Below are 66,072 nucleotides of genomic sequence, written 5' to 3' on the forward strand. Positions count from 1 at the left end.
ACTTTATCGCTGCTTACGCGTGTACGAAGCCACTGCTTTACACAATTGCGGTTAATAATGGACAATAATGCGGCACAATTTATCTTCCGAAAAAAAAAATGGCCTTTAAAAAGCGCCTTTTCCAAATTGAAAAGCATTGCTGCACTTCCGCTGGGCAAACTGCCATCTCGTAGCGCTCAGACGAATCAGGGGACTCCATCTGAGACCGGCACGGGCCGCTGTCTCGCAGCGTGCCCAGAAATGAGAAACGCGTTAGTAAAAATATGCACATGATTTCGTATCAAAAATGATGCACTGATGCTACCGTCCGTTGTGCAGCGTTCAGGATGGTTTCTAACCATTTCGCTTCAGATTTAGCATCCATTTGCTAGCCAAATTGGTGGCTAGTTTGCAGGCAGGAATTTGAGCAGACAACTTCTGTACCTCCGTCTGTATGCCATTCTTCTTTTCCCCTTAACCTAAACCAACCAAATGAGATTTAAAGCTCTGTGGTGAGTGTCAATGTAAACGTGCGGAATGAAAAAGCGAGTCGCTATCACGTCTACTCTTACGGTAAAGCTTGTGCTCGTAATTTTGACTGCGATAACTGTCAAGCAGATGTTCCCCAGTTCTGTAGTATTGGCGCAACATCGTGACGTGCCGAATGGTAAGCACGCATTATGCATGACTCACCATAAGGGGTCCGAGTACATTTGCTTTATATCTAACCATGTTGCATAATTTAGAAAAGACCACAGGCACTAATTATTACGATTTGTTCGTTGAACACTATTACACAAGACGAAAAGAGAGGTAAAACATGTCTGTCATCATCATCATCAGCCTGATTATACCCACTGCAGGGCGAAGGCCTCTCCCATATTTCTCCACTTAACCCGGTTCTGTGCTAGCTGCATCCACTTGACCCCTGCGAACTTCTTAATCTCATCCGCCCACCTAACTTTCTGCCGCCCCCTGCTACGCTTTCCTTTCCTTGGAATCCAGTTTGTTACCCTCAGAGACCATCGGTTATCCTCTCTTCGCACTACATGTCCTGCCCATGTCCATTTCTTCTTCTTAATTTCCACTAGAATGTCGGTAACTTGAGTTATTTCTCTGACCCAATCTGCACGCTTCCTATCTCTTAATGTTACCCCTACCATTTTTCGTTCCATAGCCCTCTGGGTTGTCCTCAACTTAAGTAGAACTCTCTTGGTTAGCCTCCACGTTTCAGCCCCATAGGTGAGTACATGTCTGTAGCGGTATACAAAATGGCGAACCCTTAAACGCTGTAGTATATGCAAAAAAAAAATGGTTCGGCTTGGTTTTGGGGTTTAACGTCCCGAAGCGACTAATGCTACGAGATACACCGTAGTGGAGGACTTCGGAAATTTCGACCACCTGGGGTTCTTTAATGTGCGCCGACATCGCACAGCACACGGGCGCCTAGCTTTACGCCTCCATCAAAAAGCGGCTGCCGAGGCAGGGATTCGATCCCGCGTCCTTGGGCACGGTAGTCAAGCGCCCTAACCACTGCGAATGCATGCGTTGGCTTTCTCGGCTCTAAAATTCCATACTTTAACGTCATGCACAACCTATCGGAGAAGACAAATGATGAATATATTCACCAAGGCAGACAGCTGTGATTAAATTGTCTGCAACTGCACTGCTCATGAAAGAATCAACAGTAAAACATCAGTGTACTATTTTAGAGATTTGTGTGCTCCGATGTGAAGAGGTTGATGCAAGGGCAGCTGATGCATGTGCCAAGGCTGTATGGCAATGAGAAAGGCTTCAAGGATATATCCGACATGCGGCTGCTTGTGGCAGAACACCACCTCAGCATTTTCTAACAGAGTAACTGTGTACTATGAACACTGTTCTGAGAGCATGGCAGTTTAATTCATTTGCACTGAAAACTGTGAAACTGCACTGCCTGCTGTTAGAAACTTATCGGGTCTTGTTCAGACTCAAGCAGCACAGTATCAGGTCAATGAATGTGGCCATTCTCATTTAATCATTACTGATAATCTTAGCATGAATCGGTTCCCCTTGCATCAGTATGGTAGATTTATGGCTTATAGGGTTTAAGCCAAAGCGACTCAGGCTACGAGGACGCCGTAGTGAAGAGCGCTGGAAATTTTGACCACTTGCATTTTTGAACGTGCACAGACATTGCACAATGCATGGGGCCTTGCTTTTTGCACATTAAAAAGAAGCCTCTTCGAAGTGCAAATGGCCTACATTATGGCATATCAACAAATAAGCACGACGATTGACATGTGGAAAGTACATTGACACACGTAACCACTCTTTTGGCTCCTTGTTGCAATTACAGACCTTCAGGTGACCGTCTGTTCCTGTGCTTTGTCCTCTTTGCTACATCCCGTTGTTTTGCATGGCATTCGACTATGCATTTTTCCAGACTATCCCGAGCTTTCCAGTAAAGTGGTAAAGTGCAACAAAAAATGTAAGCGATACGTGCTGGCACTCCACTTGAGCAACTTAGTTCCACCTTTCTGGCACTCTAAGCAAATTTTTGCCACTCTCTGATAAAGTTTTCAAAGTGTTTTCATAACTTGAAAACGCCATCCATCCAGACTGCCAGCCGTGGATGAGGATCCCCTCGTACAAAAAAGGATGCCACACAGACACTGCCTTAATATGCAAGTCCTTTTTTTCAAGAGGAAAAAAAAAAAAATCCTGCCAGACTATAGTGCCTACCAACCACACTTGACCCATACCAGAATAAACTAAAAAATGCAAAAGCAGTACCAGTGTTGCTGAAACAGTAGTACAGCTGCCGTCTTTGCTTTCGCTTGACTTTCATATGGCCACAACAGTGCATGCCCGGCCAAATCACAGAATGCTTTAGCAAGCAGAGGCCAGGGGCCACATGATTGCAGATCTTGGCATAGAGTCCAACTAAAAACCCACCAGAGTTTGGCAATTCTCCTTCGTTCAGTCCTAGTTAACACATCTGTTCTCCCACTGGTCCTGCTGAGAAAAAGGTATGAACTGCCACATTACATTGTGTCAACATGGCTGTGGCTTACAGCTATGTTCGAGCCCACATAGCTGACTTTCCAGATACTCAAAACGCACGCTCAGAGGAGGGCTGCACTAACGATAAGCATCATCCACTGGCGACATACCATGACTCAATGTATTCAACTCGAATATTCCTGTATCTTGTTTTTTTTCAATTCATACCTTGATGACCACAACCCAAAACACATACTGCAGCAGCCACTAAAGTAAGAAAATAGTTTCGAATGGTGTTCTTTATTTGGACATAAATTCAACACAGATGACCACTAAAGTAAGAAAATAGTTTCGAATGGTGTTCTTTATTTGGACATAAATTCAACACAGATGAGAGGGAGCGTGAGATCCTTCGTCCAGTGTCGGTGCCCTAAGCAGACGTGGCACGCTACGTCTAGCCATGTACTACGAGAATCGAGCGCATACTTATATAACTCATAATATTGGCCGTCTAGGCAGATGGGGGCACCCACCAAGGGGTGCCATAAAGACCCGGTGCCTTGCTACACTGTACTGTATCCTCGAACAGTGCAGGTCATGAAGGTGTGCTTTAAATTATAAACAAACAGTGAGCAATACCCACTGTCAAGCTCCACTGCGACAACATAAGCTATATAATACAGCAATATACATAACCAACGAGATTGAGAAGCAGCAAACAGCTAGACAACAGCCTACCAGAAGATATAACGTGAGTGCATCCGTGAACACCAAACAATGTGCGTTCCTAGCATACAACATTCAGGGATGAAAAACAAGTACCCAAAAAATTATACGAGTGCCCCATGTTTCGCCTATGCAGCTCGCATGTACATCCTCATTGTCTTCTCTCTCTCCAGCTCTTGCGATATGGCAGACAATGATTGTGAGTGAGAAAAAAATACAATAATAATGCAACAAAAAAATCAGTACACCTAGGCACAATCTTTCAGACAAAAAACACGAAGCACAAAGAGGAAAGAGCAAGTGGACACCAAGAAAGAAAGCAACGAGAATGGGCATCAGACACAGTCAGTAGGAAGGTTCACATGGCATCTGGTGCTTTTTCAGTCATACTCGTGACTGCTCTCTCGCTTGGTGGCCGTCAGGCCCTTCTCATCGTGGATGTCTCGGTTCCGCAGCGTCTTGGATACATTCTCCGTCAGCCCCGTCTGTGTCAGCCTGCAATCAACCACCAGAGACCATTCTTGAGTGTGCTGCAATGCTACATAAGCTATATAGGACCCCCCGTGAAAAGAAATAGAAACAATTGAACGGACCAAATGCTAGATTTTAAGCGGCCATTCATTTCGGCGCAATGGGAAGTGGTTGGTTCCACAACAGTTTTGTTAGAGATACCGTAGGAAAATTTTACTGAGAATTTTAATATGAGTCCATGTGCCAATTTTAAGCAACCTGATGCTAGAAACTATAATTGCTGTGCATGATGGTGATTGAGCGTAGGTAAAAATATCATACAAAAAACAAAGTACAGACAGGTCTATTCAATTCATCTGCACTACATGAACTAGTTCTCATTGCGCTCCACTTTGCCATTCATTCCAGCAGTGCAACATGGCATCCGCTGAACGATGCCGTTTGTTTCAAAAAGTGCAGATCTCCTGCAGATCCAGTACAAGAAAAGTTCAGAAAAACTGCGCAGCTCCTCAATGGTGGGTGCGGAAATGGTGCAGTGGCTGCCACCATAGAAGCTAACAATGGCTCGCGTGACTATGGCTTGTGCGTTACAATTAACAATGAAGAGACTCGATTATTTCCACTTCAACAAAGAAACTAGTACTACACATACTCCGCACCCCACATGAAAAGCAAACTAATCCATGCAGTGCGATGCATGCTGACACTTCATGTTCAGTAGAAGAACGTTGTCACATAGTGGACCTTGCCGAAAATGGCAGTGTTTCGCTACTAAACAACACTTGAATTTGTTTTATGTGATGAAATATTCAATGACAAATTAAAATGACAAATGCTTGTTTTTTGGCTATTGGAGTATTCAGTCTATACACTATTAGGCAAGACATTCTTATTTTTAGCATAATCTCATGACAAGTTTTAACTAGTTTTAGGTCTTTAAGTCGGGGTCCCCCGTTCGGGAAGTGTCCACTGTAAAACAATTGTGTATGGGCGGCAGGTTTGGTATATGGGATTTAACGTCCCAAATCGATTAAGGCTATGAGAGAGGCCGTAGTGCAGGGCTCCGGAAATTTCGACCACCTGGGGTTCTTTAATAACATGTGCTGACTGTTAAAAACACTTGGCACAAGCTAGCGATGCAGCCCCATGGGTTGCAATAGCAGGGTACTATGGTGTGTACCACATCCCCAATAAAAATCCTGCCTGGTAATTTTGCGTGACTGCGAGCACAACATGGCTTTTACAAAGTTAATTATTGTCTGGGCCAGTTTTGTCATTCGTAGCATATCCTGTTGTAGAGTAGTCAACAGAATCTGGCAGAGTGAGAAGACTATCTACAATAGAGTCAGAAGATATCAATCATTTGTCCATGCCCTTATAAGCCAAAACAAAACAAAAGGAAGATGACAGATGACACACGGTCACGCTATTAACAGCGACTATCATACATTCTCGCGTCATGAACCCATTATTTTTTTATTTTTCTTTGAAAAATGACATCAGTTTGGGGGAGGGTTCCTTGCGGTGGAAAAAGTTTGAATTTTTGTGTGACAGTCAAAATTTCATTTAAGCCCATACATACGTCTGTCAATCATGAATAAAAGCATGCAGTCAGCCGAGATCATGACGCCAGCTTTTAGCATCGTTTGCTTTAAAAAGTGTTTGCCGCTGTCCTACGTTAAAACAATTTTGCGGTAGTGGACAGCATTTGAACACTAAGTTCTCTTTCTTTGAAGCCACTCATCACGCGCCCTTGACAAACATCGGTCACCTTCCCTTTTCCTTATGTGCCCTGCCCATGGCCATTTATCCTTGTTTATCTTGGCTACACTATCATTAATTCACATGTCTTCGTTGGACCACTCTGTTCTCTTCCTGCCTTTCAACGTTGCACATAGCACTTTCTTCTCAATAGCTCATTAAACTGTCATAAATTTAGAATGAACTTCTTTCTCTAGTTTGTGTGTTTCCGCCCCATAGGAGAGTACAGGAAGATACAGCTGTTATATACTTTTCTCTTGCAGAACATTAGTAAACTGCCTTTATGATCTGAAAGTACCTGACAAATAAACTACCACTTTCTTATTCTTCTAACTTAATTCACTCTCACGGCCAGGATTTGTGATCATTGCCTACTGTCACTAAAACCTTGCTGGCGCTTTTCTTTTAACTGCGAAAAATTAAAATTTTATCTCTGAAAGCACATAATCAAGACCACCTAATTTTGAAAAAAAAAAAATATAACTGCTCAATGCGGTACAAAGTCATTTATTAACATAAATTATGAACTGCTAGTACTCAGAGAATTAGTCTGCAGTTACAGTCTTTGGTGTGGAAGAGATTTAGTAACACATCTGGTCCACAGACAATGACGAGCAGCAATCACTTTGTCACTGTTTCCGCATGCTTCACTCCCTTACCTTACAGTATTGCACTATGGGAAAGCCATTGCAAAGGCAACCTGTCACCACATTCACGCTTTTTGTGCTGATTTACGTGATTGCAGTTTTCAGATTAAGCGCTGAGAGGACTATGCTGTGTTTCTCAAATTCGTGCTGCGTCTCCATGGGAACGACCCCCTCATACGTTCACACGATGTCAATCTAAGATGCTTTGCCCCGTTGCACCCAGGCACCGCAGAGAAGCCCCAAAGATGGGTGACTGTCGCTGGTTTTCAATTCAGCTCTTCATGCCGCGTGCCCCCCGGTTTGACCTGCTTGTATGTTAGCACCTGTGCGGTCAATAACTAAGCATACTATACGACCACAATTTGTCAAAATTTTGAACGTAGTAGCCAGAACATTGTGTTATCCGGGAATGCATCAATCGGAAAAAAGGCAGTCTAATTCTATGGTAAAGTTTTAATTATTTCCGTATCATACCTATTCAAATTGATTACCGCTGATCGATGCTTTAAATTGCCGATTTCAAAATGTTGGAATTGTTTCTCGGACACACAGCCCGCCCAGTGGTTAGTCTGGGTGCTGCTTTTGTAGAACCAGTTTAAATTTCCTGCTCTGGTGACGTTCTGATTTTTGATGGACCTCTTTGAGAACTAATGTGCATGTGTTGCTGCGGAAGAGGACGTGGCGGCCGTACTTGGAAGAAAAAAAAAAGCCTGCCACTCATGGCAATGCAGCAATAATTTCTAGGTGGCTTTGGCGCCACCAGGTAGCTCTGCGTAGCCGTGACGTAGGCCTAGGCCTACGTCACCTAGTCTAGGAAGGCCTAGTCTGCGTAGGCCTAGTCTAGGAAGTTGTAACATTTGTGGTAGGTAGGGTAGGTGGTTCGTCGATTGCGGCAAGTTGCTACGAGTTTGAGTTACGGGTTTAGTTGTAGCCGGTTGCAGCTTTGATATTTTACGCCTGCAGTAGCATTGTGAATGTGCGGTTTATTTTAAACGCCCGGAAATACTGTGTCGAACCAAGCGTTCTTGTGATCCGCCGTGTTCAATACAAGACATGTCTGATCAGCCTACAGGACGTGCACGGGGTCGGTCGCGGGGCAAGTCCCGCAACATACCCCCTCCACAGGAAGCTGGGGTACGTCGACCTGGCTTCGAGGGCCCTGGGCCTTCTCAGCCACCACCTCAGGCATACCAGCAACAGCCACAACAGCACCCAAGCTACCAGCAACTGCCTGGTGCCATGGCTGCGCCACCACAGCAGCAGGCAGCGTTCCAGCCGGCACCAACAATGGCGTCATCAACTGGGCGTGCTGCTCATAGGCCTGGAACGTTAGTGCGACCTGGAGATATTACTCAGGCACCCCCTCAGCCGCCCACCGAGCAGATGGGCGCCATGAGCCTGGCCGGAGGAGACACTGCAGGCAGGGGCGCCCGCCGTGGTCGGCGGGATGAGATTGCTATCCTTGCCACCCGGCCACAGCGTATCACTGACAGAAAGGGTACCACTGGGAACCCTATTAGGCTGTTGTCAAACTATTTCCGCCTGGAGACGATGCCAAACTGGGCCATTCAACAGTATCACGTGGACTTCGCACCGAACATTGAGTCGTCCCGGCTGCGTAGTGCTTTTCTAAGGGATCACCGGGACAGGTTCGGAGGAAGCTACATATTTGATGGCATGTCTGATTTGAAGAGTTCCACTCGTCTGGAGCACAAGGTGACGGAACTGTACTCTCAGCGGCGCACTGATGGTGCCCAGATCCGCATCACGGTGAAGCATGTCCAGGAGCTGGCACCGAACAACCCTGAGCTGCTCAGGATCTTCAATACTCAAATGCGAAGGAACCTCGAGAGTATGCAGTTTGTCCAGATCCGGCGCCAGTTCTTCAATGCTGCTGGTCCAAAGCCTATCAGCCGTCACAGCCTGGAGATCTGGGAGGGCCTGACCACTGCTGTGGGCCAGCATGACGGAGGCATCCTCATGGTGGTCGACACAGTGCACAAGGTTCTGCGTACGGAGAATGTGCTCCACCTGCTTGGGTCTCTGCAGCAGTCTACCCGTGGCAACTACAAGGACGAAGTCATGAAGGCTGTCGTTGGATCAATCGTCATGACCAGGTACAACAACAAGACGTATCGTGTGGACGACATTGACTGGTCTAAGAACCCACAGCAGACGTTTGACACCAAGGAGGGCCCCATCACCTACCTGAAGTACTACAAAGATCACTACAACAAGGACATTTGGGACATGAACCAGCCACTGCTCGTGTGCCGTCCCAGAGAGAGGGACATACGGGTGGGCCGCACTGACAACCTTTACCTAATTCCCGAGCTGTGCTTCCTCACAGGGCTCACTGACGACATCCGCTCCAACTTCACCATCATGAAGGATTTGGCCAGTGAAATGAAGCTGGACCCCGTAAAGCGTGTTGTCAACTTGCAGGAGTTTATGAAGAACATGACCAGAAATCCACAGGTCACAAAGGAGATGGACCAATGGGGGTTGAAGTTTTCTGAAAAGCTGGTTGAGATCTCTGGTCGTCAAGTGCAGCCAGAGAGAGTGATTCATGGAAACAACATCAGGTCACCCGTGAACTCGTCGACGGCAGACTTCTCGCGCGAGATGCGAGACAAAACTATGTTCAAGGCTATCCAGATCCGATCATGGGTGGTTGTGTGCACCCGCCGTGACATGAAGAATGCGCAAGACTTTGTGCGTGAGCTCATGTGTGTGGGCCCACCAATGGGAGTGACCCTGCAGCAGCCACAGGTGATTGCTCTGGATGATGACCGTGTGGGCAGCTACATAAACGGCCTCAAGAATGTCCCTCGGGAGACTGAGATGCTCATGGCGGTGTTCCCCAACAACCGCAGGGACCGTTACGATGGACTCAAGAAGGTTGCCTGCGTTGACATGGGACTGCACACCCAGGTGATGCTGGGCAGGACCATCAGCAACAAGAAGAACCTGAAGTCTGTGGCAACAAAGGTGGCCATCCAGATGAACTGCAAGTTGGGTGGAGAAGCTTGGGCTGTTGAGATCCCGCTTCAAAACGTCATGTGTATCGGCTACGACACCTACCACGATTGCCGCCAGAAGGGACTGTCAGCTGGTGGCTTTGTGGCCAGTTTGAACAAGACCCTGACTCGATGGTACTCACGTGTGAGCTTCCACCAGACTCACCAGGAGCTCGGCAGTGCACTGAAGACCCACCTGGCATTGTCGATGAAACAGTACCAGGAAGAGAACAATGCAGTTCCAGAGCGCATCCTCTTCTTCCGTGATGGTGTGTCGTATGGCCAGCTGCTTCAGGTGCAGGAGTGGGAGGTTGGCCAAATCCAAAGCTTGCTGACCGAAATGTTTCCAGGGAGAGAACCTCAGCTCGCATTTGTTGTGGTGACCAAGAGGATAGCAGCCCGTTTCTTCAGCATTGACAACAGGGGTGGCTACCAGAACCCGCCTCCAGGAACAGTGATTGACAACATGGTTACCCGGCCAGAACGGTACGACTTCTACCTTGTCTCGCAGAGTGTGCGTCAGGGCACAGTGGCTCCTACTCACTTCAATGTCATCCACGATACCACCACGCTCAAGCCAGAGCACATGCAGAGACTCTCCTACAAGCTCACTCACTTGTATTTCAATTGGCCAGGTACCATCCGTGTTCCTGCTCCATGCCAGTATGCCCACAAGCTGGCATTTCTGGCAGGCCAGAGTCTTCACGCTGAGCCACACAAGAGATTGTCCACCACTCTCTTCTATTTGTAATAAGCACCCATCGAGACCCACAAGCACTGCCAGTTTCATTTGCATTCTTGTAGCAGCTGCGCCTCTCAATCCTTGACGTCCTTTCTGCTTTGTACTTTCGAGTTCCTTCTCTGTTTTGTATTTTGATTTCCATGCCCCCTTCTTCCTTTCGTTGCCTACATTTCACGCCTTGTACAAGTGGCGTAGGAACACTGAAGCAGTATCCTCCCATCAATGCCAGGCGTAACGAGATGCTTGGTTTGGTGGCTGTGTTCTATCCAGCTGCAAAGGGTACCTCACATGCTGGTGACTGAGCCACCTGTAACATTGTTGGGGTGTGCTGCTCTTTAATGTTTTCCATTATCATGCTGCAGGCCAAAAGATTTGTTTGTAATCTTTTTTTTTATTTTTTACATATTGTTGCTTCTCCTTTGGAGAAGCAACAATAATAAAAAAAAAAGGCAGTTATTCAAATTATTGCTGGAATGCAATTTATTTCGTTATCGTACAAAGTTTGCATTTCTGTAACCCACTTTGAGTTGATGTTTTTTGGCAAGGGTCTAGTGCCTTGCAATGTTTCAGAATATGTTTCACTGTTAAAATGTCATCACATTGAATAAAAATTAAAAAAAAAAAGGGCACCAAAACTTTATCGCTGCTTACGCGTGTACGAAGCCACTGCTTTACACAATTGCGGTTAATAATGGACAATAATGCGGCACAATTTATCTTCCGAAAAAAAAAATGGCCTTTAAAAAGCGCCTTTTCCAAATTGAAAAGCATTGCTGCACTTCCGCTGGGCAAACTGCCATCTCGTAGCGCTCAGACGAATCAGGGGACTCCATCTGAGACCGGCACGGGCCGCTGTCTCGCAGCGTGCCCAGAAATGAGAAACGCGTTAGTAAAAATATGCACATGATTTCGTATCAAAAATGATGCACTGATGCTACCGTCCGTTGTGCAGCGTTCAGGATGGTTTCTAACCATTTCGCTTCAGATTTAGCATCCATTTGCTAGCCAAATTGGTGGCTAGTTTGCAGGCAGGAATTTGAGCAGACAACTTCTGTACCTCCGTCTGTATGCCATTCTTCTTTTCCCCTTAACCTAAACCAACCAAATGAGATTTAAAGCTCTGTGGTGAGTGTCAATGTAAACGTGCGGAATGAAAAAGCGAGTCGCTATCACGTCTACTCTTACGGTAAAGCTTGTGCTCGTAATTTTGACTGCGATAACTGTCAAGCAGATGTTCCCCAGTTCTGTAGTATTGGCGCAACATCGTGACGTGCCGAATGGTAAGCACGCATTATGCATGACTCACCATAAGGGGTCCGAGTACATTTGCTTTATATCTAACCATGTTGCATAATTTAGAAAAGACCACAGGCACTAATTATTACGATTTGTTCGTTGAACACTATTACACAAGACGAAAAGAGAGGTAAAACATGTCTGTCATCATCATCATCAGCCTGATTATACCCACTGCAGGGCGAAGGCCTCTCCCATATTTCTCCACTTAACCCGGTTCTGTGCTAGCTGCATCCACTTGACCCCTGCGAACTTCTTAATCTCATCCGCCCACCTAACTTTCTGCCGCCCCCTGCTACGCTTTCCTTTCCTTGGAATCCAGTTTGTTACCCTCAGAGACCATCGGTTATCCTCTCTTCGCACTACATGTCCTGCCCATGTCCATTTCTTCTTCTTAATTTCCACTAGAATGTCGGTAACTTGAGTTATTTCTCTGACCCAATCTGCACGCTTCCTATCTCTTAATGTTACCCCTACCATTTTTCGTTCCATAGCCCTCTGGGTTGTCCTCAACTTAAGTAGAACTCTCTTGGTTAGCCTCCACGTTTCAGCCCCATAGGTGAGTACATGTCTGTAGCGGTATACAAAATGGCGAACCCTTAAACGCTGTAGTATATGCAAAAAAAAAAATGGTTCGGCTTGGTTTTGGGGTTTAACGTCCCGAAGCGACTAATGCTACGAGATACACCGTAGTGGAGGACTTCGGAAATTTCGACCACCTGGGGTTCTTTAATGTGTGCCGACATCGCACAGCACACGGGCGCCTAGCTTTACGCCTCCATCAAAAAGCGGCTGCCGAGGCAGGGATTCGATCCCGCGTCCTTGGGCACGGTAGTCAAGCGCCCTAACCACTGCGAATGCATGCGTTGGCTTTCTCGGCTCTAAAATTCCATACTTTAACGTCATGCACAACCTATCGGAGAAGACAAATGATGAATATATTCACCAAGGCAGACAGCTGTGATTAAATTGTCTGCAACTGCACTGCTCATGAAAGAATCAACAGTAAAACATCAGTGTACTATTTTAGAGATTTGTGTGCTCCGATGTGAAGAGGTTGATGCAAGGGCAGCTGATGCATGTGCCAAGGCTGTATGGCAATGAGAAAGGCTTCAAGGATATATCCGACATGCGGCTGCTTGTGGCAGAACACCACCTCAGCATTTTCTAACAGAGTAACTGTGTACTATGAACACTGTTCTGAGAGCATGGCAGTTTAATTCATTTGCACTGAAAACTGTGAAACTGCACTGCCTGCTGTTAGAAACTTATCGGGTCTTGTTCAGACTCAAGCAGCACAGTATCAGGTCAATGAATGTGGCCATTCTCATTTAATCATTACTGATAATCTTAGCATGAATCGGTTCCCCTTGCATCAGTATGGTAGATTTATGGCTTATAGGGTTTAAGCCAAAGCGACTCAGGCTACGAGGACGCCGTAGTGAAGAGCGCTGGAAATTTTGACCACTTGCATTTTTGAACGTGCACAGACATTGCACAATGCATGGGGCCTTGCTTTTTGCACATTAAAAAGAAGCCTCTTCGAAGTGCAAATGGCCTACATTATGGCATATCAACAAATAAGCACGACGATTGACATGTGGAAAGTACATTGACACACGTAACCACTCTTTTGGCTCCTTGTTGCAATTACAGACCTTCAGGTGACCGTCTGTTCCTGTGCTTTGTCCTCTTTGCTACATCCCGTTGTTTTGCATGGCATTCGACTATGCATTTTTCCAGACTATCCCGAGCTTTCCAGTAAAGTGGTAAAGTGCAACAAAAAATGTAAGCGATACGTGCTGGCACTCCACTTGAGCAACTTAGTTCCACCTTTCTGGCACTCTAAGCAAATTTTTGCCACTCTCTGATAAAGTTTTCAAAGTGTTTTCATAACTTGAAAACGCCATCCATCCAGACTGCCAGCCGTGGATGAGGATCCCCTCGTACAAAAAAGGATGCCACACAGACACTGCCTTAATATGCAAGTCCTTTTTTTCAAGAGGAAAAAAAAAAAAATCCTGCCAGACTATAGTGCCTACCAACCACACTTGACCCATACCAGAATAAACTAAAAAATGCAAAAGCAGTACCAGTGTTGCTGAAACAGTAGTACAGCTGCCGTCTTTGCTTTCGCTTGACTTTCATATGGCCACAACAGTGCATGCCCGGCCAAATCACAGAATGCTTTAGCAAGCAGAGGCCAGGGGCCACATGATTGCAGATCTTGGCATAGAGTCCAACTAAAAACCCACCAGAGTTTGGCAATTCTCCTTCGTTCAGTCCTAGTTAACACATCTGTTCTCCCACTGGTCCTGCTGAGAAAAAGGTATGAACTGCCACATTACATTGTGTCAACATGGCTGTGGCTTACAGCTATGTTCGAGCCCACATAGCTGACTTTCCAGATACTCAAAACGCACGCTCAGAGGAGGGCTGCACTAATGATAAGCATCATCCACTGGCGACATACCATGACTCAATGTATTCAACTCGAATATTCCTGTATCTTGTTTTTTTTCAATTCATACCTTGATGACCACAACCCAAAACACATACTGCAGCAGCCACTAAAGTAAGAAAATAGTTTCGAATGGTGTTCTTTATTTGGACATAAATTCAACACAGATGACCACTAAAGTAAGAAAATAGTTTCGAATGGTGTTCTTTATTTGGACATAAATTCAACACAGATGAGAGGGAGCGTGAGATCCTTCGTCCAGTGTCGGTGCCCTAAGCAGACGTGGCACGCTACGTCTAGCCATGTACTACGAGAATCGAGCGCATACTTATATAACTCATAATATTGGCCGTCTAGGCAGATGGGGGCACCCACCAAGGGGTGCCATAAAGACCCGGTGCCTTGCTACACTGTACTGTATCCTCGAACAGTGCAGGTCATGAAGGTGTGCTTTAAATTATAAACAAACAGTGAGCAATACCCACTGTCAAGCTCCACTGCGACAACATAAGCTATATAATACAGCAATATACATAACCAACGAGATTGAGAAGCAGCAAACAGCTAGACAACAGCCTACCAGAAGATATAACGTGAGTGCATCCGTGAACACCAAACAATGTGCGTTCCTAGCATACAACATTCAGGGATGAAAAACAAGTACCCAAAAAATTATACGAGTGCCCCATGTTTCGCCTATGCAGCTCGCATGTACATCCTCATTGTCTTCTCTCTCTCCAGCTCTTGCGATATGGCAGACAATGATTGTGAGTGAGAAAAAAATACAATAATAATGCAACAAAAAAATCAGTACACCTAGGCACAATCTTTCAGACAAAAAACACGAAGCACAAAGAGGAAAGAGCAAGTGGACACCAAGAAAGAAAGCAACGAGAATGGGCATCAGACACAGTCAGTAGGAAGGTTCACATGGCATCTGGTGCTTTTTCAGTCATACTCGTGACTGCTCTCTCGCTTGGTGGCCGTCAGGCCCTTCTCATCGTGGATGTCTCGGTTCCGCAGCGTCTTGGATACATTCTCCGTCAGCCCCGTCTGTGTCAGCCTGCAATCAACCACCAGAGACCATTCTTGAGTGTGCTGCAATGCTACATAAGCTATATAGGACCCCCCGTGAAAAGAAATAGAAACAATTGAACGGACCAAATGCTAGATTTTAAGCGGCCATTCATTTCAGCGCAATGGGAAGTGGTTGGTTCCACAACAGTTTTGTTAGAGATACCGTAGGAAAATTTTACTGAGAATTTTAATATGAGTCCATGTGCCAATTTTAAGCAACCTGATGCTAGAAACTATAATTGCTGTGCATGATGGTGATTGAGCGTAGGTAAAAATATCATACAAAAAACAAAGTACAGACAGGTCTATTCAATTCATCTGCACTACATGAACTAGTTCTCATTGCGCTCCACTTTGCCATTCATTCCAGCAGTGCAACATGGCATCCGCTGAACGATGCCGTTTGTTTCAAAAAGTGCAGATCTCCTGCAGATCCAGTACAAGAAAAGTTCAGAAAAACTGCGCAGCTCCTCAATGGTGGGTGCGGAAATGGTGCAGTGGCTGCCACCATAGAAGCTAACAATGGCTCGCGTGACTATGGCTTGTGCGTTACAATTAACAATGAAGAGACTCGATTATTTCCACTTCAACAAAGAAACTAGTACTACACATACTCCGCACCCCACATGAAAAGCAAACTAATCCATGCAGTGCGATGCATGCTGACACTTCATGTTCAGTAGAAGAACGTTGTCACATAGTGGACCTTGCCGAAAATGGCAGTGTTTCGCTACTAAACAACACTTGAATTTGTTTTATGTGATGAAATATTCAATGACAAATTAAAATGACAAATGCTTGTTTTTTGGCTATTGGAGTATTCAGTCTATACACTATTAGGCAAGACATTCTTATTTTTAGCATAATCTCATGACAAGTTTTAACTAGTTTTAGGTCTTTAAGTCGGGGTCCCCCGTTCGGGAAGTGTCCACTGTAAAACAATTGTGTATGGGCGGCAGGTTTGGTATATGGGATTTAACGTCCCAAATCGATTAAGGCTATGAGAGAGGCCGTAGTGCAGGGCTCCGGAAATTTCGACCACCTGGGGTTCTTTAATAACATGTGCTGACTGTTAAAAACACTTGGCACAAGCTAGCGATGCAGCCCCATGGGTTGCAATAGCAGGGTACTATGGTGTGTACCACATCCCCAATAAAAATCCTGCCTGGTAATTTTGCGTGACTGCGAGCACAACATGGCTTTTACAAAGTTAATTATTGTCTGGGCCAGTTTTGTCATTCGTAGCATATCCTGTTGTAGAGTAGTCAACAGAATCTGGCAGAGTGAGAAGACTATCTACAATAGAGTCAGAAGATATCAATCATTTGTCCATGCCCTTATAAGCCAAAACAAAACAAAAGGAAGATGACAGATGACACACGGTCACGCTATTAACAGCGACTATCATACATTCTCGCGTCATGAACCCATTATTTTTTTATTTTTCTTTGAAAAATGACATCAGTTTGGGGGAGGGTTCCTTGCGGTGGAAAAAGTTTGAATTTTTGTGTGACAGTCAAAATTTCATTTAAGCCCATACATACGTCTGTCAATCATGAATAAAAGCATGCAGTCAGCCGAGATCATGACGCCAGCTTTTAGCATCGTTTGCTTTAAAAAGTGTTTGCCGCTGTCCTACGTTAAAACAATTTTGCGGTAGTGGACAGCATTTGAACACTAAGTTCTCTTTCTTTGAAGCCACTCATCACGCGCCCTTGACAAACATCGGTCACCTTCCCTTTTCCTTATGTGCCCTGCCCATGGCCATTTATCCTTGTTTATCTTGGCTACACTATCATTAATTCACATGTCTTCGTTGGACCACTCTGTTCTCTTCCTGCCTTTCAACGTTGCACATAGCACTTTCTTCTCAATAGCTCATTAAACTGTCATAAATTTAGAATGAACTTCTTTCTCTAGTTTGTGTGTTTCCGCCCCATAGGAGAGTACAGGAAGATACAGCTGTTATATACTTTTCTCTTGCAGAACATTAGTAAACTGCCTTTATGATCTGAAAGTACCTGACAAATAAACTACCACTTTCTTATTCTTCTAACTTAATTCACTCTCACGGCCAGGATTTGTGATCATTGCCTACTGTCACTAAAACCTTGCTGGCGCTTTTCTTTTAACTGCGAAAAATTAAAATTTTATCTCTGAAAGCCCATAATCAAGACCACCTAATTTTGAAAAAAAAAAAATATAACTGCTCAATGCGGTACAAAGTCATTTATTAACATAAATTATGAACTGCTAGTACTCAGAGAATTAGTCTGCAGTTACAGTCTTTGGTGTGGAAGAGATTTAGTAACACATCTGGTCCACAGACAATGACGAGCAGCAATCACTTTGTCACTGTTTCCGCATGCTTCACTCCCTTACCTTACAGTATTGCACTATGGGAAAGCCATTGCAAAGGCAACCTGTCACCACATTCACGCTTTTTGTGCTGATTTACGTGATTGCAGTTTTCAGATTAAGCGCTGAGAGGACTATGCTGTGTTTCTCAAATTCGTGCTGCGTCTCCATGGGAACGACCCCCTCATACGTTCACACGATGTCAATCTAAGATGCTTTGCCCCGTTGCACCCAGGCACCGCAGAGAAGCCCCAAAGATGGGTGACTGTCGCTGGTTTTCAATTCAGCTCTTCATGCCGCGTGCCCCCCGGTTTGACCTGCTTGTATGTTAGCACCTGTGCGGTCAATAACTAAGCATACTATACGACCATAATTTGTCAAAATTTTGAACGTAGTAGCCAGAACATTGTGTTATCCGGGAATGCATCAATCGGAAAAAAGGCAGTCTAATTCTATGGTAAAGTTTTAATTATTTCCGTATCATACCTATTCAAATTGATTACCGCTGATCGATGCTTTAAATTGCCGATTTCAAAATGTTGGAATTGTTTCTCGGACACACAGCCCGCCCAGTGGTTAGTCTGGGTGCTGCTTTTGTAGAACCAGTTTAAATTTCCTGCTCTGGTGACGTTCTGATTTTTGATGGACCTCTTTGAGAACTAATGTGCATGTGTTGCTGCGGAAGAGGACGTGGCGGCCGTACTTGGAAGAAAAAAAAAAGCCTGCCACTCATGGCAATGCAGCATTAATTTCTAGGTGGCTTTGGCGCCACCAGGTAGCTCTGCGTAGCCGTGACGTAGGCCTAGGCCTACGTCACCTAGTCTAGGAAGGCCTAGTCTGCGTAGGCCTAGTCTAGGAAGTTGTAACATTTGTGGTAGGTAGGGTAGGTGGTTCGTCGATTGCGGCAAGTTGCTACGAGTTTGAGTTACGGGTTTAGTTGTAGCCGGTTGCAGCTTTGATATTTTACGCCTGCAGTAGCATTGTGAATGTGCGGTTTATTTTAAACGCCCGGAAATACTGTGTCGAACCAAGCGTTCTTGTGATCCGCCGTGTTCAATACAAGACATGTCTGATCAGCCTACAGGACGTGCACGGGGTCGGTCGCGGGGCAAGTCCCGCAACATACCCCCTCCACAGGAAGCTGGGGTACGTCGACCTGGCTTCGAGGGCCCTGGGCCTTCTCAGCCACCACCTCAGGCATACCAGCAACAGCCACAACAGCACCCAAGCTACCAGCAACTGCCTGGTGCCATGGCTGCGCCACCACAGCAGCAGGCAGCGTTCCAGCCGGCACCAACAATGGCGTCATCAACTGGGCGTGCTGCTCATAGGCCTGGAACGTTAGTGCGACCTGGAGATATTACTCAGGCACCCCCTCAGCCGCCCACCGAGCAGATGGGCGCCATGAGCCTGGCCGGAGGAGACACTGCAGGCAGGGGCGCCCGCCGTGGTCGGCGGGATGAGATTGCTATCCTTGCCACCCGGCCACAGCGTATCACTGACAGAAAGGGTACCACTGGGAACCCTATTAGGCTGTTGTCAAACTATTTCCGCCTGGAGACGATGCCAAACTGGGCCATTCAACAGTATCACGTGGACTTCGCACCGAACATTGAGTCGTCCCGGCTGCGTAGTGCTTTTCTAAGGGATCACCGGGACAGGTTCGGAGGAAGCTACATATTTGATGGCATGTCTGATTTGAAGAGTTCCACTCGTCTGGAGCACAAGGTGACGGAACTGTACTCTCAGCGGCGCACTGATGGTGCCCAGATCCGCATCACGGTGAAGCATGTCCAGGAGCTGGCACCGAACAACCCTGAGCTGCTCAGGATCTTCAATACTCAAATGCGAAGGAACCTCGAGAGTATGCAGTTTGTCCAGATCCGGCGCCAGTTCTTCAATGCTGCTGGTCCAAAGCCTATCAGCCGTCACAGCCTGGAGATCTGGGAGGGCCTGACCACTGCTGTGGGCCAGCATGACGGAGGCATCCTCATGGTGGTCGACACAGTGCACAAGGTTCTGCGTACGGAGAATGTGCTCCACCTGCTTGGGTCTCTGCAGCAGTCTACCCGTGGCAACTACAAGGACGAAGTCATGAAGGCTGTCGTTGGATCAATCGTCATGACCAGGTACAACAACAAGACGTATCGTGTGGACGACATTGACTGGTCTAAGAACCCACAGCAGACGTTTGACACCAAGGAGGGCCCCATCACCTACCTGAAGTACTACAAAGATCACTACAACAAGGACATTTGGGACATGAACCAGCCACTGCTCGTGTGCCGTCCCAGAGAGAGGGACATACGGGTGGGCCGCACTGACAACCTTTACCTAATTCCCGAGCTGTGCTTCCTCACAGGGCTCACTGACGACATCCGCTCCAACTTCACCATCATGAAGGATTTCGCCAGTGAAATGAAGCTGGACCCCGTAAAGCGTGTTGTCAACTTGCAGGAGTTTATGAAGAACATGACCAGAAATCCACAGGTCACAAAGGAGATGGACCAATGGGGGTTGAAGTTTTCTGAAAAGCTGGTTGAGATCTCTGGTCGTCAAGTGCAGCCAGAGAGAGTGATTCATGGAAACAACATCAGGTCACCCGTGAACTCGTCGACGGCAGACTTCTCGCGCGAGATGCGAGACAAAACTATGTTCAAGGCTATCCAGATCCGATCATGGGTGGTTGTGTGCACCCGCCGTGACATGAAGAATGCGCAAGACTTTGTGCGTGAGCTCATGTGTGTGGGCCCACCAATGGGAGTGACCCTGCAGCAGCCACAGGTGATTGCTCTGGATGATGACCGTGTGGGCAGCTACATAAACGGCCTCAAGAATGTCCCTCGGGAGACTGAGATGCTCATGGCGGTGTTCCCCAACAACCGCAGGGACCGTTACGATGGACTCAAGAAGGTTGCCTGCGTTGACATGGGACTGCACACCCAGGTGATGCTGGGCAGGACCATCAGCAACAAGAAGAACCTGAAGTCTGTGGCAACAAAGGTGGCCATCCAGATGAACTGCAAGTTGGGTGGAGAAGCTTGGGCTGTTGAGATCCCGCTTCAAAACGTCATGTGTATCGGCTACGACACCTACCACGATTGCCGCCAGAAGGGACTGTCAGCTGGTGGCTTTGTGGCCAGTTTGAACAAGACCCTGACTCGATGGTACTCACGTGTGAGCTTCCACCAGACTCACCAGGAGCTCGGCAGTGCACTGAAGACCCACCTGGCATTGTCGATGAAACAGTACCAGGAAGAGAACAATGCAGTTCCAGAGCGCATCCTCTTCTTCCGTGATGGTGTGTCGTATGGCCAGCTGCTTCAGGTGCAGGAGTGGGAGGTTGGCCAAATCCAAAGCTTGCTGACCGAAATGTTTCCAGGGAGAGAACCTCAGCTCGCATTTGTTGTGGTGACCAAGAGGATAGCAGCCCGTTTCTTCAGCATTGACAACAGGGGTGGCTACCAGAACCCGCCTCCAGGAACAGTGATTGACAACATGGTTACCCGGCCAGAACGGTACGACTTCTACCTTGTCTCGCAGAGTGTGCGTCAGGGCACAGTGGCTCCTACTCACTTCAATGTCATCCACGATACCACCACGCTCAAGCCAGAGCACATGCAGAGACTCTCCTACAAGCTCACTCACTTGTATTTCAATTGGCCAGGTACCATCCGTGTTCCTGCTCCATGCCAGTATGCCCACAAGCTGGCATTTCTGGCAGGCCAGAGTCTTCACGCTGAGCCACACAAGAGATTGTCCACCACTCTCTTCTATTTGTAATAAGCACCCATCGAGACCCACAAGCACTGCCAGTTTCATTTGCATTCTTGTAGCAGCTGCGCCTCTCAATCCTTGATGTCCTTTCTGCTTTGTACTTTCGAGTTCCTTCTCTGTTTTGTATTTTGATTTCCATGCCCCCTTCTTCCTTTCGTTGCCTACATTTCACGCCTTGTACAAGTGGCGTAGGAACACTGAAGCAGTATCCTCCCATCAATGCCAGGCGTAACGAGATGCTTGGTTTGGTGGCTGTGTTCTATCCAGCTGCAAAGGGTACCTCACATGCTGGTGACTGAGCCACCTGTAACATTGTTGGGGTGTGCTGCTCTTTAATGTTTTCCATTATCATGCTGCAGGCCAAAAGATTTGTTTGTAATCTTTTTTTTTATTTTTTACATATTGTTGCTTCTCCTTTGGAGAGGCAACAATAATAAAAAAAAAAAGGCAGTTATTCAAATTATTGCTGGAATGCAATTTATTTCGTTATCGTACAAAGTTTGCATTTCTGTAACCCACTTTGAGTTGATGTTTTTTGGCAAGGGTCTAGTGCCTTGCAATGTTTCAGAATATGTTTCACTGTTAAAATGTCATCACATTGAATAAAAATTAAAAAAAAAAAAGGGCACCAAAACTTTATCGCTGCTTACGCGTGTACGAAGCCACTGCTTTACACAATTGCGGTTAATAATGGACAATAATGCGGCACAATTTATCTTCCGAAAAAAAAAAATGGCCTTTAAAAAGCGCCTTTTCCAAATTGAAAAGCATTGCTGCACTTCCGCTGGGCAAACTGCCATCTCGTAGCGCTCAGACGAATCAGGGGACTCCATCTGAGACCGGCACGGGCCGCTGTCTCGCAGCGTGCCCAGAAATGAGAAACGCGTTAGTAAAAATATGCACATGATTTCGTATCAAAAATGATGCACTGATGCTACCGTCCGTTGTGCAGCGTTCAGGATGGTTTCTAACCATTTCGCTTCAGATTTAGCATCCATTTGCTAGCCAAATTGGTGGCTAGTTTGCAGGCAGGAATTTGAGCAGACAACTTCTGTACCTCCGTCTGTATGCCATTCTTCTTTTCCCCTTAACCTAAACCAACCAAATGAGATTTAAAGCTCTGTGGTGAGTGTCAATGTAAACGTGCGGAATGAAAAAGCGAGTCGCTATCACGTCTACTCTTACGGTAAAGCTTGTGCTCGTAATTTTGACTGCGACAACTGTCAAGCAGATGTTCCCCAGTTCTGTAGTATTGGCGCAACATCGTGACGTGCCGAATGGTAAGCACGCATTATGCATGACTCACCATAAGGGGTCCGAGTACATTTGCTTTATATCTAACCATGTTGCATAATTTAGAAAAGACCACAGGCACTAATTATTACGATTTGTTCGTTGAACACTATTACACAAGACGAAAAGAGAGGTAAAACATGTCTGTCATCATCATCATCAGCCTGATTATACCCACTGCAGGGCGAAGGCCTCTCCCATATTTCTCCACTTAACCCGGTTCTGTGCTAGCTGCATCCACTTGACCCCTGCGAACTTCTTAATCTCATCCGCCCACCTAACTTTCTGCCGCCCCCTGCTACGCTTTCCTTTCCTTGGAATCCAGTTTGTTACCCTCAGAGACCATCGGTTATCCTCTCTTCGCACTACATGTCCTGCCCATGTCCATTTCTTCTTCTTAATTTCCACTAGAATGTCGGTAACTTGAGTTATTTCTCTGACCCAATCTGCACGCTTCCTATCTCTTAATGTTACCCCTACCATTTTTCGTTCCATAGCCCTCTGGGTTGTCCTCAACTTAAGTAGAACTCTCTTGGTTAGCCTCCACGTTTCAGCCCCATAGGTGAGTACATGTCTGTAGCGGTATACAAAATGGCGAACCCTTAAACGCTGTAGCATATGCAAAAAAAAAAATGGTTTGGCTTGGTTTTGGGGTTTAACGTCCCGAAGCGACTAATGCTACGAGATACACCGTAGTGGAGGACTTCGGAAATTTCGACCACCTGGGGTTCTTTAATGTGTGCCGACATCGCACAGCACACGGGCGCCTAGCTTTACGCCTCCATCAAAAAGCGGCTGCCGAGGCAGGGATTCGATCCCGCGTCCTTGGGCACGGTAGTCAAGCGCCCTAACCACTGCGAATGCGTTGGCTTTCTCGGCTCTAAAATTCCATACTTTAACGTCATGCACAACCTATCGGAGAAGACAAATGATGAATATATTCACCAAGGCAGACAGCTGTGATTAAATTGTCTGCAACTGCACTGCTCATGAAAGAATCAACAGTAAAACATCAGTGTACTATTTTAGAGATTTGTGTGCTCTGATGTGAAGAGGTTGATGCAAGGGCAGCTGATGCATGTGCCAAGGCTGTATGGCAATGAGAAAGGCTTCAAGGATATATCCGACATGCGGCTGCTTGTGGCAGAACACCACCTCAGCATTTTCTAACAGAGTAACTGTGTACTATGAACACTGTTCTGAGAGCATGGCAGTTTAATTCATTTGCACTGAAAACTGTGAAACTGCACTGCCTGCTGTTAGAAACTTATCGGGTCTTGTTCAGACTCAAGCAGCACAGTATCAGGTCAATGAATGTGGCCATTCTCATTTAATCATTACTGATAATCTTAGCATGAATCGGTTCCCCTTGCATCAGTATGGTAGATTTATGGCTTATAGGGTTTAAGCCAAAGCGACTCAGGCTACGAGGACGCCGTAGTGAAGAGCGCTGGAAATTTTGACCACTTGCATTTTTGAACGTGCACAGACATTGCACAATGCATGGGGCCTTGCTTTTTGCACATTAAAAAGAAGCCTCTTCGAAGTGCAAATGGCCTACATTATGGCATATCAACAAATAAGCACGACGATTGACATGTGGAAAGTACATTGACACACGTAACCACTCTTTTGGCTCCTTGTTGCAATTACAGACCTTCAGGTGACCGTCTGTTCCTGTGCTTTGTCCTCTTTGCTACATCCCGTTGTTTTGCATGGCATTCGACTATGCATTTTTCCAGACTATCCCGAGCTTTCCAGTAAAGTGGTAAAGTGCAACAAAAAATGTAAGCGATACGTGCTGGCACTCCACTTGAGCAACTTAGTTCCACCTTTCTGGCACTCTAAGCAAATTTTTGCCACTCTCTGATAAAGTTTTCAAAGTGTTTTCATAACTTGAAAACGCCATCCATCCAGACTGCCAGCCGTGGATGAGGATCCCCTCGTACAAAAAAGGATGCCACACAGACACTGCCTTAATATGCAAGTCCTTTTTTTCAAGAGGAAAAAAAAAAAAATCCTGCCAGACTATAGTGCCTACCAACCACACTTGACCCATACCAGAATAAACTAAAAAATGCAAAAGCAGTACCAGTGTTGCTGAAACAGTAGTACAGCTGCCGTCTTTGCTTTCGCTTGACTTTCATATGGCCACAACAGTGCATGCCCGGCCAAATCACAGAATGCTTTAGCAAGCAGAGGCCAGGGGCCACATGATTGCAGATCTTGGCATAGAGTCCAACTAAAAACCCACCAGAGTTTGGCAATTCTCCTTCGTTCAGTCCTAGTTAACACATCTGTTCTCCCACTGGTCCTGCTGAGAAAAAGGTATGAACTGCCACATTACATTGTGTCAACATGGCTGTGGCTTACAGCTATGTTCGAGCCCACATAGCTGACTTTCCAGATACTCAAAACGCACGCTCAGAGGAGGGCTGCACTAATGATAAGCATCATCCACTGGCGACATACCATGACTCAATGTATTCAACTCGAATATTCCTGTATCTTGTTTTTTTTCAATTCATACCTTGATGACCACAACCCAAAACACATACTGCAGCAGCCACTAAAGTAAGAAAATAGTTTCGAATGGTGTTCTTTATTTGGACATAAATTCAACACAGATGACCACTAAAGTAAGAAAATAGTTTCGAATGGTGTTCTTTATTTGGACATAAATTCAACACAGATGAGAGGGAGCGTGAGATCCTTCGTCCAGTGTCGGTGCCCTAAGCAGACGTGGCACGCTACGTCTAGCCATGTACTACGAGAATCGAGCGCATACTTATATTACTCATAATATTGGCCGTCTAGGCAGATGGGGGCACCCACCAAGGGGTGCCATAAAGACCCGGTGCCTTGCTACACTGTACTGTATCCTCGAACAGTGCAGGTCATGAAGGCGTGCTTTAAATTATAAACAAACAGTGAGCAATACCCACTGTCAAGCTCCACTGCGACAACATAAGCTATATAATACAGCAATATACATAACCAACAAGATTGAGAAGCAGCAAACAGCTAGACAACAGCCTACCAGAAGATATAACGTGAGTGCATCCGTGAACACCAAACAATGTGCGTTCCTAGCATACAACATTCAGGGATGAAAAACAAGTACCCAAAAAATTATACGAGTGCCCCATGTTTCGCCTATGCAGCTCGCATGTACATCCTCATTGTCTTCTCTCTCTCCAGCTCTTGCGATATGGCAGACAATGATTGTGAGTGAGAAAAAAATACAATAATAATGCAACAAAAAAATCAGTACACCTAGGCACAATCTTTCAGACAAAAAACACGAAGCACAAAGAGGAAAGAGCAAGTGGACACCAAGAAAGAAAGCAACGAGAATGGGCATCAGACACAGTCAGTAGGAAGGTTCACATGGCATCTGGTGCTTTTTCAGTCATACTCGTGACTGCTCTCTCGCTTGGTGGCCGTCAGGCCCTTCTCATCGTGGATGTCTCGGTTCCGCAGCGTCTTGGATACATTCTCCGTCAGCCCCGTCTGTGTCAGCCTGCAATCAACCACCAGAGACCATTCTTGAGTGTGCTGCAATGCTACATAAGCTATATAGGACCCCCCGTGAAAAGAAATAGAAACAATTGAATGGACCAAATGCTAGATTTTAAGCGGCCATTCATTTCGGCGCAATGGGAAGTGGTTGGTTCCACAACAGTTTTGTTAGAGATACCGTAGGAAAATTTTACTGAGAATTTTAATATGAGTCCATGTGCCAATTTTAAGCAACCTGATGCTAGAAACTATAATTGCTGTGCATGATGGTGATTGAGCGTAGGTAAAAATATCATACAAAAAACAAAGTACAGACAGGTCTATTCAATTCATCTGCACTACATGAACTAGTTCTCATTGCGCTCCACTTTGCCATTCATTCCAGCAGTGCAACATGGCATCCGCTGAACGATGCCGTTTGTTTCAAAAAGTGCAGATCTCCTGCAGATCCAGTACAAGAAAAGTTCAGAAAAACTGCGCAGCTCCTCAATGGTGGGTGCGGAAATGGTGCAGTGGCTGCCACCATAGAAGCTAACAATGGCTCGTGTGACTATGGCTTGTGCGTTACAATTAACAATGAAGAGACTCGATTATTTCCACTTCAACAAAGAAACTAGTACTACACATACTCCGCACCCCACATGAAAAGCAAACTAATCCATGCAGTGCGATGCATGCTGACACTTCATGTTCAGTAGAAGAACGTTGTCACATAGTGGACCTTGCCGAAAATGGCAGTGTTTCGCTACTAAACAACACTTGAATTTGTTTTATGTGATGAAATATTTAATGACAAATTAAAATGACAAATGCTTGTTTTTTGGCTATTGGAGTATTCAGTCTATACACTATTAGGCAAGACATTCTTATTTTTAGCATAATCTCATGACAAGTTTTAACTAGTTTTAGGTCTTTAAGTCGGGGTCCCCCGTTCGGGAAGTGTCCACTGTAAAACAATTGTGTATGGGCGGCAGGTTTGGTATATGGGATTTAACGTCCCAAATCGATTAAGGCTATGAGAGAGGCCGTAGTGCAGGGCTCCGGAAATTTCGACCACCTGGGGTTCTTTAATAACATGTGCTGACTGTTAAAAACACTTGGCACAAGCTAGCGATGCAGCCCCATGGGTTGCAATAGCAGGGTACTATGGTGTGTACCACATCCCCAATAAAAATCCTGCCTGGTAATTTTGCGTGACTGCGAGCACAACATGGCTTTTACAAAGTTAATTATTGTCTGGGCCAGTTTTGTCATTCGTAGCATATCCTGTTGTAGAGTAGTCAACAGAATCTGGCAGAGTGAGAAGACTATCTACAATAGAGTCAGAAGATATCAATCATTTGTCCATGCCCTTATAAGCCAAAACAAAACAAAAGGAAGATGACAGATGACACACGGTCACGCTATTAACAGCGACTATCATACATTCTCGCGTCATGAACCCATTATTTTTTTATTTTTCTTTGAAAAATGACATCAGTTTGGGGGAGGGTTCCTTGCGGTGGAAAAAGTTTGAATTTTTGTGTGACAGTCAAAATTTCATTTAAGCCCATACATACGTCTGTCAATCATGAATAAAAGCATGCAGTCAGCCGAGATCATGACGCCAGCTTTTAGCATCGTTTGCTTTAAAAAGTGTTTGCCGCTGTCCTACGTTAAAACAATTTTGCGGTAGTGGACAGCATTTGAACACTAAGTTCTCTTTCTTTGAAGCCACTCATCACGCGCCCTTGACAAACATCGGTCACCTTCCCTTTTCCTTATGTGCCCTGCCCATGGCCATTTATCCTTGTTTATCTTGGCTACACTATCATTAATTCACATGTCTTCGTTGGACCACTCTGTTCTCTTCCTGCCTTTCAACGTTGCACATAGCACTTTCTTCTCAATAGCTCATTAAACTGTCATAAATTTAGAATGAACTTCTTTCTCTAGTTTGTGTGTTTCCACCCCATAGGAGAGTACAGGAAGATACAGCTGTTATATACTTTTCTCTTGCAGAACATTAGTAAACTGCCTTTATGATCTGAAAGTACCTGACAAATAAACTACCACTTTCTTATTCTTCTAACTTAATTCACTCTCACGGCCAGGATTTGTGATCATTGCCTACTGTCACTAAAACCTTGCTGGCGCTTTTCTTTTAACTGCGAAAAATTAAAATTTTATCTCTGAAAGCACATAATCAAGACCACCTAATTTTGAAAAAAAAAAAAATATAACTGCTCAATGCGGTACAAAGTCATTTATTATGTAGGGGTGTGTTTATTCGGTGAACCCAGGTGATTCCAGCCGCTCAGGGGAGACTCGCAGCGAAGCGTCAGGCGTGGCGAAAGAGCAAGGCAGCGAACAACTTCTTCGTCCTTGAGAGCGGCAGCACGCGACGCATGTCAGTGGTTATATCGATGAAGATTACCACACTACAGTTTCCCCCCGGGCAGAGAAGGAGCCATCCTGGCGACTCATGGTGCCGAAAGGACAGACGGATCGTAGTAGGGCTTGATTCGGTCCACATGAACTATTTCGCGTCCACGGCGACGCAAGTCCGCAGATGGCGTAACCGGCTCAACTACGTAGTTCACAGGAGATGTTTTTTGAAGGACTCGGTATGGACCGTGATACCGAGCAAGAAGCTTCTTTGACAGGCCGGCGGTTGTGGCAGGAACCCAGAGCCACACCAGGGAGTTGGGCGCATATGAAGGCGCCTCACCAGTGTCACGATGGTGTTTTTGTTGCCACTGATTTTCCTTTGTAAGCGAACGAGCGAGCTGACGGCATTCTTCTGCGTACTGGGCGGCGTCCGAGAGTGGCGTCGATTCAGAAACATCAGGGCGGTAGGGAAAAAGCGCGTCCATTGTGCAGGTTGGCTCGCGCCCGTAAAGAAGAAAAAAGGGAGAAAATCCGGTGGTGGTCTGTATCGCAGTGTTGTACGCGTAGGTTACGAAGGGAAGAACGTGGTCCCAGTTGGAATGAGCGTCGTTGACGTACATGGCCAGCATGTCACTCAGAGTACGGTTGAAGCGTTCTGTCAGGCCATTCGTCTGAGGGTGGTAAGAAGTAGCGGTGCGATGAATGATGCGACATTCTTTCAGTAGGGCCTCGAGAGCGTCGCACAAGAAAACGCGTCCGCGGTCACTGAGCAGTTCCTTCGGAGTCCCGTGGCGAAGAATCAAGTTGTTGAGAATGAACAAAGCAACGTCTCTTGCAGAGGCAGAGGGTAACGGTGATGTTTCAGTGTAGCGAGTCAGATGGTCTACTGCCACAATAATCCACCGGTTTCCAGCAGGAGTAGTCGGAAGAGGGCCATAGAGATCTATGCCAACGCGGTCAAACGGACGAGCAGGGCAGGGTAACGGCTGCAACGAAACAGAGGACTTCTGAGGCGTTTTTCGGCGTTGACAAGATTCGCAAGCGCGCACGAAATGTCTTACGAAGCGGTACATTCCACGCCAGTAAAATCGCAGACGTAGGCGCGTGTAGGTTTTCAATACGCCACCGTGAGCACATTGTGGGTCACCATGGTACGCAGCACAAATGTCGGCACGGAGATGACGCGGGATGACTAGAAGCCACTTCCGTCCATCAAGCAAATAATTGCGGCGATAGAGAAGACCGTCACGAATGGAGAAGTGGTGGGCTTGGCGGACGAGCGCTTTGGATGAATGACCGGGAGTAGGACTTGAGAGAAAATCCAAAAGTGCATTGATCCAGGGGTCATTGCGCTGCTCGGTAGCCATGTCGATAGTTGTAAGAGTCGACAAATCGTAGGCACAGACGTGGTCAGACGAATTATCTCTAGGCAATGGCGAGCGGGAAAGAGCATCCGCGTCCGTATGCTTTAGGCCTGATCGATAAATGACATGAATGTCAAACTCCTGGAGACGAAGAGCCCAGCGAGCAAGGCGACCGGATGGGTCTTTCAGAGAGGCAAGCCAGCACAAAGCGTGGTGATCGGTCACAACGTAAAACGGTCGACCATACACATAAGGACGAAATTTTCCGATAGCCCAAATAATGGCCAAACATTCCCTTTCTGTGACTGAATAATTAGATTCTGCCTTTGTCAGTGTTCGGCTGGCGTATGCCACTACATACTCGCTGTAACCAGGCTTACGTTGGGTAAGGACGGCACCAAGCCCAATACCGCTGGCATCAGTGTGGATCTCCGTAGGCGCAGCCGGATCAAAGTGGCGTAGAATGGGCGGCGAAACCAAAAGGCGGCGTAAAGTGTCGAAGGCTTTATCGCAGGCTGGAGTCCAGGCGGAAAGGTCGGAGCTGCCGGCAAGGAGCTGGGTCAGAGGAGCGATGATAGAGGCGAAGTTCAAGATGAAACGTCGAAAGTAGGAGCAGAGGCCGATAAAGCTCCGAAGCTGCTTCAGGGAGGTTGGCTTCGGGAACTCTGCAACTGCGCGAAGTTTGGTGGGGTCGGGAAGAATGCCGTCCTTAGAAACTACGTGGCCTAAAATTGTGAGTTTTCGGGCGGCAAAGTGGCACTTCTTCAAATTCAACTGAAGCCCAGCGCCGGCGAGACACGTGAGGACATCCTTTAGGCGGACAAGGTGAGAAGAAAAGTCGGCAGAAAAAACTACGATGTCGTCCAGATAACAAAGACAGGTCTGCCACTTGAGTCCACGAAGAACAGTGTCCATCAGGCGCTCGAAAGTAGCCGGGGCATTGCAGAGGCCAAAGGGCATAACGTTGAACTCGTATAATCCATCCGGTGTTATAAAGGCAGTTTTCGAGCGGTCATTATCAGCCATCGGTACTTGCCAGTAGCCGGAGCGCAAATCCAAAGAGGAGAAATACTCGGCTCCCTGTAAACAGTCCAAGGCGTCGTCAATTCGCGGCAAAGGATAGACATCTTTGCGCGTGATTTTGTTAAGCCTACGGTAATCGACGCAAAACCGGATGGAACCATCTTTCTTGGTGACCAAAACAACCGGAGAAGCCCATGGACTGTTAGATGGCTGTATGACGCCCCGGCGAAGCATGTCGTCCACGTTGTCAGCAATGACTTGGCGCTCAGAGGCCGACACGCGATAAGGACGCTGTCGTAAAGGTGCGTTTGTACCAGTGTCGATTGCGTGCGTAACGACAGACGTGCGACCCAGAGCAGTGTGAGGAAGGTCGAAGGCAGAAGTGAAGTTCTGTAGAAGAGCAGCGAGTTGATCGCGTTGTGCGGGTGGGAGATCTGCGTCAATAGCTTGTTGAAGAACATCGGGTGGTGTCGAAGCGGTCACTGTATCGCAAGAGCTGAGCACATTAACGTCTAATGAAGTAGGCGTTGCAGGAAGAGTATTTACAAGCTCGGGATCAAGTTCTTCAATACGACCGAGACACTCTCCGCGTAGCAGGACGGACGGGCACGAAAATGGATTTGAGACGTACATTGCACTAAGGCCATCTTCGAACTTGAGGACAGCAAATGGAAGCAGGAGGCAGGGATGGCGTGAAGCGGCGTCGGAAGGTGTGAAGAAGACAGTCGAACTAATAACGCTTTCACAGGAGAGTGGAACGAGGGCAGCAGAAAACGGAGGAATGTCTGTGTCACAGGCGACGAGGAGTTTTGCAGGCCGGGTAGGGACGTCACACAAGACGGTATCACAAAGAGGTAAAAAGGAAACTTCCGCGCGGGCGCAGTCAATAACGGCATGATGAGCGGAAAGGAAATCGTAGCCCAGGATGATGTCGTGTGAGCAGTGAGCCAGTACAATAAACTCGATGGTGTATAAGACGTCTTCGATGAGAACACGGGCCGTGCACGCTGCTGAGGGATGAATGCGCTGGGATGAAGCGGTGCGAAGCGAAAAGTCGGGTAGTGCGGTGGTCACCTTGCGAAGACGACGGCAAAGAGATTCACTGATGACGGATACGGCAGCGCCCGTGTCAACAAGAGCGAGTATTGCGACACCGTCGACGAACACTTGTATTACGTTTGCGGGAGAAGACGGAGGACTTGAAGAGTTCGAACCAAGCGCAGTTCTTGCCCCGGGAACTGCGACTGTTAGTTTCCCTCAACAGCGCCGGTAGAACGTCGGGGAAGCGGTGATGGTGAACGGCGACGAGGGGAAGATGATCGGCGAGAGGTATACGTTTGATTGTCCCGAGGAACGAACTCGGAACCGGGTTGAGTTCTCGGCGAGGGCTGGTCGGCGTCGTACGTGTAGTTCCAGGGGTCAGGGCAAGAAGGTGGAAGGCGTTGGCGGCAAAGACGGGCTACATGGCCCGGCAGCCCACAAGAGTAGCAAATTGGTCGGTTGTCTGCGGTGCGCCAAGGGTTCGTAGGGCGTTGGCGTACCCTTGGAATACGGACATGGAACGCCGACCCAGGCGATGGTGAAGGATGGTTGGAAGGGGCGGCCTGGTAGGAAACAGGTGCGGTTGGCATTAGCGGCCTGGCCGCAACTTGGGCGTACGTTAGTGGTGCCGTTACTTGCGGTGGCACGGGGCTGGTCGGAAGCACTGGGCTGGGCGAGAGCACGGAACTGGGCGAAAGGACATCAGCGATATGGTCTTGCACGGCACGCCGTATGGTAGGGGCCAAAGACGGAGCCATGTCAGGAACAAGGCGACCAGTGTCTTGTAATTGAGGGACCAGGGATAGCTGGCGGGCGACCTCTTCGCGAACGAAGGCTTTTATCTGTTGAATCAAAGGGCTGTCCTCAGATGAAGTAGAACCACCCAGTGCTAGTGTAGAAATGGTGTCGTCTCTAAAACCGGACCGCCGGGTAGAAGCGCGCTGCTTTCGAAGCTCGTCGTAGCTCTGGCAAAGTTTAATCACTTCACTGACGGAGGCAGGATTTTTCAGCCAGAGCATCTGACACGCGTCCTCGGAGATACCTTTCAAGATGTGTCCGATCTTAGCCGCTTCGGACATTACTGGGTCGACACGTTTGCACAGGTCAACGATGTCCTCTATATAACTTGTGAATGACTCGTCGGCATGCTGTGTGCGCTCACGCAAGCGTTGTTCTGCTCGGAGTTTGCGAACTGCAGGACGGCCAAACACTTCCGAAAAATTCTTCTTAAATGCAGACCAAGATGGCAGGTCTGCCTCGTGGTTGCGAAACCAGAGGTTCGCCACGTCGGTCAGGTAAAAGATTACGTTACCTAGCTTAATAGTGTCGTCCCATCTGTTATAACTGCTGACACGTTCATACGCCGACAACCAGTCGTCGACGTCTTGGTCAGCCGTGCCACTGAAGAGGCATGGATCACGCTGCCGTAGAACGCCAGAACACAGTACCGTGGTTGGTAGGGGCGCCGATGTCGAGGTGGTCTCGTCTGGCATGGTGGAAGCAGTGGTCAACGTGCGGCTTCTAAGTTCCAGGGTGGATGGGAACGTACCCAGCAGCACCTCCACCAATTGTAGGGGTGTGTTTATTCGGTGAACCCAGGTGATTCCAGCCGCTCAGGGGAGACTCGCAGCGAAGCGTCAGGCGTGGCGAAAGAGCAAGGCAGCGAACAACTTCTTCGTCCTTGAGAGCGGCAGCACGCGACGCATGTCAGTGGTTATATCGATGAAGATTACCACCCCAGACGGCCACTGACGTCCGACGGACAACCGAACTCGGCCGCAACTCGGCGGCCGATTTCGGACGTCCGCCGGAATTCCGGCGTACGTACGAAAGCGGATGGTCGAATCCGTTCGCCCAGCGGACAGCCGCCGTACGTCCGCCACTGGATTTGCTTTTACACAGCTATGATATAGTTTGTAGTCGTCGAGCTCGTCTGAACTGCGTATAAATCAGTAATGCCGTCAAGTCTGCATTATATGATACCAGAGCGAATCGATGCGATAGAAAGCGTTTCCATTAAACAGATTTTTTTATTTTCCGCATGTTTCATCGTTGAATTCCTCCATCAAAAATTTTTGATGAAAAGTTAAATGAGCATTAAACATTTTTCTATCGTGATGCTTCTGTGAAATTTTAATCAGTGGCTGAATAGACGCAGCAAACAGCAAGCTCAAAAAGAACGAAACCGAACCTATCTTCAAAAAAATCTGAAATGAGCCAATCCAATCCACCTGACAAGTTGAAGTTTAGTCATGGAAGATGGCTTCACGTTTCCGTGTTCTGCATTTTCTGCGCAGTTACAAATACCTACGGCTGTAATGCACTGCTAGCATTGTTTTTGCTGTGGCTTGGTGCGGCTGGCACACTTTGTTCACCCGCCGATTCCAAAGTAAGTATTTCACCGAACTTTTGTTTCTTTAGTGGAACTTTTCGATGCACCGATGGTGCTGAGCTTTTGGGTAAGGAAACGGCTCTGTAGAGCAGCCGAACGGTCGAGTGTTTTAGGTGAGACTGACAGGTTGGCTCCGCGCCGACTAACTAAAGTGCAGCCTCAAGTCTGAGGGCCATCTTTCTCGGCATTACTGGACGCTGCGCCAGTAAGCCGCGCAACTTCTCTGTCTCTGATAAAGGAGTGCCTGCCCGAGCTTTAAAGGAGTTAATTTGTTAACCATGCGCAACGTGCTGAGTTGTAAAAACTATACGAGAAAACTTATGCACTCGAGCCTATCGTGCGACATGCCTACACTTGTGAAAACGTCGCGAGGTTTTTATTTTATTTTTTAATGGACAGCCGCTGATCTTTCTCTCTTGAGCTTTACGGCAACTACAGTTTCTAGAAGGAACGGCTGTAGCTACTAAATAACTAAATGTTTAGTACTTTCCTTCAGCTTTGACAAACCAGGACAGCACCTTGCGCATTCTAAAACAGCGCAAAAGAACAAGGACGAGAGAACTAAACGTACTACAACACGAGCGCTTTCTCGAAACGTAAGTACAACACGTTTCGTTCTCTCGTCCCCGTTATTTTGCGCTGTTTTAGAATGTATACATACCAACTCGCCCAGGCTTCTATTTTGGCACCTTGCGCATGTTGGTTATGCTTGTGGGACCGAACCGCGCAGAACAACCGGACAAGGAGATGAGAGAGAAAAAAAAAAAAAAAAAAGTCAGCACTTGTCTTTTTCTTGACCCGTTGTTCTGCGCTGTTCTGGCACGAATTTGACATACCGCCGCCGCGATACAGTTGGGCTGTGAGCTCTGGTGCCTGCAACGCCTTCTTTTATGCAAAACAGGCATACTGGGAGGCCATGCAAGCCGCGGGCTCAAAAAAAAAAAAAAAAAAAAAAAAAAAAAACACGAGCTGAGCAAAAGTGAGATGAAAACAAAATTGTTGTTGCTTTGTCCTTACAGATATTCAAAGGCTCCTAAGAACTTCACTGCATTATTGACAGCGAGATAATGCCAAAGCTACACTAGAGCCATGCAGCACCTTAAGTGCATGATACTGAGCTTATGTCTTGCACTGAAAGCTCTTACCATGTTCTTAGATTGTCATATTAAAGTAGCTTTAAACCCATGCTTGTTAATGCAGTGATAGCCATAAATTGAATCCAGGGCATCATGCTCACATACAAGGCTTCTGATAACCGCCGGTCACATGATGTGGGCTATAGCAGAAACCTGTACCTGGTCATCTTACAAGCATTTGTGCAATTGATGCTTTTAATGTGTTGTAAAAGTTTTTGTGTTCTGTTTCTGTATGGGAATGCTTTCCTTATTGAAGGCTAACATTTGGCTTGCTACAGCAAAACCTGTACCTAGTCATCCTAAAAACAGCACCGCAGTTGGTGCTTTTAGTGTGTTGTAAAAATATTTGTGTTCTGCTTCTGTATGGCAATGCTTTTCTCGTTGAAGACTAGCATAAGGCTTCCAAAAATTTTTCAGATGCCATTTGCTGTAGCCGATTTCATACGCCAACAGGAAGCAGCACTTTGAGCATGGAAAACTGTCATCCACGGGGGAAAAACAGCAACATCCCTTTGCATTCTCATTTCTTTGGTATGGCTAAATGTGAGTATTGTATCATTATCTATATTATTAATATTGAATCATCATTGTCAGTGTTGAAGTTGTTTGAGCGTGATGATTTTAAACACACAGGACATCCCTTCGACAGGTTTTAGCTTGTTTACATGTAGGATGTAGAACTGGTTTCAACAAACTTTATGCAGCAAATTCTTTTTACATTGTCCACCATGTTACTTTTTGTCATTGTCCATTGAAGTAAATAACCAGTATTTTACGTTTACACAGTCGTCCACTCTTAGCTTGAATGGGAATGTGTGGCATGCAGTTTGCAAAATAGCAATGCATCCGTCACAGCCATGCATCAAGGATAAGTGGCTTGTGCGTAGAGGGACCAGTCGCTCCAGCTTCAAGTCATCTGCCGCTTTGCTCCGGTGTGCAGACGTGCATTGAGGCAAAGTGGTTTATGTGTAGAAAAACCAGGAGCTTCTTTGTCACATCTGGCTGTTTGTTACGGTGTGCAGATGCGCATCGAGGCAAAATGGCTGATGTGTAGAGGGACCAGGAGCTGCTGCTTAACGTCCTTTGCCTCTTTACTACAGTGCACAGCCGTGCATTGATGCTAAGTGGCTTGTGCATGGAGGGCCCAGGAGCTGCAGCTTCACGTCTGCCTCTTCGCTCAGGTACGCAGGTGCGTATTGAGGCAAAATGGCTTATGCATAGAGGGACCAGGAGCTGCTGTGTGGCGTAGTCTGTATATTTGCTATGGTGCGTATCGAAGTACAGTGGGGGGGCTCATGTGTAAAGGTATCATGAGCTGCTGCGTCATGTCGTCTGCCTCTTTACTATGGTGCGCAGGCATGCATCAAGGCAAAGTGGCTTATGCGTAGAAGGACCAGGAGCTGTTGCTTCACATCTGCTATGATGCGCAGCTGCGTATTGTGGGTGGTGGTGGAAAACATTTCCATCAGATACAAATACAGGTGGTTACTCACTAGCGGACCCTGAGGGGGCCCTGACAAAAACAAGGGGTCCCGAGTTTGGGACCCCAGTGGTGGTAGAGGGACTAGAGGCTGGTACTTCACGCTGCCTGCCTCTTCGCTACGGTGTACGGCTGCGATGGATGCAGTGGCATCTCAAAAAGTGCATGCCACATACTCACATGTTCAGCCTGAGTGGACGACTGTGTACCTGCTATAGCTTTGTTATTCATAGAATAAACCTAGGCCAGGTTGGATAAATTATAGCTCACCTCATATGTGGTCAGCAAAGAAAAGCCACTTCAGAAAATCTGATGCATTTACTGTCATAGGATTCTTATTCATATACATGCTACTGACCAGTCAGATTTTTCACCCTCAGAAATGCCAGAAAAACAACCAAGGGTGCGTCTGTAATAGTCTAGCTTGCTCTTTCTCTGCAGACTTGAGTCAGATGTGTGTTCCATTGCTGTGGGTGGGACAGGTGTGAATCTTTAATTTTAAGCTTGCAACAAGTATGTTATTGTAGTTTAAAGGCAAAACGGTACTAATAATCGTAGCCCCCCCGTGGCCTTTATCCCCTTTTAATAGTGTTGCTAGACACTGAATTATTAGTTTACTCTGCACTGTTTCTGTCTAGTTAATGTGCGGAGATGTACATATTGCATTGCTTGTATATGACTTGGAGTTGTCGACTTTGCACTTAGAAACATTGTAGCGTTATCTGATGTGTTGCTTTCATTTCTTTAATGATTTCTGTAAGGGATCGGTGGGTATGCTAGGCACCATTATTAGTCTGCTCTTTTTGGGTCACCTGTTCAATGCCCAGCTGCGGCCGTCTCCCACTTGCCCTCGGACAGGAGGCGGAGAGACGCGCACAGGGGCAGCTACAGCAGCTACAGTGCTTAACGGAAACGTAGGCAGAGAGGGAAAGAAGTCCCCTCTTCCGAGGACTTTTCTGTCGCACTCAAAGACGCGGGGACAGGCAGTTTGTTCTCGCCCCGCCGGGGTGGCGCAGTGGTTACGGCGCTCGACTACTGTTCCCAAGGACGCGGGATCGAATCCCGGCCTCGGCGGCAGCTTTTCGATGGAGGCGAAAAGCAAGGCGCCCATGTGCTGTGCGTTGTCAGTGCACGTTAAAGAACCCCAGGTGGTCGAAATTTCCGGAGTCCTCCACTACGGCGTCTCTCATAGGCTGAGTTGCTTTGGGACGTTAAACCCCACAAACCAAACCAGTTTGTTCTCGTTGCTGTGTCATGCAGGGGGCTCATTTTTATTTAAGGAGCTTTACGAACAGTATACAACTAAGGGGTCCTTAGTACGCTGACTGGACCCATCACCCGGAGGCAGCACAGCTTTGAAACGAGCACCTCTTTTGGAAGAACTGCTTATCGTTCAAAGAAAAAACACTGTCAATTTGAAGGGTGTAAGGCCCTCTTCCTTGTTGGGGAGCCCACAAAAGTGACAATTATTCAGTGCAGGCGCGCTGAGTGGGGTCTCGTTGAGGATTCCAACCCTGGATGTCAACAATGGTGGGAGATGGCGGCGTTGAAAAAGGGCAAGTGTGTAACAGTGACGGTATGATGCGGAGCGGGAGGATGTGGGTTGGCTCTTCTGATGTGGTCCGCAATGGTGCTGACTCGGACGCCAATAATTGCAATAATTGCCCTGTAAAAAGAGCCGCCAAGGATGCAAGCTTTGGGCAATGGTTGCGCACGTGGAACACCGTTTTAACGGGTTCTAATTTTTTTTTCTTTTTTTATTTCCTAGGGGAGAGAGTTTGGCATGTGACCTAGTGAGCCAATCATTTCGAGGTCCATTCTCTAAATTCCGTTTGTTGTGAAATGAATTTGTTGTCCTTTTTGCATTGCTTGTATTAGGGAGAGGGTGAAGAACCTTATGAAAGTGGAAAGACATGCCAAAATGTTTGTTAGCCAGTCATGTTCGAGTTCGTTGTCATTGGGGATGAGAAATCTGGGCGGAGTCCCGAAGTTAATGAAACGGCCCCGCGGCCTGGAGAACTCGTTCTGAGCTTGATTTGGATCTCATTCCTCTTCGGCATAGATCATGGTCATTGTTTCACCTGTTGTAAATATGTACATTCATGTATAAAATTTTCCGTTCATCTTCCTCTCCGTGTGCAAGTTGTTGTGGCCAGATGCAGTAAATTCACTATTTTCATTTCTATATAACATGCCTTTCTGAAGATGGTGAGCTCTTTTGTCCAATCCTGTAAGAAAGCAGCAAAGCACTCCCAAATCTTCCACAAAACTGTGTGATATCTTTAATGCTAACTGCGGCTTGGTGTCACTCAAAACATGTAGTTGAGGTAGATTTCTTCCCCACCCCCCCTCTTTTTGTTCGTTCAAATGAGGACCAGCGGACACTAACTCTTGCTTTTGTAATGCCCTAGGCCCCGCCTTAAGGCAGTACTCCAATGTCAATGCCATTTTTATAGCTAGGCTGTCCAGCAGCACTAATGTCTTTTATACACTTCTTTTACTAATCTCTTACCCAAGTGGTGGCTTATACTGCGGGGGCGAAAGTCTCTGGACAGTACGTCTGGAGATTTTGGACTAGAATCGTGATGTAAACGAATTGTGACCTTATTTCTCTTGCACACATGAAAGAACTAACGTTCAACTTTCACATTGACAAGTATGGTCCGAGTTTCCTGGTCGATGTGAAAGTTATGTGCTTGGATTGCAGTTTGTGTAGTCCACACACGTTTGTCCCCGATATTACATAGGGGCAAATTAGGCGCCTTTACAGGGGCAGTTTCTTTGGCGCCCACTACCTTCCTCATAAAAAAGCTACAGTGTTTCTTGTGAACAGCTGGCTGCATTTATAAAGGCCATTATTTTTTGTAATTTGTTGTGCGTAGTTGAGAAATCCATGACATGCACAGCTGGTTGCCAGAATTATGCAACCATATTTCAGTAACTAACATCCATGCTGCATGCTGCCGGTAATACATCAGGAGCTTGTGGTTGTCAGCTTTTTGTGTTTTGTGTAACTATAAGCCTTGCTATTGTAATGTCACATATAGCGATGTGGGTAAACAAATAACTTTACTTTTACTTTTAACTCTTGTAGAAGCATGAACACTGCGCAATCACTGCGGAGGGCTATGCTTCCACATTGGGCTTTAGCCACATGTCAAATGTCTGTCTTTATTCTGCTGCAGCAGCTTGCATGTTATCAGATAAGTTACTTCGTCGCAGCTGCTCTAAGGAGACGCTTTCTAGACGCTTGTAGCCTAGATGTTGATGTCGATATACCCCCGACACGCCCAGGGAATGTCTTCGGTAGAGGGTACATGGAAACCAGCGAAATGTGCAGTTTACAGAACAAAAAGGTAACAGTTTTAAATGATGTTTTTATTGATCACTTCTTTTCAGAGCAGGAACAATGACTTTAGAAATCTGCCTGTTAAACCGCTCAAAATGCAGGTTTCTGTCGCCAATGCGTACCTGTGTAATACTGCAATGCTCTGGCTGTGCTTTATGTTCATATACAGCATCCTTTATGCTTAGTTTCTCTGCATGTGCACTCCATGTCTTGGGCATTGCTGAGGGCACATAGCAGCAAGCATAACATGCTATGTTTGGTCAGAGTGGCATGTTCAAAGAGACGACATAAAAACATTAAAATACTGAATGCCAGGTTCTGGTCAAACTACATTTGTATCTTTTGTTATTCTGCATGGGTTTTGCTGCAGTTATATGACCTTTCTATATAGTATGTGACAGTTCTGAATGGAGATGCATGCGTACAGTGCCATCTGGAAAAAGCAATTGAGAGAAACTGGCAGTTGCCCTTGGAGATGTGTAATCAAAGTTCATCACAGATAACTTGAATTTCATTTTCCCTTCTATTGCAGGAGGAGCCCAACCTGCTCTTTCCATCTTAAGCCTGAAAGACCAGCAACAGCTGATCGAGCAAATGCACAGGATAGTAACTGCTCCTGGAATCCCGGCCTGCGGAGGCCGCCCACAGAGAACTCGATCATCTCCTCGCTAATTCCGAAATATTAGGTTTCAATAAATACCTTTTCCTCCACCACCTCCCCAAGGGAAGAGCTGTCACGGCCAAGGATAATTAAAAAAAAATTATTCAAGTAGGTTCTTAATACTCCAGTTGGCCTGCATTTTACCGTGCCATTCCTTAACATCGATATTTTTTTAGTGTAGACTATTTATGCATGCAGTTTTTGCAATAAAGCAAAAAAAATGCTTTTTTACAACCTCGCATTCTGGTATGCCTATGCACTTCGCATGTTTTCAGGAATGGTGCATTTGTGTAAAGCTCAGCTAGCATATGTGCCTCTTTGATGGAAGTTTTAATTGCACACTGCTGTTCAGTGCTTTGTGTGTGAAAGTAAAGCAGACAACAGGAAACTTGAACCTGTTGCATATTCTATTGTCTGCTTTACTCTCACGACAAAGGCATTGAGCACTAGTATGTGACTAAAATTTCCATGGCACATGCTTGCTGAGCTTTACACGAATGTTATTGGCAAGTTTTTACACCAATAGCGGGCCCTGCAAGCATCTTCCGGGAAACGTCCGAATGTCCGCCTCCGGCTGTCCGTCGGACGTCCGTGGGACGCGATCCGGATCCACGAACGATAGTCCGACGGACGTCCGCTGTACATATATCGAACATAACCGGACTTCCGTCGGATGTCCGAAGGTCCGAAAACGGACGTCCGTCGGTCGACCGTCGGACGTCTATGGCCGTCTGGGACACTACAATTAACATAAATTATGAACTGCTAGTACTCAGAGAATTAGTCTGCAGTTACAGTCTTTGGTGTGGAAGAGATTTAGTAACACATCTGGTCCACAGACAATGACGAGCAGCAATCACTTTGTCACTGTTTCCGCATGCTTCACTCCCTTACCTTACAGTATTGCACTATGGGAAAGCCATTGCAAAGGCAACCTGTCACCACATTCACGCTTTTTGTGCTGATTTACGTGATTGCAGTTTTCAGATTAAGCGCTGAGAGGACTATGCTGTGTTTCTCAAATTCGTGCTGCGTCTCCATGGGAACGACCCCCTCATACGTTCACACGATGTCAATCTAAGATGCTTTGCCCCGTTGCACCCAGGCACCGCAGAGAAGCCCCAAAGATGGGTGACTGTCGCTGGTTTTCAATTCAGCTCTTCATGCCGCGTGCCCCCCGGTTTGACCTGCTTGTATGTTAGCACCTGTGCGGTCAATAACTAAGCATACTATACGACCACAATTTGTCAAAATTTTGAACGTAGTAGCCAGAACATTGTGTTATCCGGGAATGCATCAATCGGAAAAAAGGCAGTCTAATTCTATGGTAAAGTTTTAATTATTTCCGTATCATACCTATTCAAATTGATTACCGCTGATCGATGCTTTAAATTGCCGATTTCAAAATGTTGGAATTGTTTCTCGGACACACAGCCCGCCCAGTGGTTAGTCTGGGTGCTGCTTTTGTAGAACCAGTTTAAATTTCCTGCTCTGGTGACGTTCTGATTTTTGATGGACCTCTTTGAGAACTAATGTGCATGTGTTGCTGCGGAAGAGGACGTGGCGGCCGTACTTGGAAGAAAAAAAAAGCCTGCCACTCATGGCAATGCAGCATTAATTTCTAGGTGGCTTTGGCGCCACCAGGTAGCTCTGCGTAGCCGTGACGTAGGCCTAGGCCTACGTCACCTAGTCTAGGAAGGCCTAGTCTGCGTAGGCCTAGTCTAGGAAGTTGTAACATTTGTGGTAGGTAGGGTAGGTGGTTCGTCGATTGCGGCAAGTTGCTACGAGTTTGAGTTACGGGTTTAGTTGTAGCCGGTTGCAGCTTTGATATTTTACGCCTGCAGTAGCATTGTGAATGTGCGGTTTATTTTAAACGCCCGGAAATACTGTGTCGAACCAAGCGTTCTTGTGATCCGCCGTGTTCAATACAAGACATGTCTGATCAGCCTACAGGACGTGCACGGGGTCGGTCGCGGGGCAAGTCCCGCAACATACCCCTTCCACAGGAAGCTGGGGTACGTCGACCTGGCTTCGAGGGCCCTGGGCCTTCTCAGCCACCACCTCAGGCATACCAGCAACAGCCACAACAGCACCCAAGCTACCAGCAACTGCCTGGTGCCATGGCTGCGCCACCACAGCAGCAGGCAGCGTTCCAGCCGGCACCAACAATGGCGTCATCAACTGGGCGTGCTGCTCATAGGCCTGGAACGTTAGTGCGACCTGGAGATATTACTCAGGCACCCCCTCAGCCGCCCACCGAGCAGATGGGCGCCATGAGCCTGGCCGGAGGAGACACTGCAGGCAGGGGCGCCCGCCGTGGTCGGCGGGATGAGATTGCTATCCTTGCCACCCGGCCACAGCGTATCACTGACAGAAAGGGTACCACTGGGAACCCTATTAGGCTGTTGTCAAACTATTTCCGCCTGGAGACGATGCCAAACTGGGCCATTCAACAGTATCACGTGGACTTCGCACCGAACATTGAGTCGTCCCGGCTGCGTAGTGCTTTTCTAAGGGATCACCGGGACAGGTTCGGAGGAAGCTACATATTTGATGGCATGTCTGATTTGAAGAGTTCCACTCGTCTGGAGCACAAGGTGACGGAACTGTACTCTCAGCGGCGCACTGATGGTGCCCAGATCCGCATCACGGTGAAGCATGTCCAGGAGCTGGCACCGAACAACCCTGAGCTGCTCAGGATCTTCAATACTCAAATGCGAAGGAACCTCGAGAGTATGCAGTTTGTCCAGATCCGGCGCCAGTTCTTCAATGCTGCTGGTCCAAAGCCTATCAGCCGTCACAGCCTGGAGATCTGGGAGGGCCTGACCACTGCTGTGGGCCAGCATGACGGAGGCATCCTCATGGTGGTCGACACAGTGCACAAGGTTCTGCGTACGGAGAATGTGCTCCACCTGCTTGGGTCTCTGCAGCAGTCTACCCGTGGCAACTACAAGGACGAAGTCATGAAGGCTGTCGTTGGATCAATCGTCATGACCAGGTACAACAACAAGACGTATCGTGTGGACGACATTGACTGGTCTAAGAACCCACAGCAGACGTTTGACACCAAGGAGGGCCCCATCACCTACCTGAAGTACTACAAAGATCACTACAACAAGGACATTTGGGACATGAACCAGCCACTGCTCGTGTGCCGTCCCAGAGAGAGGGACATACGGGTGGGCCGCACTGACAACCTTTACCTAATTCCCGAGCTGTGCTTCCTCACAGGGCTCACTGACGACATCCGCTCCAACTTCACCATCATGAAGGATTTCGCCAGTGAAATGAAGCTGGACCCCGTAAAGCGTGTTGTCAACTTGCAGGAGTTTATGAAGAACATGACCAGAAATCCACAGGTCACAAAGGAGATGGACCAATGGGGGTTGAAGTTTTCTGAAAAGCTGGTTGAGATCTCTGGTCGTCAAGTGCAGCCAGAGAGAGTGATTCATGGAAACAACATCAGGTCACCCGTGAACTCGTCGACGGCAGACTTCTCGCGCGAGATGCGAGACAAAACTATGTTCAAGGCTATCCAGATCCGATCATGGGTGGTTGTGTGCACCGGCCGTGACATGAAGAATGCGCAAGACTTTGTGCGTGAGCTCATGTGTGTGGGCCCACCAATGGGAGTGACCCTGCAGCAGCCACAGGTGATTGCTCTGGATGATGACCGTGTGGGCAGCTACATAAACGGCCTCAAGAATGTCCCTCGGGAGACTGAGATGCTCATGGCGGTGTTCCCCAACAACCGCAGGGACCGTTACGATGGACTCAAGAAGGTTGCCTGCGTTGACATGGGACTGCACACCCAGGTGATGCTGGGCAGGACCATCAGCAACAAGAAGAACCTGAAGTCTGTGGCAACAAAGGTGGCCATCCAGATGAACTGCAAGTTGGGTGGAGAAGCTTGGGCTGTTGAGATCCCGCTTCAAAACGTCATGTGTATCGGCTACGACACCTACCACGATTGCCGCCAGAAGGGACTGTCAGCTGGTGGCTTTGTGGCCAGTTTGAACAAGACCCTGACTCGATGGTACTCACGTGTGAGCTTCCACCAGACTCACCAGGAGCTCGGCAGTGCACTGAAGACCCACCTGGCATTGTCGATGAAACAGTACCAGGAAGAGAACAATGCAGTTCCAGAGCGCATCCTCTTCTTCCGTGATGGTGTGTCGTATGGCCAGCTGCTTCAGGTGCAGGAGTGGGAGGTTGGCCAAATCCAAAGCTTGCTGACCGAAATGTTTCCAGGGAGAGAACCTCAGCTCGCATTTGTTGTGGTGACCAAGAGGATAGCAGCCCGTTTCTTCAGCATTGACAACAGGGGTGGCTACCAGAACCCGCCTCCAGGAACAGTGATTGACAACATGGTTACCCGGCCAGAACGGTACGACTTCTACCTTGTCTCGCAGAGTGTGCGTCAGGGCACAGTGGCTCCTACTCACTTCAATGTCATCCACGATACCACCACGCTCAAGCCAGAGCACATGCAGAGACTCTCCTACAAGCTCACTCACTTGTATTTCAATTGGCCAGGTACCATCCGTGTTCCTGCTCCATGCCAGTATGCCCACAAGCTGGCATTTCTGGCAGGCCAGAGTCTTCACGCTGAGCCACACAAGAGATTGTCCACCACTCTCTTCTATTTGTAATAAGCACCCATCGAGACCCACAAGCACTGCCAGTTTCATTTGCATTCTTGTAGCAGCTGCGCCTCTCAATCCTTGATGTCCTTTCTGCTTTGTACTTTCGAGTTCCTTCTCTGTTTTGTATTTTGATTTCCATGCCCCCTTCTTCCTTTCGTTACCTACATTTCACGCCTTGTACAAGTGGCGTAGGAACACTGAAGCAGTATCCTCCCATCAATGCCAGGCGTAACGAGATGCTTGGTTTGGTGGCTGTGTTCTATCCAGCTGCAAAGGGTACCTCACATGCTGGTGACTGAGCCACCTGTAACATTGTTGGGGTGTGCTGCTCTTTAATGTTTTCCATTATCATGCTGCAGGCCAAAAGATTTGTTTGTAATCTTTTTTTTTATTTTTTACATATTGTTGCTTCTCCTTTGGAGAAGCAACAATAATAAAAAAAAAAGGCAGTTATTCAAATTATTGCTGGAATGCAATTTATTTCGTTATCGTACAAAGTTTGCATTTCTGTAACCCACTTTGAGTTGATGTTTTTTGGCAAGGGTCTAGTGCCTTGCAATGTTTCAGAATATGTTTCACTGTTAAAATGTCATCACATTGAATAAAAATTAAAAAAAAAAAAGGGCACCAAAACTTTATCGCTGCTTACGCGTGTACGAAGCCACTGCTTTACACAATTGCGGTTAATAATGGACAATAATGCGGCACAATTTATCTTCCGAAAAAAAAAAATGGCCTTTAAAAAGCGCCTTTTCCAAATTGAAAAGCATTGCTGCACTTCCGCTGGGCAAACTGCCATCTCGTAGCGCTCAGACGAATCAGGGGACTCCATCTGAGACCGGCACGGGCCGCTGTCTCGCAGCGTGCCCAGAAATGAGAAACGCGTTAGTAAAAATATGCACATGATTTCGTATCAAAAATGATGCACTGATGCTACCGTCCGTTGTGCAGCGTTCAGGATGGTTTCTAACCATTTCGCTTCAGATTTAGCATCCATTTGCTAGCCAAATTGGTGGCTAGTTTGCAGGCAGGAATTTGAGCAGACAACTTCTGTACCTCCGTCTGTATGCCATTCTTCTTTTCCCCTTAACCTAAACCAACCAAATGAGATTTAAAGCTCTGTGGTGAGTGTCAATGTAAACGTGCGGAATGAAAAAGCGAGTCGCTATCACGTCTACTCTTACGGTAAAGCTTGTGCTCGTAATTTTGACTGCGACAACTGTCAAGCAGATGTTCCCCAGTTCTGTAGTATTGGCGCAACATCGTGACGTGCCGAATGGTAAGCACGCATTATGCATGACTCACCATAAGGGGTCCGAGTACATTTGCTTTATATCTAACCATGTTGCATAATTTAGAAAAGACCACAGGCACTAATTATTACGATTTGTTCGTTGAACACTATTACACAAGACGAAAAGAGAGGTAAAACATGTCTGTCATCATCATCATCAGCCTGATTATACCCACTGCAGGGCGAAGGCCTCTCCCATATTTCTCCACTTAACCCGGTTCTGTGCTAGCTGCATCCACTTGACCCCTGCGAACTTCTTAATCTCATCCGCCCACCTAACTTTCTGCCGCCCCCTGCTACGCTTTCCTTTCCTTGGAATCCAGTTTGTTACCCTCAGAGACCATCGGTTATCCTCTCTTCGCACTACATGTCCTGCCCATGTCCATTTCTTCTTCTTAATTTCCACTAGAATGTCGGTAACTTGAGTTATTTCTCTGACCCAATCTGCACGCTTCCTATCTCTTAATGTTACCCCTACCATTTTTCGTTCCATAGCCCTCTGGGTTGTCCTCAACTTAAGTAGAACTCTCTTGGTTAGCCTCCACGTTTCAGCCCCATAGGTGAGTACATGTCTGTAGCGGTATACAAAATGGCGAACCCTTAAACGCTGTAGCATATGCAAAAAAAAAAATGGTTTGGCTTGGTTTTGGGGTTTAACGTCCCGAAGCGACTAATGCTACGAGATACACCGTAGTGGAGGACTTCGGAAATTTCGACCACCTGGGGTTCTTTAATGTGTGCCGACATCGCACAGCACACGGGCGCCTAGCTTTACGCCTCCATCAAAAAGCGGCTGCCGAGGCAGGGATTCGATCCCGCGTCCTTGGGCACGGTAGTCAAGCGCCCTAACCACTGCGAATGCGTTGGCTTTCTCGGCTCTAAAATTCCATACTTTAACGTCATGCACAACCTATCGGAGAAGACAAATGATGAATATATTCACCAAGGCAGACAGCTGTGATTAAATTGTCTGCAACTGCACTGCTCATGAAAGAATCAACAGTAAAACATCAGTGTACTATTTTAGAGATTTGTGTGCTCTGATGTGAAGAGGTTGATGCAAGGGCAGCTGATGCATGTGCCAAGGCTGTATGGCAATGAGAAAGGCTTCAAGGATATATCCGACATGCGGCTGCTTGTGGCAGAACACCACCTCAGCATTTTCTAACAGAGTAACTGTGTACTATGAACACTGTTCTGAGAGCATGGCAGTTTAATTCATTTGCACTGAAAACTGTGAAACTGCACTGCCTGCTGTTAGAAACTTATCGGGTCTTGTTCAGACTCAAGCAGCACAGTATCAGGTCAATGAATGTGGCCATTCTCATTTAATCATTACTGATAATCTTAGCATGAATCGGTTCCCCTTGCATCAGTATGGTAGATTTATGGCTTATAGGGTTTAAGCCAAAGCGACTCAGGCTACGAGGACGCCGTAGTGAAGAGCGCTGGAAATTTTGACCACTTGCATTTTTGAACGTGCACAGACATTGCACAATGCATGGGGCCTTGCTTTTTGCACATTAAAAAGAAGCCTCTTCGAAGTGCAAATGGCCTACATTATGGCATATCAACAAATAAGCACGACGATTGACATGTGGAAAGTACATTGACACACGTAACCACTCTTTTGGCTCCTTGTTGCAATTACAGACCTTCAGGTGACCGTCTGTTCCTGTGCTTTGTCCTCTTTGCTACATCCCGTTGTTTTGCATGGCATTCGACTATGCATTTTTCCAGACTATCCCGAGCTTTCCAGTAAAGTGGTAAAGTGCAACAAAAAATGTAAGCGATACGTGCTGGCACTCCACTTGAGCAACTTAGTTCCACCTTTCTGGCACTCTAAGCAAATTTTTGCCACTCTCTGATAAAGTTTTCAAAGTGTTTTCATAACTTGAAAACGCCATCCATCCAGACTGCCAGCCGTGGATGAGGATCCCCTCGTACAAAAAAGGATGCCACACAGACACTGCCTTAATATGCAAGTCCTTTTTTTCAAGAGGAAAAAAAAAAAAATCCTGCCAGACTATAGTGCCTACCAACCACACTTGACCCATACCAGAATAAACTAAAAAATGCAAAAGCAGTACCAGTGTTGCTGAAACAGTAGTACAGCTGCCGTCTTTGCTTTCGCTTGACTTTCATATGGCCACAACAGTGCATGCCCGGCCAAATCACAGAATGCTTTAGCAAGCAGAGGCCAGGGGCCACATGATTGCAGATCTTGGCATAGAGTCCAACTAAAAACCCACCAGAGTTTGGCAATTCTCCTTCGTTCAGTCCTAGTTAACACATCTGTTCTCCCACTGGTCCTGCTGAGAAAAAGGTATGAACTGCCACATTACATTGTGTCAACATGGCTGTGGCTTACAGCTATGTTCGAGCCCACATAGCTGACTTTCCAGATACTCAAAACGCACGCTCAGAGGAGGGCTGCACTAATGATAAGCATCATCCACTGGCGACATACCATGACTCAATGTATTCAACTCGAATATTCCTGTATCTTGTTTTTTTTCAATTCATACCTTGATGACCACAACCCAAAACACATACTGCAGCAGCCACTAAAGTAAGAAAATAGTTTCGAATGGTGTTCTTTATTTGGACATAAATTCAACACAGATGACCACTAAAGTAAGAAAATAGTTTCGAATGGTGTTCTTTATTTGGACATAAATTCAACACAGATGAGAGGGAGCGTGAGATCCTTCGTCCAGTGTTGGTGCCCTAAGCAGACGTGGCACGCTACGTCTAGCCATGTACTACGAGAATCGAGCGCATACTTATATTACTCATAATATTGGCCGTCTAGGCAGATGGGGGCACCCACCAAGGGGTGCCATAAAGACCCGGTGCCTTGCTACACTGTACTGTATCCTCGAACAGTGCAGGTCATGAAGGTGTGCTTTAAATTATAAACAAACAGTGAGCAATACCCACTGTCAAGCTCCACTGCGACAACATAAGCTATATAATACAGCAATATACATAACCAACGAGATTGAGAAGCAGCAAACAGCTAGACAACAGCCTACCAGAAGATATAACGTGAGTGCATCCGTGAACACCAAACAATGTGCGTTCCTAGCATACAACATTCAGGGATGAAAAACAAGTACCCAAAAAATTATACGAGTGCCCCATGTTTCGCCTATGCAGCTCGCATGTACATCCTCATTGTCTTCTCTCTCTCCAGCTCTTGCGATATGGCAGACAATGATTGTGAGTGAGAAAAAAATACAATAATAATGCAACAAAAAAATCAGTACACCTAGGCACAATCTTTCAGACAAAAAACACGAAGCACAAAGAGGAAAGAGCAAGTGGACACCAAGAAAGAAAGCAACGAGAATGGGCATCAGACACAGTCAGTAGGAAGGTTCACATGGCATCTGGTGCTTTTTCAGTCATACTCGTGACTGCTCTCTCGCTTGGTGGCCGTCAGGCCCTTCTCATCGTGGATGTCTCGGTTCCGCAGCGTCTTGGATACATTCTCCGTCAGCCCCGTCTGTGTCAGCCTGCAATCAACCACCAGAGACCATTCTTGAGTGTGCTGCAATGCTACATAAGCTATATAGGACCCCCCGTGAAAAGAAATAGAAACAATTGAACGGACCAAATGCTAGATTTTAAGCGGCCATTCATTTCGGCGCAATGGGAAGTGGTTGGTTCCACAACAGTTTTGTTAGAGATACCGTAGGAAAATTTTACTGAGAATTTTAATATGAGTCCATGTGCCAATTTTAAGCAACCTGATGCTAGAAACTATAATTGCTGTGCATGATGGTGATTGAGCGTAGGTAAAAATATCATACAAAAAACAAAGTACAGACAGGTCTATTCAATTCATCTGCACTACATGAACTAGTTCTCATTGCGCTCCACTTTGCCATTCATTCCAGCAGTGCAACATGGCATCCGCTGAACGATGCCGTTTGTTTCAAAAAGTGCAGATCTCCTGCAGATCCAGTACAAGAAAAGTTCAGAAAAACTGCGCAGCTCCTCAATGGTGGGTGCGGAAATGGTGCAGTGGCTGCCACCATAGAAGCTAACAATGGCTCGTGTGACTATGGCTTGTGCGTTACAATTAACAATGAAGAGACTCGATTATTTCCACTTCAACAAAGAAACTAGTACTACACATACTCCGCACCCCACATGAAAAGCAAACTAATCCATGCAGTGCGATGCATGCTGACACTTCATGTTCAGTAGAAGAACGTTGTCACATAGTGGACCTTGCCGAAAATGGCAGTGTTTCACTACTAAACAACACTTGAATTTGTTTTATGTGATGAAATATTTAATGACAAATTAAAATGACAAATGCTTGTTTTTTGGCTATTGGAGTATTCAGTCTATACACTATTAGGCAAGACATTCTTATTTTTAGCATAATCTCATGACAAGTTTTAACTAGTTTTAGGTCTTTAAGTCGGGGTCCCCCGTTCGGGAAGTGTCCACTGTAAAACAATTGTGTATGGGCGGCAGGTTTGGTATATGGGATTTAACGTCCCAAATCGATTAAGGCTATGAGAGAGGCCGTAGTGCAGGGCTCCGGAAATTTCGACCACCTGGGGTTCTTTAATAACATGTGCTGACTGTTAAAAACACTTGGCACAAGCTAGCGATGCAGCCCCATGGGTTGCAATAGCAGGGTACTATGGTGTGTACCACATCCCCAATAAAAATCCTGCCTGGTAATTTTGCGTGACTGCGAGCACAACATGGCTTTTACAAAGTTAATTATTGTCTGGGCCAGTTTTGTCATTCGTAGCATATCCTGTTGTAGAGTAGTCAACAGAATCTGGCAGAGTGAGAAGACTATCTACAATAGAGTCAGAAGATATCAATCATTTGTCCATGCCCTTATAAGCCAAAACAAAACAAAAGGAAGATGACAGATGACACACGGTCACGCTATTAACAGCGACTATCATACATTCTCGCGTCATGAACCCATTATTTTTTTATTTTTCTTTGAAAAATGACATCAGTTTGGGGGAGGGTTCCTTGCGGTGGAAAAAGTTTGAATTTTTGTGTGACAGTCAAAATTTCATTTAAGCCCATACATACGTCTGTCAATCATGAATAAAAGCATGCAGTCAGCCGAGATCATGACGCCAGCTTTTAGCATCGTTTGCTTTAAAAAGTGTTTGCCGCTGTCCTACGTTAAAACAATTTTGCGGTAGTGGACAGCATTTGAACACTAAGTTCTCTTTCTTTGAAGCCACTCATCACGCGCCCTTGACAAACATCGGTCACCTTCCCTTTTCCTTATGTGCCCTGCCCATGGCCATTTATCCTTGTTTATCTTGGCTACACTATCATTAATTCACATGTCTTCGTTGGACCACTCTGTTCTCTTCCTGCCTTTCAACGTTGCACATAGCACTTTCTTCTCAATAGCTCATTAAACTGTCATAAATTTAGAATGAACTTCTTTCTCTAGTTTGTGTGTTTCCGCCCCATAGGAGAGTACAGGAAGATACAGCTGTTATATACTTTTCTCTTGCAGAACATTAGTAAACTGCCTTTATGATCTGAAAGTACCTGACAAATAAACTACCCCTTTCTTATTCTTCTAACTTAATTCACTCTCACGGCCAGGATTTGTGATCATTGCCTACTGTCACTAAAACCTTGCTGGCGCTTTTCTTTTAACTGCGAAAAATTAAAATTTTATCTCTGAAAGCACATAATCAAGACCACCTAATTTTGAAAAAAAAAAAAAATATATAACTGCTCAATGCGGTACAAAGTCATTTATTAACATAAATTATGAACTGCTAGTACTCAGAGAATTAGTCTGCAGTTACAGTCTTTGGTGTGGAAGAGATTTAGTAACACATCTGGTCCACAGACAATGACGAGCAGCAATCACTTTGTCACTGTTTCCGCATGCTTCACTCCCTTACCTTACAGTATTGCACTATGGGAAAGCCATTGCAAAGGCAACCTGTCACCACATTCACGCTTTTTGTGCTGATTTACGTGATTGCAGTTTTCAGATTAAGCGCTGAGAGGACTATGCTGTGTTTCTCAAATTCGTGCTGCGTCTCCATGGGAACGACCCCCTCATACGTTCACACGATGTCAATCTAAGATGCTTTGCCCCGTTGCACCCAGGCACCGCAGAGAAGCCCCAAAGATGGGTGACTGTCGCTGGTTTTCAATTCAGCTCTTCATGCCGCGTGCCCCCCGGTTTGACCTGCTTGTATGTTAGCACCTGTGCGGTCAATAACTAAGCATACTATACGACCACAATTTGTCAAAATTTTGAACGTAGTAGCCAGAACATTGTGTTATCCGGGAATGCATCAATCGGAAAAAAGGCAGTCTAATTCTATGGTAAAGTTTTAATTATTTCCGTATCATACCTATTCAAATTGATTACCGCTGATCGATGCTTTAAATTGCCGATTTCAAAATGTTGGAATTGTTTCTCGGACACACAGCCCGCCCAGTGGTTAGTCTGGGTGCTGCTTTTGTAGAACCAGTTTAAATTTCCTGCTCTGGTGACGTTCTGATTTTTGATGGACCTCTTTGAGAACTAATGTGCATGTGTTGCTGCGGAAGAGGACGTGGCGGCCGTACTTGGAAGAAAAAAAAAAGCCTGCCACTCATGGCAATGCAGCATTAATTTCTAGGTGGCTTTGGCGCCACCAGGTAGCTCTGCGTAGCCGTGACGTAGGCCTAGGCCTACGTCACCTAGTCTAGGAAGGCCTAGTCTGCGTAGGCCTAGTCTAGGAAGTTGTAACATTTGTGGTAGGTAGGGTAGGTGGTTCGTCGATTGCGGCAAGTTGCTACGAGTTTGAGTTACGGGTTTAGTTGTAGCCGGTTGCAGCTTTGATATTTTACGCCTGCAGTAGCATTGTGAATGTGCGGTTTATTTTAAACGCCCGGAAATACTGTGTCGAACCAAGCGTTCTTGTGATCCGCCGTGTTCAATACAAGACATGTCTGATCAGCCTACAGGACGTGCACGGGGGCCTTCTCAGCCACCACCTCAGGCATACCAGCAACAGCCACAACAGCACCCAAGCTACCAGCAACTGCCTGGTGCCATGGCTGCGCCACCACAGCAGCAGGCAGCGTTCCAGCCGGCACCAACAATGGCGTCATCAACTGGGCGTGCTGCTCATAGGCCTGGAACGTTAGTGCGACCTGGAGATATTACTCAGGCACCCCCTCAGCCGCCCACCGAGCAGATGGGCGCCATGAGCCTGGCCGGAGGAGACACTGCAGGCAGGGGCGCCCGCCGTGGTCGGCGGGATGAGATTGCTATCCTTGCCACCCGGCCACAGCGTATCACTGACAGAAAGGGTACCACTGGGAACCCTATTAGGCTGTTGTCAAACTATTTCCGCCTGGAGACGATGCCAAACTGGGCCATTCAACAGTATCACGTGGACTTCGCACCGAACATTGAGTCGTCCCGGCTGCGTAGTGCTTTTCTAAGGGATCACCGGGACAGGTTCGGAGGAAGCTACATATTTGATGGCATGTCTGATTTGAAGAGTTCCACTCGTCTGGAGCACAAGGTGACGGAACTGTACTCTCAGCGGCGCACTGATGGTGCCCAGATCCGCATCACGGTGAAGCATGTCCAGGAGCTGGCACCGAACAACCCTGAGCTGCTCAGGATCTTCAATACTCAAATGCGAAGGAACCTCGAGAGTATGCAGTTTGTCCAGATCCGGCGCCAGTTCTTCAATGCTGCTGGTCCAAAGCCTATCAGCCGTCACAGCCTGGAGATCTGGGAGGGCCTGACCACTGCTGTGGGCCAGCATGACGGAGGCATCCTCATGGTGGTCGACACAGTGCACAAGGTTCTGCGTACGGAGAATGTGCTCCACCTGCTTGGGTCTCTGCAGCAGTCTACCCGTGGCAACTACAAGGACGAAGTCATGAAGGCTGTCGTTGGATCAATCGTCATGACCAGGTACAACAACAAGACGTATCGTGTGGACGACATTGACTGGTCTAAGAACCCACAGCAGACGTTTGACACCAAGGAGGGCCCGATCACCTACCTGAAGTACTACAAAGATCACTACAACAAGGACATTTGGGACATGAACCAGCCACTGCTCGTGTGCCGTCCCAGAGAGAGGGACATACGGGTGGGCCGCACTGACAACCTTTACCTAATTCCCGAGCTGTGCTTCCTCACAGGGCTCACTGACGACATCCGCTCCAACTTCACCATCATGAAGGATTTGGCCAGTGAAATGAAGCTGGACCCCGTAAAGCGTGTTGTCAACTTGCAGGAGTTTATGAAGAACATGACCAGAAATCCACAGGTCACAAAGGAGATGGACCAATGGGGGTTGAAGTTTTCTGAAAAGCTGGTTGAGATCTCTGGTCGTCAAGTGCAGCCAGAGAGAGTGATTCATGGAAACAACATCAGGTCACCCGTGAACTCGTCGACGGCAGACTTCTTGCGCGAGATGCGAGACAAAACTATGTTCAAGGCTATCCAGATCCGATCATGGGTGGTTGTGTGCACCCGCCGTGACATGAAGAATGCGCAAGACTTTGTGCGTGAGCTCATGTGTGTGGGCCCACCAATGGGAGTGACCCTGCAGCAGCCACAGGTGATTGCTCTGGATGATGACCGTGTGGGCAGCTACATAAACGGCCTCAAGAATGTCCCTCGGGAGACTGAGATGCTCATGGCGGTGTTCCCCAACAACCGCAGGGACCGTTACGATGGACTCAAGAAGGTTGCCTGCGTTGACATGGGACTGCACACCCAGGTGATGCTGGGCAGGACCATCAGCAACAAGAAGAACCTGAAGTCTGTGGCAACAAAGGTGGCCATCCAGATGAACTGCAAGTTGGGTGGAGAAGCTTGGGCTGTTGAGATCCCGCTTCAAAACGTCATGTGTATCGGCTACGACACCTACCACGATTGCCGCCAGAAGGGACTGTCAGCTGGTGGCTTTGTGGCCAGTTTGAACAAGACCCTGACTCGATGGTACTCACGTGTGAGCTTCCACCAGACTCACCAGGAGCTCGGCAGTGCACTGAAGACCCACCTGGCATTGTCGATGAAACAGTACCAGGAAGAGAACAATGCAGTTCCAGAGCGCATCCTCTTCTTCCGTGATGGTGTGTCGTATGGCCAGCTGCTTCAGGTGCAGGAGTGGGAGGTTGGCCAAATCCAAAGCTTGCTGACCGAAATGTTTCCAGGGAGAGAACCTCAGCTCGCATTTGTTGTGGTGACCAAGAGGATAGCAGCCCGTTTCTTCAGCATTGACAACAGGGGTGGCTACCAGAACCCGCCTCCAGGAACAGTGATTGACAACATGGTTACCCGGCCAGAACGGTACGACTTCTACCTTGTCTCGCAGAGTGTGCGTCAGGGCACAGTGGCTCCTACTCACTTCAATGTCATCCACGATACCACCACGCTCAAGCCAGAGCACATGCAGAGACTCTCCTACAAGCTCACTCACTTGTATTTCAATTGGCCAGGTACCATCCGTGTTCCTGCTCCATGCCAGTATGCCCACAAGCTGGCATTTCTGGCAGGCCAGAGTCTTCACGCTGAGCCACACAAGAGATTGTCCACCACTCTCTTCTATTTGTAATAAGCACCCATCGAGACCCACAAGCACTGCCAGTTTCATTTGCATTCTTGTAGCAGCTGCGCCTCTCAATCCTTGATGTCCTTTCTGCTTTGTACTTTCGAGTTCCTTCTCTGTTTTATATTTTGATTTCCATGCCCCCTTCTTCCTTTCGTTGCCTACATTTCACGCCTTGTACAAGTGGCGTAGGAACACTGAAGCAGTATCCTCCCATCAATGCCAGGCGTAACGAGATGCTTGGTTTGGTGGCTGTGTTCTATCCAGCTGCAAAGGGTACCTCACATGCTGGTGACTGAGCCACCTGTAACATTGTTGGGGTGTGCTGCTCTTTAATGTTTTCCATTATCATGCTGCAGGCCAAAAGATTTGTTTGTAATCTTTTTTTTTATTTTTTACATATTGTTGCTTCTCCTTTGGAGAAGCAACAATAATAAAAAAAAAAAAGGCAGTTATTCAAATTATTGCTGGAATGCAATTTATTTCGTTATCGTACAAAGTTTGCATTTCTGTAACCCACTTTGAGTTGATGTTTTTTGGCAAGGGTCTAGTGCCTTGCAATGTTTCAGAATATGTTTCACTGTTAAAATGTCATCACATTGAATAAAAATTAAAAAAAAAAAAGGGCACCAAAACTTTATCGCTGCGTACGCGTGTACGAAGCCACTGCTTTACACAATTGCGGTTAATAATGGACAATAATGCGGCACAATTTATCTTCCGAAAAAAAAAAATGGCCTTTAAAAAGCGCCTTTTCCAAATTGAAAAGCATTGCTGCACTTCCGCTGGGCAAACTGCCATCTCGTAGCGCTCAGACGAATCAGGGGACTCCATCTGAGACCGGCACGGGCCGCTGTCTCGCAGCGTGCCCAGAAATGAGAAACGCGTTAGTAAAAATATGCACATGATTTCGTATCAAAAATGATGCACTGATGCTACCGTCCGTTGTGCAGCGTTCAGGATGGTTTCTAACCATTTCGCTTCAGATTTAGCATCCATTTGCTAGCCAAATTGGTGGCTAGTTTGCAGGCAGGAATTTGAGCAGACAACTTCTGTACCTCCGTCTGTATGCCATTCTTCTTTTCCCCTTAACCTAAACCAACCAAATGAGATTTAAAGCTCTGTGGTGAGTGTCAATGTAAACGTGCGGAATGAAAAAGCGAGTCGCTATCACGTCTACTCTTACGGTAAAGCTTGTGCTCGTAATTTTGACTGCGACAACTGTCAAGCAGATGTTCCCCAGTTCTGTAGTATTGGCGCAACATCGTGACGTGCCGAATGGTAAGCACGCATTATGCATGACTCACCATAAGGGGTCCGAGTACATTTGCTTTATATCTAACCATGTTGCATAATTTAGAAAAGACCACAGGCACTAATTATTACGATTTGTTCGTTGAACACTATTACACAAGACGAAAAGAGAGGTAAAACATGTCTGTCATCATCATCATCAGCCTGATTATACCCACTGCAGGGCGAAGGCCTCTCCCATATTTCTCCACTTAACCCGGTTCTGTGCTAGCTGCATCCACTTGACCCCTGCGAACTTCTTAATCTCATCCGCCCACCTAACTTTCTGCCGCCCCCTGCTACGCTTTCCTTTCCTTGGAATCCAGTTTGTTACCCTCAGAGACCATCGGTTATCCTCTCTTCGCACTACATGTCCTGCCCATGTCCATTTCTTCTTAATTTCCACTAGAATGTCGGTAACTTGAGTTATTTCTCTGACCCAATCTGCACGCTTCCTATCTCTTAATGTTACCCCTACCATTTTTCGTTCCATAGCCCTCTGGGTTGTCCTCAACTTAAGTAGAACTCTCTTGGTTAGCCTCCACGTTTCAGCCCCATAGGTGAGTACATGTCTGTAGCGGTATACAAAATGGCGAACCCTTAAACGCTGTAGCATATGCAAAAAAAAAAATGGTTTGGCTTGGTTTTGGGGTTTAACGTCCCGAAGCGACTAATGCTACGAGATACACCGTAGTGGAGGACTTCGGAAATTTCGACCACCTGGGGTTCTTTAATGTGTGCCGACATCGCACAGCACACGGGCGCCTAGCTTTACGCCTCCATCAAAAAGCGGCTGCCGAGGCAGGGATTCGATCCCGCGTCCTTGGGCACGGTAGTCAAGCGCCCTAACCACTGCGAATGCATGCGTTGGCTTTCTCGGCTCTAAAATTCCATACTTTAACGTCATGCACAACCTATCGGAGAAGACAAATGATGAATATATTCACCAAGGCAGACAGCTGTGATTAAATTGTCTGCAACTGCACTGCTCATGAAAGAATCAACAGTAAAACATCAGTGTACTATTTTAGAGATTTGTGTGCTCTGATGTGAAGAGGTTGATGCAAGGGCAGCTGATGCATGTGCCAAGGCTGTATGGCAATGAGAAAGGCTTCAAGGATATATCCGACATGCGGCTGCTTGTGGCAGAACACCACCTCAGCATTTTCTAACAGAGTAACTGTGTACTATGAACACTGTTCTGAGAGCATGGCAGTTTAATTCATTTGCACTGAAAACTGTGAAACTGCACTGCCTGCTGTTAGAAACTTATCGGGTCTTGTTCAGACTCAAGCAGCACAGTATCAGGTCAATGAATGTGGCCATTCTCATTTAATCATTACTGATAATCTTAGCATGAATCGGTTCCCCTTGCATCAGTATGGTAGATTTATGGCTTATAGGGTTTAAGCCAAAGCGACTCAGGCTACGAGGACGCCGTAGTGAAGAGCGCTGGAAATTTTGACCACTTGCATTTTTGAACGTGCACAGACATTGCACAATGCATGGGGCCTTGCTTTTTGCACATTAAAAAGAAGCCTCTTCGAAGTGCAAATGGCCTACATTATGGCATATCAACAAATAAGCACGACGATTGACATGTGGAAAGTACATTGACACACGTAACCACTCTTTTGGCTCCTTGTTGCAATTACAGACCTTCAGGTGACCGTCTGTTCCTGTGCTTTGTCCTCTTTGCTACATCCCGTTGTTTTGCATGGCATTCGACTATGCATTTTTCCAGACTATCCCGAGCTTTCCAGTAAAGTGGTAAAGTGCAACAAAAAATGTAAGCGATACGTGCTGGCACTCCACTTGAGCAACTTAGTTCCACCTTTCTGGCACTCTAAGCAAATTTTTGCCACTCTCTGATAAAGTTTTCAAAGTGTTTTCATAACTTGAAAACGCCATCCATCCAGACTGCCAGCCGTGGATGAGGATCCCCTCGTACAAAAAAGAATGCCACACAGACACTGCCTTAATATGCAAGTCCTTTTTTTCAAGAGGAAAAAAAAAAAAATCCTGCCAGACTATAGTGCCTACCAACCACACTTGACCCATACCAGAATAAACTAAAAAATGCAAAAGCAGTACCAGTGTTGCTGAAACAGTAGTACAGCTGCCGTCTTTGCTTTCGCTTGACTTTCATATGGCCACAACAGTGCATGCCCGGCCAAATCACAGAATGCTTTAGCAAGCAGAGGCCAGGGGCCACATGATTGCAGATCTTGGCATAGAGTCCAACTAAAAACCCACCAGAGTTTGGCAATTCTCCTTCGTTCAGTCCTAGTTAACACATCTGTTCTCCCACTGGTCCTGCTGAGAAAAAGGTATGAACTGCCACATTACATTGTGTCAACATGGCTGTGGCTTACAGCTATGTTCAAGCCCACATAGCTGACTTTCCAGATACTCAAAACGCACGCTCAGAGGAGGGCTGCACTAATGATAAGCATCATCCACTGGCGACATACCATGACTCAATGTATTCAACTCGAATATTCCTGTATCTTGTTTTTTTTCAATTCATACCTTGATGACCACAACCCAAAACACATACTGCAGCAGCCACTAAAGTAAGAAAATAGTTTCGAATGGTGTTCTTTATTTGGACATAAATTCAACACAGATGACCACTAAAGTAAGAAAATAGTTTCGAATGGTGTTCTTTATTTGGACATAAATTCAACACAGATGAGAGGGAGCGTGAGATCCTTCGTCCAGTGTTGGTGCCCTAAGCAGACGTGGCACGCTACGTCTAGCCATGTACTACGAGAATCGAGCGCATACTTATATTACTCATAATATTGGCCGTCTAGGCAGATGGGGGCACCCACCAAGGGGTGCCATAAAGACCCGGTGCCTTGCTACACTGTACTGTATCCTCGAACAGTGCAGGTCATGAAGGTGTGCTTTAAATTATAAACAAACAGTGAGCAATACCCACTGTCAAGCTCCACTGCGACAACATAAGCTATATAATACAGCAATATACATAACCAACGAGATTGAGAAGCAGCAAACAGCTAGACAACAGCCTACCAGAAGATATAACGTGAGTGCATCCGTGAACACCAAACAATGTGCGTTCCTAGCATACAACATTCAGGGATGAAAAACAAGTACCCAAAAAATTATACGAGTGCCCCATGTTTCGCCTATGCAGCTCGCATGTACATCCTCATTGTCTTCTCTCTCTCCAGCTCTTGCGATATGGCAGACAATGATTGTGAGTGAGAAAAAAATACAATAATAATGCAACAAAAAAATCAGTACACCTAGGCACAATCTTTCAGACAAAAAACACGAAGCACAAAGAGGAAAGAGCAAGTGGACACCAAGAAAGAAAGCAACGAGAATGGGCATCAGACACAGTCAGTAGGAAGGTTCACATGGCATCTGGTGCTTTTTCAGTCATACTCGTGACTGCTCTCTCGCTTGGTGGCCGTCAGGCCCTTCTCATCGTGGATGTCTCGGTTCCGCAGCGTCTTGGATACATTCTCCGTCAGCCCCGTCTGTGTCAGCCTGCAATCAACCACCAGAGACCATTCTTGAGTGTGCTGCAATGCTACATAAGCTATATAGGACCCCCCGTGAAAAGAAATAGAAACAATTGAACGGACCAAATGCTAGATTTTAAGCGGCCATTCATTTCGGCGCAATGGGAAGTGGTTGGTTCCACAACAGTTTTGTTAGAGATACCGTAGGAAAATTTTACTGAGAATTTTAATATGAGTCCATGTGCCAATTTTAAGCAACCTGATGCTAGAAACTATAATTGCTGTGCATGATGGTGATTGAGCGTAGGTAAAAATATCATACAAAAAACAAAGTACAGACAGGTCTATTCAATTCATCTGCACTACATGAACTAGTTCTCATTGCGCTCCACTTTGCCATTCATTCCAGCAGTGCAACATGGCATCCGCTGAACGATGCCGTTTGTTTCAAAAAGTGCAGATCTCCTGCAGATCCAGTACAAGAAAAGTTCAGAAAAACTGCGCAGCTCCTCAATGGTGGGTGCGGAAATGGTGCAGTGGCTGCCACCATAGAAGCTAACAATGGCTCGTGTGACTATGGCTTGTGCGTTACAATTAACAATGAAGAGACTCGATTATTTCCACTTCAACAAAGAAACTAGTACTACACATACTCCGCACCCCACATGAAAAGCAAACTAATCCATGCAGTGCGATGCATGCTGACACTTCATGTTCAGTAGAAGAACGTTGTCACATAGTGGACCTTGCCGAAAATGGCAGTGTTTCGCTACTAAACAACACTTGAATTTGTTTTATGTGATGAAATATTTAATGACAAATTAAAATGACAAATGCTTGTTTTTTGGCTATTGGAGTATTCAGTCTATACACTATTAGGCAAGACATTCTTATTTTTAGCATAATCTCATGACAAGTTTTAACTAGTTTTAGGTCTTTAAGTCGGGGTCCCCCGTTCGGGAAGTGTCCACTGTAAAACAATTGTGTATGGGCGGCAGGTTTGGTATATGGGATTTAACGTCCCAAATCGATTAAGGCTATGAGAGAGGCCGTAGTGCAGGGCTCCGGAAATTTCGACCACCTGGGGTTCTTTAATAACATGTGCTGACTGTTAAAAACACTTGGCACAAGCTAGCGATGCAGCCCCATGGGTTGCAATAGCAGGGTACTATGGTGTGTACCACATCCCCAATAAAAATCCTGCCTGGTAATTTTGCGTGACTGCGAGCACAACATGGCTTTTACAAAGTTAATTATTGTCTGGGCCAGTTTTGTCATTCGTAGCATATCCTGTTGTAGAGTAGTCAACAGAATCTGGCAGAGTGAGAAGACTATCTACAATAGAGTCAGAAGATATCAATCATTTGTCCATGCCCTTATAAGCCAAAACAAAACAAAAGGAAGATGACAGATGACACACGGTCACGCTATTAACAGCGACTATCATACATTCTCGCGTCATGAACCCATTATTTTTTTATTTTTCTTTGAAAAATGACATCAGTTTGGGGGAGGGTTCCTTGCGGTGGAAAAAGTTTGAATTTTTGTGTGACAGTCAAAATTTCATTTAAGCCCATACATACGTCTGTCAATCATGAATAAAAGCATGCAGTCAGCCGAGATCATGACGCCAGCTTTTAGCATCGTTTGCTTTAAAAAGTGTTTGCCGCTGTCCTACGTTAAAACAATTTTGCGGTAGTGGACAGCATTTGAACACTAAGTTCTCTTTCTTTGAAGCCACTCATCACGCGCCCTTGACAAACATCGGTCACCTTCCCTTTTCCTTATGTGCCCTGCCCATGGCCATTTATCCTTGTTTATCTTGGCTACACTATCATTAATTCACATGTCTTCGTTGGACCACTCTGTTCTCTTCCTGCCTTTCAACGTTGCACATAGCACTTTCTTCTCAATAGCTCATTAAACTGTCATAAATTTAGAATGAACTTCTTTCTCTAGTTTGTGTGTTTCCGCCCCATAGGAGAGTACAGGAAGATACAGCTGTTATATACTTTTCTCTTGCAGAACATTAGTAAACTGCCTTTATGATCTGAAAGTACCTGACAAATAAACTACCCCTTTCTTATTCTTCTAACTTAATTCACTCTCACGGCCAGGATTTGTGATCATTGCCTACTGTCACTAAAACCTTGCTGGCGCTTTTCTTTTAACTGCGAAAAATTAAAATTTTATCTCTGAAAGCACATAATCAAGACCACCTAATTTTGAAAAAAAAAAAAAATATATAACTGCTCAATGCGGTACAAAGTCATTTATTAACATAAATTATGAACTGCTAGTACTCAGAGAATTAGTCTGCAGTTACAGTCTTTGGTGTGGAAGAGATTTAGTAACACATCTGGTCCACAGACAATGACGAGCAGCAATCACTTTGTCACTGTTTCCGCATGCTTCACTCCCTTACCTTACAGTATTGCACTATGGGAAAGCCATTGCAAAGGCAACCTGTCACCACATTCACGCTTTTTGTGCTGATTTACGTGATTGCAGTTTTCAGATTAAGCGCTGAGAGGACTATGCTGTGTTTCTCAAATTCGTGCTGCGTCTCCATGGGAACGACCCCCTCATACGTTCACACGATGTCAATCTAAGATGCTTTGCCCCGTTGCACCCAGGCACCGCAGAGAAGCCCCAAAGATGGGTGACTGTCGCTGGTTTTCAATTCAGCTCTTCATGCCGCGTGCCCCCCGGTTTGACCTGCTTGTATGTTAGCACCTGTGCGGTCAATAACTAAGCATACTATACGACCACAATTTGTCAAAATTTTGAACGTAGTAGCCAGAACATTGTGTTATCCGGGAATGCATCAATCGGAAAAAAGGCAGTCTAATTCTATGGTAAAGTTTTAATTATTTCCGTATCATACCTATTCAAATTGATTACCGCTGATCGATGCTTTAAATTGCCGATTTCAAAATGTTGGAATTGTTTCTCGGACACACAGCCCGCCCAGTGGTTAGTCTGGGTGCTGCTTTTGTAGAACCAGTTTAAATTTCCTGCTCTGGTGACGTTCTGATTTTTGATGGACCTCTTTGAGAACTAATGTGCATGTGTTGCTGCGGAAGAGGACGTGGCGGCCGTACTTGGAAGAAAAAAAAAAGCCTGCCACTCATGGCAATGCAGCATTAATTTCTAGGTGGCTTTGGCGCCACCAGGTAGCTCTGCGTAGCCGTGACGTAGGCCTAGGCCTACGTCACCTAGTCTAGGAAGGCCTAGTCTGCGTAGGCCTAGTCTAGGAAGTTGTAACATTTGTGGTAGGTAGGGTAGGTGGTTCGTCGATTGCGGCAAGTTGCTACGAGTTTGAGTTACGGGTTTAGTTGTAGCCGGTTGCAGCTTTGATATTTTACGCCTGCAGTAGCATTGTGAATGTGCGGTTTATTTTAAACGCCCGGAAATACTGCCAGTGTCGAACCAAGCGTTCTTGTGATCCGCCGTGTTCAATACAAGACATGTCTGATCAGCCTACAGGACGTGCACGGGGTCGGTCGCGGGGCAAGTCCCGCAACATACCCCCTCCACAGGAAGCTGGGGTACGTCGACCTGGCTTCGAGGGCCCTGGGCCTTCTCAGCCACCACCTCAGGCATACCAGCAACTGCCTGGTGCCATGGCTGCGCCACCACAGCAGCAGGCAGCGTTCCAGCCGGCACCAACAATGGCGTCATCAACTGGGCGTGCTGCTCATAGGCCTGGAACGTTAGTGCGACCTGGAGATATTACTCAGGCACCCCCTCAGCCGCCCACCGAGCAGATGGGCGCCATGAGCCTGGCCGGAGGAGACACTGCAGGCAGGGGCGCCCGCCGTGGTCGGCGGGATGAGATTGCTATCCTTGCCACCCGGCCACAGCGTATCACTGACAAAAAGGGTACCACTGGGAACCCTATTAGGCTGTTGTCAAACTATTTCCGCCTGGAGACAATGCCAAACTGGGCCATTCAACAGTATCACGTGGACTTCGCACCGAACATTGAGTCGTCCCGGCTGCGTAGTGCTTTTCTAAGGGATCACCGGGACAGGTTCGGAGGAAGCTACATATTTGATGGCATGTCTGATTTGAAGAGTTCCACTCGTCTGGAGCACAAGGTGACGGAACTGTACTCTCAGCGGCGCACTGATGGTGCCCAGATCCGCATCACGGTGAAGCATGTCCAGGAGCTGGCACCGAACAACCCTGAGCTGCTCAGGATCTTCAATACTCAAATGCGAAGGAACCTCGAGAGTATGCAGTTTGTCCAGATCCGGCGCCAGTTCTTCAATGCTGCTGGTCCAAAGCCTATCAGCCGTCACAGCCTGGAGATCTGGGAGGGCCTGACCACTGCTGTGGGCCAGCATGACGGAGGCATCCTCATGGTGGTCGACACAGTGCACAAGGTTCTGCGTACGGAGAATGTGCTCCACCTGCTTGGGTCTCTGCAGCAGTCTACCCGTGGCAACTACAAGGACGAAGTCATGAAGGCTGTCGTTGGATCAATCGTCATGACCAGGTACAACAACAAGACGTATCGTGTGGACGACATTGACTGGTCTAAGAACCCACAGCAGACGTTTGACACCAAGGAGGGCCCCATCACCTACCTGAAGTACTACAAAGATCACTACAACAAGGACATTTGGGACATGAACCAGCCACTGCTCGTGTGCCGTCCCAGAGAGAGGGACATACGGGTGGGCCGCACTGACAACCTTTACCTAATTCCCGAGCTGTGCTTCCTCACAGGGCTCACTGCCGACATCCGCTCCAACTTCACCATCATGAAGGATTTCGCCAGTGAAATGAAGCTGGACCCCGTAA

General features: G+C 46.6%; 1 long non-coding RNA gene and 5 pseudogenes across 2 annotated transcripts; all 6 read left to right on the forward strand.

Annotated features, from left to right (window-relative positions):
- Nucleotides 1–7,584: 7,584 nt before the first annotated feature.
- Nucleotides 7,585–10,355, forward strand: LOC146183314 (piwi-like protein Siwi pseudogene; annotated as a pseudogene).
- An 8,195-nt stretch (nucleotides 10,356–18,550) lies between these two features.
- LOC146183315 (piwi-like protein Siwi pseudogene) lies at nucleotides 18,551–21,321 on the forward strand (annotated as a pseudogene).
- A 12,813-nt stretch (nucleotides 21,322–34,134) lies between these two features.
- LOC146183316 (uncharacterized) lies at nucleotides 34,135–41,062 on the forward strand. Of its 2 annotated transcripts, XR_014708764.1 has the most exons (4): nucleotides 34,135–34,302; nucleotides 35,859–35,984; nucleotides 36,464–36,630; nucleotides 40,803–41,062. It is a non-coding gene; the product is annotated as an uncharacterized LOC146183316 (long non-coding RNA). The 2 variants fall into 2 exon arrangements; XR_014708763.1 differs by lacking the exon at nucleotides 40,803–41,062 and having other exon boundaries at nucleotides 36,464–36,917.
- Nucleotides 41,063–42,864: 1,802 nt separating this feature from the next.
- On the forward strand, nucleotides 42,865–45,598 carry LOC146183317 (piwi-like protein Siwi pseudogene; annotated as a pseudogene).
- An 8,220-nt stretch (nucleotides 45,599–53,818) lies between these two features.
- Nucleotides 53,819–56,498, forward strand: LOC146183318 (piwi-like protein Siwi pseudogene; annotated as a pseudogene).
- Nucleotides 56,499–64,548: 8,050 nt separating this feature from the next.
- LOC146183319 (piwi-like protein Siwi pseudogene) overlaps nucleotides 64,549–66,072 on the forward strand; it is a 2,883-nt pseudogene continuing 1,359 nt past the window's right edge.

This window comes from Amblyomma maculatum, chromosome 7 (assembly GCF_055883805.1).
Source record: "Amblyomma maculatum isolate TAMU_Amacu chromosome 7, ASM5588380v1, whole genome shotgun sequence".
NCBI classification, from domain to species: domain Eukaryota; kingdom Metazoa; phylum Arthropoda; class Arachnida; order Ixodida; family Ixodidae; genus Amblyomma; species Amblyomma maculatum.